This window comes from Ipomoea triloba, chromosome 4 (assembly GCF_003576645.1).
Source record: "Ipomoea triloba cultivar NCNSP0323 chromosome 4, ASM357664v1".
In the NCBI taxonomy this organism is placed as follows: domain Eukaryota; kingdom Viridiplantae; phylum Streptophyta; class Magnoliopsida; order Solanales; family Convolvulaceae; genus Ipomoea; species Ipomoea triloba.
The window spans coordinates 9,762,230-9,834,318 of record NC_044919.1 but is presented as its reverse complement, the minus strand read 5'-3'; the positions used below and the strand labels follow the sequence as shown (position 1 = coordinate 9,834,318).

The 72,089-nt window shown below is 33.7% G+C and overlaps 4 protein-coding genes and 1 pseudogene across 5 annotated transcripts; 4 read left to right on the top strand and 1 right to left on the bottom strand.

Moving 5' to 3' along the window:
* Positions 1-4,405: 4,405 nt before the first annotated feature.
* LOC116015768 lies at positions 4,406-10,179 on the top strand (annotated as a pseudogene).
* A 13,217-nt stretch (positions 10,180-23,396) lies between these two features.
* Positions 23,397-24,560, top strand: LOC116015767 (F-box/kelch-repeat protein At3g23880-like). The gene has a single exon (XM_031255940.1). The coding sequence runs from the start codon at positions 23,397-23,399 to the stop codon at positions 24,558-24,560; it is 1,164 nt and encodes a 387-aa protein (XP_031111800.1).
* A 7,896-nt stretch (positions 24,561-32,456) lies between these two features.
* Positions 32,457-37,762, top strand: LOC116015766 (F-box/kelch-repeat protein At3g23880-like). Its single transcript, XM_031255939.1, has 3 exons — positions 32,457-32,492; positions 32,606-32,740; positions 36,554-37,762. Exons 1-3 carry the CDS (start codon positions 32,457-32,459, stop codon positions 37,760-37,762), a joined length of 1,380 nt encoding a protein of 459 aa, XP_031111799.1.
* Positions 37,763-45,944: 8,182 nt separating this feature from the next.
* On the top strand, positions 45,945-47,126 carry LOC116015765 (F-box/kelch-repeat protein At3g23880-like). Its single transcript, XM_031255937.1, has one exon. The coding sequence runs from the start codon at positions 45,945-45,947 to the stop codon at positions 47,124-47,126; it is 1,182 nt and encodes a 393-aa protein (XP_031111797.1).
* Positions 47,127-56,044: 8,918 nt separating this feature from the next.
* Positions 56,045-58,758, bottom strand: LOC116015511 (transcription factor bHLH167-like). Of its 2 annotated transcripts, none has more exons than XM_031255603.1 (3): positions 58,572-58,758; positions 57,477-57,773; positions 56,045-56,641 (listed from the first exon to the last, which is right to left on the bottom strand). In XM_031255603.1, exons 1-3 carry the CDS (start codon positions 58,689-58,691, stop codon positions 56,546-56,548), a joined length of 513 nt encoding a protein of 170 aa, XP_031111463.1. In that variant the 5' UTR covers positions 58,692-58,758; the 3' UTR covers positions 56,045-56,545. The 2 variants fall into 2 exon arrangements, with proteins under 2 accessions (XP_031111463.1, XP_031111464.1); XM_031255604.1 differs by having other exon boundaries at positions 56,045-56,945; positions 58,572-58,757.
* Between the last annotated feature and the right edge of the window lie 13,331 nt (positions 58,759-72,089).

Genomic DNA, 72,089 nt, shown 5'->3' with positions numbered 1-72,089 from the left:
CCTAATTGCAATTTTAAAAAGTTTGAGGGTCTAATTAATTTTTCAGGTAAAGTTCGATGGCCTATTTGACATATTTTTTGCAAAAAAAGTCATATTTATATTACAGGTCACTAATAGGTAATTATGCCTTGATGAACTAAATTGACATGTTTATGTATCTAACTGTAACTTTAAACACTTTGAGAGCCAAATTAATTTTTCAGGTAAAGTTTGATGGCCTATTTGACATATTTTTTGCAAAGAAAAGTCATATTTACATTTACCTGCTATTACAGGTCACTAACAGTTAATTATGCCTTGATGACTAAATTGACATGTCTATGTACCTAATTGCAAATTTAAAAAGTTTGAGGGCCTAATTAATTTTTCAGGTAAAGTTCGATGGCCTGTTTGACATGTTTTTTACAAAAAAAGTCATATTTACATTTACCTGCTATTACAGGTCACTAACAGGTAATTATGCCTTGATTAACTTAATTGACATGTTTATATATGCCTAATTGCAATTTTAAACACTTTCAGTGCCCAATTAATTTTTAAGGTAAAGTTCGATGACCTATTTGACATATTTTTTGCCAAAAAAGTCATATTTATATTTACCTGGTATTACAGGTCACTAACAGGATTTATGCCTTGATGAACTAAATTGACATGTTTATGTATCTAACTGCTACTTTAAACACTTTGAGGGCCAAATTATTTTTTAAGGTAAAGTTTGATGACCTATTTGACATATTTTTTGCAAAAAAAAGTAATATTTACAGTTATCTGCTATTACAGTTCAGTAACAGTTAATTATGCCTTGATTAACTTAATTGACATGTTTATATATGCCTAATTGCAATTTTAAACACTTTCAGTGCCCAATTAATTTTTAAGGTAAAGTTCGATGACCTATTTGACATATTTTTTGCAAAAAAAGTCATATTTATATTACAGGTCACTAATAGGTAATTATGCCTTGATGAACTAAATTGACATGTTTATGTACCTAATTGCAATTTTAAAAAGTTTGAGGGTCTAATTAATTTTTCAGGTAAAGTTCGATGCCCTATTTGATATATTTTTTGCAAAAAAAAGTCTTATTTACATTACAGGTCACTAACAGGTAATTATGCCTTGATGAACTAAATTGACATGTTTATGTATCTAATTGCAACTTTAAACACTTTGAGGGCGAAATTAATTTTTCAGGTAAAGTTTGATGGCCTATTTGACATATGTTTTGCAAAGAAAAGTCATATTTACATTACCTGCTATTACAGGTCACTAACAGTTAATTATGCCTTGATGAACTAAATTGACATGTCTATGTACCTAATTGCAAATTTAAAAAGTTTAAGGGCATAATTAATTTTTCAGGTAAAGTTTGATGGCCTATTTGACATGTTTTTTGCAAAAAAATCATATTTACATTACCTGCTATTATAGATCACTAAAAGATAATTATGCCTTGATGAACTAAATTGACATGTTTACGTACCTAATTACAATATTAAAAAGTTTGAGGGTCTAATTAATTTTTCAGGTAAAGTTCGATGGCCTATTTGACGTATTTTTTGCAAAAAAAAAAAAATCATACTTATATTTACCTGTTATTACAGGTTACTAGCAGGTAATTATGCCTTGATTAACTTAATTGACATGTTTATACAAAACTAATTGCAATTTTAAACACTTTGAGTGCCTAATTAATTTTTCAGGTAATGTTCGATGACCTATTTCACATATTTTTTTCTAAAAAAGTCATATTTATATTTACATGGTATTACAGGTCACTAATAGGTAATTATGCCTTGATGAACTAAATTGACATGTTTATGTATCTAATTGCAACTTTAAACAATTTGAGGGTTAAATTAATTTTTCAGGTAAAGTTCGATGGCCCATTTGATATATTTTTTGCAAAAAAAAAAAAAGTCATACTTACATTTACCTGCTATTACAGGTCACTAACAGGTAATTATGCGTTGATTAACTAAATTGACATGTTTATATACCTAATTACAATTTTAAACACTTTGAGTGCCTAATTAATTTTTCATGTAAAGTTCGATGGCCTATTTGACATGTTTTTTGAAAAATTGTCATATTTACATTTACCTGGTATTACAGGTCACTAACAGGTAATTATGCCTTGATAAACTAAATTCACATGTCTATGTACCTAATTGCAAATTTAAAAAGTTTGATGGCCTAATTAATTTTTCAGGTAAAGTTCGATGGCCTATTTGACATATTTTTTGCAAAAAAAAGTCATATTTACATTTACCCGCTATTACAGGTCATTAACAGGTAATTATGCCTTGATGAACTAAATTGACATGTCTATGTACCTAATTGCAAATTTAAAAAGTTTGATGGCCTAAATTAATTTTTCAAGTAAAGTTCGATGGCATATTTGACATGTTTTTATCAAAAAAAAAAAAGCGTATTTACATTACTTGCTATTACAGGTCACCAACAGGTAATTATGCCTTGATGAACTAAATTGACATTTTTATGTACCTAATTGCAATTTTAAAAAGTTTGAGGGTCTAATTAATTTTTCAGGTAATGTTCGATGGCCTATTTGACGTATTTTTTGCAAAAAAAAGTCATACTTACATTTACTTGTTATTACAGGTTAGTAGCAGGTAATTATGCCTTGATTAACTTAATAGACATGTTTATATATACCTATTTGCAATTTTAAACACTTTGAGTCACTAATTAATTTTTAAGGTAAAGTTCGATGACCTATTTGACATATTTTTTGCCAAAAAAATTCATATTTATATTTACCTGGTATTACAGGTCACTAACAGGTAATTATGCCTTAATAAACTAAATTGACATGTCTATGTTCCAAATTGCAAATTTAAAAAGTTTGAGGGCCTAATTAATTTTTCAGGTAAAGTTCGATGGCCTATTTGAGGCCTAATTAATTTTTCAGGTAAAGTTCGATGGCCTATTTGACATATTTTTTGCCAAAAAAAGTCATATTTACATTACCCGCTATTACAGGTCATTAACAGGTAATTATGTCTTGATGAACTAAATTGACAGGTCATTAACAGGTAATTATGTCTTGATGAACTAAATTGACATGTTTATGTACCTAATTGCAAATTTAAAAAGTTTGATGGCCTAATTAATTTTTCTAGTAAAGTTCGATGGCATATTTGACATGTTTTTTGCAAAAAAAAAAAGCGTATTTACATTACCTGCTATTACAGGTCACCAACAGGTAATTATTCCTTGATGAACTAAATTGACATGTTTATGTACCTAATTGCAATTTTAAAAAGTTTGAGGGTCTAATTAATTTTTCAGGTAAAGTTCGATGGCCTATTTGACATATTTTTTGCAAAAAAAGTCATATTTATATTACAGGTCACTAATAGGTAATTATGCTTTGATGAACTAAATTGACATGTTTATCTATCTAACTGCAACTTTAAACACTTTGAGAGCCAAATTAATTTTTCAGGTAAAGTTTGATGGCCTATTTGACATATTTTTTGCAAAGAAAAGTCATATTTACATTTACCTGCTATTACAGGTCACTAACAGTTAATTATGCCTTGATGACTAAATTGACATGTCTATGTACTAATTGCAAATTAAAAAAGTTTGAGGGCCTAATTAATTTTTTAGGTAATGTTCGATGGCCTATTTGACATGTTTTTTGCAAAAAAATCATATTTACATTACCTGCTATTACAGATCACTAACAGGTAATTATGCCTTGATGAATTAAATTGACATGTTTATGTACCTAATTGCAATTTTAAAAAGTTTGAGGGTCTAATTAATTTTTCAAGTAAAGTTCGATGGCCTATTTGAGGTATTTTTTGCAAAAAAAAGTCATACTTACATTTACTTGTTATTACAGGTCACTAGCAGGTAATTATGCGTTGATTAACTTAATTGACATGTTTATATATACCTAATTGCAAATTTAAAAAGTTTGAGGGCCTAATTAATTTTTCAGGTAAAGTTCGATGGCCAATTTGACATATTTTTTGCAAAAAAAAAAAGTCATATTTACATTTACCCGCTATTACAGGTCACTAACAGGTAATTATGCCTTGATGAACTAAATTGACATGTCTATCTACCTAATTGCAAATTTAAAAAGTTTGAGGGCCTAATTAATTTTTCAGGTAAAGTTCGATGGCCAATTTGACATATTTTTTGCAAAAAAAAAGTCATATTTACATTTACCCGCTATAACAGGTCACTAACAGGTAATTATGACTTGATGAACTAAATCGACATGTTTATGTACCTAATTGCAATTTTAAAAAGTTTGACGGTCTAATTAATTTTTCAGGTAAAGTTCGATGGCCTGTAACGAGTCTGCATTTCAAACTTACCAGTTCATCATCCACTTCCCCGGGGTATAGAGAACACTGCATACATGGCTATATGTAATGCTAGGATCGCAATTGCACATGTTTCGGAAAATGGTGATATTCTAATGATGGTTGGGCGTCAGCTGAAGCTCCATAGGCCTAATGCTAAAAGGGGTAAGAATTTTAATATCACCTATGCTCTTGGTTATATGGTAACTAGCTACGTGGAGACCCTTGTTTCACCAGCCATGATTGGTCTGTAATTGATGATTGATGTAGTGGGCTACCAGGCAGCCAACAACGTAACAACAATGGTTGTAAGGTAATTGTTCATGTCATGTTGGGGGAAGAACATTTTGCTTTTTGATGTGTCTACTTAGAGGTTATCATCAATGACTTTATGATAATATAATGTTGAAATAAATATAAAATAGCATTATTGTTATTGTGTTATTTGTGTATGTGCATTATGAAGTAAATATTACTAGCCATGTTTGGTGAGAACTATTGATTTCTGTGAATGCAAAACAGGTAAGATAGAAATGTTTCTCTAAGTTAAATTTCATTGGATTTTAAAATGGATGTACCCGCACAGACACACTGTTTTGATGAGATTAAAATTGTTTCGATTAAGAGAAGCTTTGTACTCTTGGACTAGACGTCGCCTTAAGGATTATTATGACTTTGGGCGATTATATTATCAATTGTAATTTTGACGATAGAAGAATGGAGACAAAGGCGAAAGCTTGAAACATGATTATGGGGTATAATTCTTCTATGGAGTGGGGGTTTTAATTTAGTGCATGCATGGAGCAAAAATCTATCTATATTCGTCCTAGGCAGATTCCATACATACCTTTAATTTCATTATAAAACTACAGATTCATTAAAATGTCATTACACATTCAATTTTCTTAATGAGTTAATTCCATGAATGGTTCCATTAGTATTGCCATTTATCAATTTTTATCTCGGACTTTCAATTAGATCATAAATTGTCCCATGATTATTGGTCTTTAACAATTGTCATTATTTATGTACTTTCAATATGACCATAAATGATTCATTAACTATTGATTATGTTCCAAATTTAGTCTTCTGAATAAATATTCATTTAGTAAATATAAAATTTAAGGGTACTAATGTAAAATTAGCTAGTGGAATTGCCTCTCCAGATTTGCATATTTAAAGGTGATGAAACAAATAATTTTTTTTTTCTTTTTGGTGTGGGTGAAACAATAATAATATCATCGCATCAAATTTGTTGTAGAGACTTATCCGTTCGTAACTAGCCTGGTCCAAATTCGCTTAAGCATCAACCTATTCTTCACATTTCCACTAATGTAGAGCCCAATGCATTAAGTTGATGAACTCAATTTGCCCATCTCAACAACAAGCTAATTTTTACTTTCTTACCCTTAAATTTAACGCTTTCTAAACCAATATTATATTTAACATGAGGACCAAATCAGGAAAAAATTTAAGAAAGAAGGTCATACAGTATATTCCTACATGTCATTATTGTCGTAAGAAATGTCATACGCGAGTGACAACATGTTGTTATTTCTACATGGATCAAAGGATGGAGAAATAAAAGAGAAATGACATTCTACCAATTAAAAGGCAAATTTGGGTTAAAAACTCATATGTGATCTGTTACAATTCCACCATATATCTTATCAGCTGACAATTCTACAAAATCCTTAGACGCAGATCGAATTGATGTGCCAAGGTCCTCGTTGGGGATCTGCAAGAGATTGGATTAAGACAAGAATTGAGTCCGAAAGTCAGGTATTTCGTGCTCATCTACATATTCTGACAGTCTATCTATTCGTTTTGATGAAGTCCAGTGTGCAAGAATTACCATACATTTCAGACCTTCTGTTTTTTTATCATCCCTAGTACATCTAATTTGATAATTATTCATCCTATTGAGCTTTTTGGTTGTTTAATTGTATTGTTCTATTTCAAGTTTGTTTTGTCAAATAATAGGCAAAGGGTGAGTTTGATAGTGTTTAAGTATTATAAATCCCAACATGTAATTGACAAATTATTATGGCAAACTAGATAGGTTAGTTAGATTTAGTGTCAGTCTCAGTAAAGATCTGGCAGAACATACACTATATCAGAGGCTTTGGAAACTAGATAAACACTACAATAGAGATTTTGCAAATTATTATGGCAAACTAGATAGGTTAGGTTTACTGCACTGTTGCTTCTCAAAATAAAGTTCTTTTGGCGCACTCTAATGAGTTAATCAAATGTCTCCTTTGTGTACCCTATAATATTGCATAACTTGAAGGCACGTGCCTATAATGTTCATATGCTTAAGACATTTATTCAAACAATCAGGACTCATTATGTCCTAAAAGAACTACGGAATACCCATTTATGATCCAAATAAATAACCTGATAAGACAACCAAACTATTTATTCATTTATCCTAAGAGTGTGAAATTAATAGGCATGATGTATACACTATAATTCCCTCTAATCAATTCAATTAAATTAACGTTATCCACCCAATAACACAATCAATTAACAATTTGTGATGAAGGATAAAACATAATGATTCTTGGTGCGCAACAAGGATTTTCTTGTTTTTGGAGAGTAAACCACCGTAATGAAAGTTGGGTGAGGAACTTGAGCTTCCTTCTTCACAACCCAATCTCACCTTCGGAAGTTAGGAGATTGGGACCCAAGAATGCCTTTGAGCTTATGAGTTTTGGATTGAGACGTCACGAAAGTGGGGCAATACCTTAATCTAATTCGAGGTCGAAAGATTCTTTAATTCTAATGGCCATTTTCAGTGACATTCTTAATTGGGTATTTCTCCTTATTTTCTTCGGGTTGTTCATTCAGTTAGGAGGTGGTTATCCTTATTCCGGTAGACGGTGGGGCACGAGATAAAGCTAGAGGTATAGCCATGTTGGAAACCTTACACTGCACGGGGGTTATGTGTTGTGCGCGATGAGCCCACACTAATTCTATTACCCTTGCACAAGCATGAGCAAGCCAACATATAGTAGTGCCTACGTACCTCATGGGGCACACCACGTTCGATCATACAAGTGTTTCATACATGGCATCGTTTGAGGATGTGGTTCCAAATTTCGCAGCAGAACCCATGTTCCAAAAGATTTGATGGATTAGAGCAACAGTTCCCCAAAGCTTATAAAAGACCGGTACAACTTATGTCTACGACATCATCATCTTCTCGTTCTTTTAATTCAATATCTTCAATCAAAAGTAATAGAATGTCTAATTGCTAATGAAAGATGCAATAAAGAAGCTAGAATAAAACACACATGAACCTAAAAGACTAACAACACGTTTGATTCATGGAATATGGTTAGAATGGTATAGAATTTGAATGAGTACGGTTATTCCATCTTTTGGTAAGTTTATATATTCTTGAAAATACTATTCTCAAGAATATGATATCCTTGAATAAATAACTTTTATCATATAAGATATTTCAATAATTTGAATGCTTACGTGATTTATATTTCTAAAACGAACCGAGACCTAAATACAATTCCTAAAATATATTAAATCCAAGAACCAAATAATGGAATATAATTTCAATTATATATCTTGCTTTTTGATTCTCTATTGAATATTATTCTTTTTCCTCCAAACTGAATTATGCAAACCAAATATACTTTAAGGGTTACTTGTATGGATTTTTTTTTCCATTTCCATTTCCTACATTTCCATTTTATATACTCCTAACCTTTTCTACAATTAATTAAACAAATAGACCCAATTCGATCTCTGAATGTAATTTTCTTATGGGCCCACCCAATTTCCGCTAACTCGAAATGTCTAACCCTAACCCTAATTATTTATATGCTCGTTACCATCCCCCTGTACCCTATCCCGCTCCCCTCTCTCAAAATGGAAAAAAATAGGCCCAGCCCAATTCCATAAATGGAATTTATTTTCGTTTGCTCCCGTTCAAATGTCTAACCCGAACCCTTTATATGCTCTTCGCCATTTCCCCCTTCTACCCACTCTCCCTCTCTCTCTCTCTCTCACTCAGTACCGAAATCCTCTCTCTCAAGTCTCCTCTCACTTTAATCCTCTCTCTCTCTCAATCTCTTTTGACTCTCGTCTCTCAATTGAAGAACAAGGTTTATATACATCTATCAACCCGATCTCTTCAGCCGTCACCGAAACTCCTTGGATTGAGAAGGTAATTTCTATTCTCATCCCCTTGGCTAGCTATAACACTTGAAAATTATTTTGTTGTCCATTTGAACAACCACAAAAAAATTATTTTCTTTGTAAAGAAATTGAAATTTGTAAAGCATGGATATATTCATTTCGAAACATATTTTACTAAATACATTTTCTATTTTGCTCTAAATTTTGGTTACATAATACACCCGCATTTACAAACTAGTCCGCAATTAAAAGTGAGAAAGAGATAAAGAAAAAACACTACAAAAGTTCAAATAGCTTTTGGGCTATTTTGTTACAATTCTCTCTCTATCTCTATCTCTATCTCTATCTTTCTCTATATCTCTCTCTCTCTATATATATATAGTTGTACAAAATTTTCAAGATTTCATTTTCACTAGAAAGCTATTAAATGTGTTCAAATCTATTTATTTATCAATTTATAAAATATGAAACTAATTGGTATTATTATTTTTGTTTTCAGATAGCAAAAGGAATTTTAGACGCACTCACAATCAAGATGCCATTCCCTACTCCTAAGCGCCATATGCCACAACCAAATTTGAATCAAGATATAATCACGGAAATCCTTAAAATGCTGCCTGTGAAGTCTCTGTGTAAATTTAGGTGTGTTTCAAAAGCTTGGCGTGGCATAATCTCATCTCCATAATTTGTCAAATTGCACATACATTTTCAATCGAAAAAGGATAATAAGGTCATGACATATAACAGTTTAAATTGGATTATTAGCTATATGTCGTTGTTTTCTATTACAGAAAACAAGCAATCATCATTTCGCAAGTTTATTACATATGACCGCTCAGTCTCAATCCCGGGAGGTGGTTTCGAGTTTTTGGGTTCTTGCAATGGGCTCTTTTGCTTTCGCGGTAAACCGCAGCAAATAATAATTTGGAACCCTTCATCAAATGGAAACCTCAAGACAATCCCAGATGTCTGGCAGTTGGGCTACTTGAGAATTTTTGGGTTTGGGTACGATGAGCGTCATGATGACTACAAGGTCGTTTATGCTTATAATGCTCACAACGGTGATGAGTATGTGGTTTTGGTGTATAGTTTTAAGCATGGGACATGGAAAAGAATTGAAAGAGAGTTTAGTAGTGGGTTTGTTAATCCCATAATTGTTGTGTTTGTGAGTGGTTGTCTCAACTGGTGCAACAACAACTTAGCCGACAGTGACTGGAAATGGAACCTAATTTCTTTTAAATTAACCACTGAAACTGCCAAAGCTATGGCGTTACCCAGCCATCAACATGGGGCTGCTATTTGTATAAGTGAATCAAGAGGATTTCTTTTTGCAGGTTTTCATCACAAAAGTCAAATGGAAGTTTGGATGATGAATGAGTATGGAGTTGAAGAATCTTGGACTAAACGAGTCTGCATTTCGAACTTACCAGTTCATCATCCACTTCCCCGGGGTATAGAGAACACTGCATACATGGATATATGTAATGCTAGGATCGCAATTGCACATGTTTCAGAAAGCGGTGATATTCTAATGATAGTTGGGTGTCAGCTGAAGCTCCATAGGCCTAATGCTAAAAGGGGTAAGAATTTTAATATCACCTATGCTCTTGGTTATATGGTAACTAGCTACGTGGAGACCCTTGTTTCACCAGCCATGATCGGTCTGTAATTGATGATTGATGTAGTGGGCTACCAGGCAGCCAACAACGTAACAACAATGGTTGTAAGTTAATTGTTCATGTCATGTTGGGGGAAGAACATTTTGCTTTTTGATGCGTGCAGTGTATTTAGAGGTTATCATCAATGACTTTATGATAATATAATGTTGAAATAAATATGAAATAGCATTATTATTGTGTTATTTGTGTATGTGCATTATGAAGTAAATAATTTTTTTTTATCAAACTTTGCTTTTTATTATCACTCAAAAAAGAGGCAACAGAGCCATACATGGTTTTGGTCCAAAAGTGACCATCAAAGCAACAAGGGCCTAAGCCTTACAATAAGATCCTACAAACTCAAACCATATCACCTATCACAACAACAAGGGTCGAAGCCTTACACAAAGATCATACAATCTCAATCCATATCACCTATCATCACAAATATCATTTTGGGTAAAGAATTATAACAAGAGTGATACTTAAGCTAAGTATTACTTGAACATTAAGCACCTCACCATCAATCCATGCTCTTTTAACCCACTTCAAAACTCCAAGATCCCCCCTATCTTCATGCATAGTCCATTGCTATTCTAAACAAGTTCATTGTGTCTTCAAGGCCCACCCCCAACACATGTATGGGAATGAAGCCCCTAAAATCATCACCTCTTATCTTAGTAAACCCACCCCTCCTGCCCCCACCCCTTAGGTAAATGACCAACCATACTGTACAGATCTCTGCAGTGTAGCCAGTACAGTCTTAACGGCCACCACCTAAGGCAATGAGACCCACCCTGAAGTCATAGGATGATCACCTTATGTGGAGCTCCACATTTTTACAAGGTAATCATTTTGGCCCTACAACTACCGCAATGGTAGCAAGAGTTCCCACCCTTAGGTTTTGAGCCAATCACATCCAGTACAGAGCTCTGTATTGTGCCTGGACAGATCTTATAGCTCTCAATCCTAAGCAATGAGCAGGTCAAGTCAGGCAGCTATCATACAACCATTCAGCCATTCAAACATCTCTTCTCTTCTTTTTTTTTTCTTTTTCTGTTTCTGTTTTGTGTTATGTTGTTTCTGTTTCTGTTTCTCATCACTTCTATATTTTTTCTCATCTTTCATTCATTTTTTTTGTTACTTCCAGTATGGGAACCCCACCCCCCAAATCCAGATCAGAGAGCAGAAACAGAGATATACTTCATTCCCACCCATGTGTTGGATTTGGGTCTCTATACACACTCATGCAAGCATGCAAAACCCTTACCCCCAGATGGTCCAAAGACAAGAGTATGAACTAATGGTGAGAGTGGTTAAGATAAAAGAAATACCCCTACCATATCACTCCCCTCATAAAGCTCAACCCAAACCTGTTATCTGCATTGGATCTGTGATTCTGGACTGATCAAGTCCCTTCTTATACTTCTTTTCTTTCATACTTCTGTTGTTGCATTTGTTCTGCCCAACCTTAGACCAAAGACTCTCTCTAGTCTTCATCAGCTCAACCTTCAAACAATTTGCTTTTCTGTTCAAACTGCTGCATTCCTAGATTCTGCAGCATCAAACTCTTCATAAACTATTGTTCTTGCTTTTCCAAAGCAGTTTCCAGCCCAAGCTTCCAACAATGACCCCTTTTGTCATCATTATCATGAGCTATATCAGGACTGTCACTGCAAAAAATCATCTTCCACCAGGGTCCCATCTTCTGTTCTGATTATTGTCAACTAGAATGAAATCCCTCCCTGGGAGTGATGAGAAGTGAGGGAATCCTTCCAGGCTTAATATGTATAAGAAACCTTTAGGGAGTGCACTCACCCTTCTATATACAACATTTTGTCCTTCACATTTGTCAAGAAGCCACTGTGCAATACAATTCACTCTCCTGTCACATTTTAACCATTCAACTCTCAGTCCCTGCTCATCCCCATCAACCCTCACCTACTCTCCCTCAATCTGAACCCTTCCCAAGCCTCTTTTCTTACACTCTCCCTCAATCTGAACCCTTCCCAAGCCTCTTTTCTTACACCAACCCTCAATCTGAACCCTTCCCAAGCCTCTTTTCTTACACCAACTCTCAATCTGAACCCTTCCCAAGCCTCTTTTCTTACACCAACTCAAACATTCCTTCAGCATTATCATCTCCATATCCCTGTCACCAGAATATACTCCTGTCATAACAAACTCCCCCTTAGAGTTTCTAATCATAAAGCTGTAACTCCCCTTCTTTACAGCTGTGTTGATTTTTATCCAACCCTTTGGTGGCTTGCACCAGCTTGCTTCTCTTACCATCTTGCTACATTTGAACAAATCAGCTCTCCTCAATATATAGTTCCAGTTAGGAGGAAATGGATCCCATGATGGCCATTTTCTCATTATGCAATCCACCATGTCTCTTGTGACTTTGAAGATTATCCTGGCCCTAGATGGACTTTCCTTTCCATACTTGCACTGGTTGTAATGCACCCATAATTCCCATAAGATCACCACTGGCAATTTGTGAGTTAAGAATCTGATCATTCTATTTCTAGGTTTTTTCTTCCACCATTCATAACACTACTGTCACTACTGTTTGACTCAGCCATGTTTGGTGAGAACTATTGATTTCTGTGAATGCAAAACAGGTAAGATAGAAATGTTTCTCTAAGTTCAATTTCATTGGATTTTAAAATGCATGTACCCGCACAGACACACTGTTTTGATGAGATTAAAATTGTTTCGATTCAGAGAAGCTTTGTACTCTTGGACTAGACGTTGCCTTAAGGATTATTATGACTTTGAGCGATTATATTATCAATTGTAATTTTGACGATAGAAGAATGGAGACAAAGGCGAAAGCTTGAAACATGATTATGGGGTATATTTCTTCCATTGGAGTGGGGGTTTTAATTTATTGCATGCATGGAGAAAAAATCTATCTATATTCGTCCTAGGCAAATTCCATACATACCTTTAATTTCATTATAAAACTACAGATTCATTAAAATGTCATTATACATTTAATTTTCTTAATGAGTGAATTCCATGAATGCTTCCATTACTATTGACATTTATCAATTTTTATCTCAGATTGTACTTTCAATTGGACCATGAGTTAATCCCATGACTATTGATCTTTAAGAAGAATTGTCATCATTTATGTATTTTCAATATGACCATCAATGATCCATTAACTATTAATTATGTTCCAAATTTAGTCATCGCATTAAATATTCATTTAGTAAATATTAAATTTAAGGGTAATAATGTAAAATTAGCTAGCGGAATTGTCTCTCGAGATTTGCATATTAAAAGGTGATGAAACAAATAATATAATCGCATCAAATTTGTTGCAGAGACTTATCGGTAGCTACCATGGTCCAAATTTGCTTATGCATCAACCTATTCTTCACATTCCTACTAATGTAGAACCCAATGTATTAAGTTTATGAACTCAATTTGCCCATCTCAACAACAAGCCAATTTTTACATTCTTACCCTTAAATTTAACGCTTTCTAAACGAATATTTAACCTGAGGACCAAATCTAGAAAAATTTAAGAAAGAAGGTCATACAGTATATTCCTACATGTCATTATTGTCATAAGAAAGGCCATACGAAGAGTGACAACATGTTATTTCTACATGGATCAAAGGATGGAGAAATAAAAGAGAAACGACGCTCTACCATTTAAAAAAGCAAATTTGGGTTAAGAACTCATATGTGGTTCAAAATTTCGCAGCAGATCCCATGTTCGAAAAGATTTGATGGATTAGAGCAACGTACAGTTCCCCAAAGCTAAGCTTATAAAAGACCGGTACAACTTATGTCTACGACATCATCATCTTCTCGTTCTATTAATTCATATCTTCAATCAAAAGTAATAGAATGTCTAATTGCTAATGAAAGATGCAATAAAGAAGCTAGAATAAAACACACATGAATCTAAAAGACTAACAACATGTTTGATTCATGGAATATGCTTAGAATGGTATAGAATTTCTATGAGTACGATTATTCCATCATTTGGTAAGTTTATGTATTCTTGAAAATAATTTTCTCAAGAACATGATTCATTGAATAAATATATTTTATTATATAATATATTTCAATAATTTGAATGCTTACGTGATTTCTATTTCTAAAATGAACCGAAACCTAAATACAATTTCTAAAATATATTAAATCCAAGAACCAATGCAAATAATGGAATATAATTCCAATTTTATATCTTGCTTTTTGATTCTCTATTGAATATTATTCTTTTGAATATTATTCTTTTTCCTCCAAACTGAATTATGCAAACCAAATATACTACTTTAGGGGTTACTTGTATGGATTTTTTTTTTCCATTTCCGTTTCCTACATTTCCATTTTGTATTCTCCTTACCTTTTCTAAAATTAATTAAACAAATAGACCCAATTCGATCTCTAAATGTAATTTTCTTATGGGCCCACCCAATTTCCTCTAACTCCAAATGTCTAACCCTAACCCTAATTATATGCTCGTTACCATCCCCTGTACCCTATCCCGCTCCCCTCTCTCAAAATGGAAAACAAATAGGCCCAGCCCAATTCTATAAATGGAATTTGTTTTCGTTTCCTCCCGTTCAAATGTCTAACCCGAACCCTTTATATGCTCTTTACCATTCCCCCCTCTACCCACTCTCTCTCACACTCTCTCAGAATCGAAATCCTCTCTCTCTCTCAAGTCTCCTCTCACTTTAATCCTCTCTCTCGCTCTCAATCTCTTTTGACTCTCGTCTCTCAATTGAAAAACAAGGTATATATACATCTATCAACCCGATTTCTTCAGCCGTCGCGGAAACTCCTTAGATTGAGAAGGTAATCTCTACTCTCATCTCCTTGGCTAGCTATAACACATGAAAATTTATTTTGTTGTCCGTTTGAACAACCACAAAAAAATTATTTTATTAGTAAAGCATGGATATATTCATTTCGAAACATATTTTATTAAATACATTTTCTATCTTAATTTAAATTTTGGTTACATAATACACCCGCATTTACAAACATGTCCGCAATTAAAAATGAGAAAGAGATAAAAAAAGAAAAAAAAAAACACTACAAAACTTGAAATTGCTTTTGGGCTATTTTGTTACAATTATCTCTCTATCTCTATCTCTATCTCTATCTTTCTCTTTATCTCTCTCTCTATCTCTGTATCACTCTCTCTGCATATATAGTTCTAAAAAAATTTCAAGATTTCATTTTCACTAGAAAGCTATTAATGTGTTCAAATCTATTTATCTATCAATTTATAAAATATGAAACTAATTGGTATTAAATTTGTTTCTTCATAAGGCAATAAAAATGTACTGACAATTGGTATTAAATATTCATTTATTCTTATTGATAATTAGTTAACAACTAAATAAATGAATTCTATAATAATATACATACTGGAATTAATCAAATATGTAACACTAGCAATATTTATTGGAATCTTTTTGTAATTTGTATGGCTTTTATCCCCTTCGTACTGACATTCAAATTTCTTGTGGATAGTGGGAAAGATGGGGGTTCGGTATAAATATATAATAATAATAATTATTATTATTTTGGTTTTCAGATAGCAAAAGGAATTTTAGACGCACAATCAAGATGCCATTCCCTACTCCTAAGCGCCATATGCCACAACCAAATTTGAACCAAGATATAATCACGGAAATCCTTAAAATGCTGCCCGTGAAGTCTCTGTGTAAATTTAGGTGTGTTTCAAAAGCTTGGCGTGACATAATCTCATCTCCAGAATTTGTCAAATTGCACCTACATTTTCAATCGAAAAAGGATAATAAGGTCATGACATATAGCAGTTTAAATTGGATTATTAGCTATATGTCGTTGTTTTCTATTACAGAAAACAAGCAATCTTCATTTCGCAAGTTTATTACATACGACCGCTCAGTCTCAATTCCGGAGGGTGGTTTCGAGTTTTTGGGTTCTTGCAATGGGCTCTTTTGCTTTCGCGGTAAACCGCAGCAAATAATAATTTGGAACCCTTCATCAAATGGAAACCTCAAGACAATCCCAGATGTCAGGCAGTTGGGCTACCTGAGAATTTTTGGATTTGGGTACGATGAGCGTCATGATGACTACAAGGTGGTTTATGCTTATAATGCTCACAACGGTGATGAGTATGTGGTTTTGGTGTATAGTTTTAAGCATGCAACATGGAAAAGAATTGAAAGAGAGTTTAGTAGTGGGTTTGTTAATCCCATAATTGCCGTGTTTGTGAGTGGTTGTCTCAACTGGTGCAACAACAACTTAGCCGACAATGACTGGAAATGGAACCTAATTTCTTTTAACTTAACCACTGAAACTGCCAAAGCTATGGCGTTACCCAGCCATCAACATGGGGCTGCTATTTGTATAAGTGAATCAAGAGGATTTCTTTTTGCAGGTTTTCATCACAGAAGTCAAATGGAAGTTTGGATGATGAATGAGTATGGAGTTGAAGAATCTTGGACTAAACGAGTCTGCATCTCAAACTTACCAGTTCATCATCCACTTCCCCGGGGTTTAGAGAACACTGCATACATGGCTATATGTAATGCTAGAATCGCAATTGCACATGTTTCAGAAAGTGGTGATATTCTAATGATGGTTGGGCGTCAGCTGAAGCTCCATAGGCCTAATGCTAAAAGGGGTAAGAATTTTAATATCACCTATGTTCTTGGTTATATGGTAACTAGCTACGTGGAGACCCTTGTTTCACCAGCCATGATTGGTCTGTAATTTATGATTGATGTAGTGGGCTACCAAGCAGCCAACAACGTAACAACAATGGTTGTAAGTTAATTGTTCATGTCATGTTGGGGGAAGAACATTTTGCTTTTTGATGCCTGCAGTGTATTTAGAGGTTATCATCAATGACTTTATGATAATATAATGTTGAAATAAATATGAAATAGAATTATTATTGTGTTATTTGTGTATGTGCATTATGAAGTAAATATTACTAGCCATGTTTGGTGAGAACTATTGATTTCTGTGAATGCAAAACAGGTAAGATAGAAATGTTTCTCTAAGTTCAATTTCATTGGATTTTAAAATGCATGTACCCGCACAGACACACTGTTTTGATGAGATTAAAATTGTTTCGATTCAGAGAAGCTTTGTACTCTTGGACTAGACGTCGCCTTAAGGATTATTATGACTTTGAGCAATTATATTATCAATTGTAATTTTGACGATAGAAGAATGGAGACAAAGGCGAAAGCTTGAAACATGATTATGGGGTATATTTCTTCCATTGGAGTGGGGGTTTTAATTTATTGCATGCATGGAGCAAAAATCTATCTATATTCGTCCTAGGCAGATTCCATACTTACCTTTAATTTCATTATAAAACTACAGATTCATTAAAATGTCATTATACATTTAATTTTCTTAATGAGTGAATTCCATGAATACTTCCATTACTATTGACATTTATCAATTTTTATTATCTCAGATCGTACTTTCAATTGGACCATGAGTTAATCCCATGACTATTGATCTTTAAGAAGAATTTTCATCATTTATGTACTTTCAATATGACCATCAATGATCCATTAACTATTAATTATGTTCCAAATTTAGTCATCCGATTAAATATTCATTTAGTAATAATTAAATTTAAGGGTAATAATGTAAAATTAACTAGCGGAATTGTCTCTCGAGATTTGCATATTTAAAGGTGATGAAACAATTTTTTTTTTGGTGTGGATGAATTGAAACAAATAATATAAAAGCATCAAATTTGTTGCAGAGACTTATCCGTAGCTAGCCTGGTCCAAATTTTCTTATGCATCCATCTATTCTTCACATTCCTACTATTGTAGAACCCAATGTATTAACCTTATAAACTCAATTTGCCCATCTTAACAACAAGTCAATTTTTACATTCTTACCCTTAAATTTAAGGCATTTTTAACGAATATTTAACCTGAGGACCAAATTTAGAAAAATTTAAGAAAGTAGGTCATACAGTATATTCCTACATGTCATTATTTTCATAAGAAAGGCCATACGCCAGTGACAACATGTTATTTCTACATTGATCAAAGGATAGAGAAATACAAGAGAAATGACATTCTACCATTTAAAAGGCAAATTAGGGTTAAGAAGTCAGATGCGATATGTTACAATTCCACTATCTTATTAGCTGACACTTCTACAAAATCCTTAGACGCAGATCGAATTGATGTGCCAAGGTCCTCGTTGGGGATCTGCAAGAGATTGGATTAAGACAAGAATTGAGTCCGAAGGCCATGTATTCCGTGTTCATCTACATATTCTGACAGTCTATCTATTCGTTTTGATGAAGTCCAGTGTGCAACAATTACCAATTTACCATACATTTCAGACCGTTTGTTTTTATCATCCCTAGTAAATCTAATTTGAATATTATTCATCCTATTGAGATTTACCCTTGTTGATGCTACAGCTCAGTAATCTTCGGCTATCACTTTGCCAAAAAGGGGTAGAAATGAAATTTATTGATGAGAAGTCGTTTGATTGAGACTATCAGTCAAGCTAATATAAAGCGCACAGTGAAAGACTTTGAAGTTGCTCGTAGGCTAATTGGTTAACAACTGGATGCTGATCGGATTGATCCTGCTACTGTCTTACTTCGACTGAGACTTTAAGATGTTGAACCATACGTTGCTGCTGCTGCTGATCAAGTCAATGAGGAAGAACCCCCTGCTGCTTGATTTACTTTGTATATTATTCTGACAAAAAGTGGGAGTAGTATACATTGAGGGAGAGTTTGATAATTTGATGGAGCTTCTTTAAAGACAATTGACTACTTGATTTTACATGCCTCTTTATGCTTGGTCACTTTTATTTGAGTCTGTAATGTTCGAACAAATATCCTTTGGAAAGGACTTTTATCTTTATGTTTGTCACTACTCTTTTGCTTAAGTTTTTTGGTTGTTTAATTGTATTGTTCTATTTCAAGTTGTTTTGCCAAATAATAGGCAAAGGGTGAGTTTGTTGGTGTTTAAGTTTTATAAATCCCAACATCTAATTGGCAAATTATTATGGCAAACTAGATAGGTTAGTTAGGTTTAGTGTCCGTTACAGTACTGAGTAAAGATTTGGCATAACTGAAACTATATCAGAGCCTTTGGAAACTATATAGACAAGACAATACAGATTTGGCAAATTATTATGACAAACTAGATAGGTTAGGTTTACTGCGTTGTTGCTTCTCAAAATAAAGTTCTTTTGGCGCACTCTAATGAGCTCATCAAATGTCTCCTTTGTGTACCGTACCCTATAATATTGCATAACTTGAAGGCACGTGCCTATAATGTTCATATGCTTTAAGACATTTATTCGAACAGTAAGACTCATTAAGCCCTAAAAGAACTATGGAATACCGAATCCAAATAAATAGTTTGATATGACAACCAAACTATTTATTCATTTATCCTAAGAGTGTAAAATTAATAGGCATGATGTGTACCCTATAATTCCATCTAATCAATTCAATTATGTTAAAGTTGACCACCTAATAACACAATCAATTAACAATTTGTGATGAATGGATAAAACATAATGATTCTTGGTGCGCAACAAGTATTTTCTTGTTTTTGGAGAGTAAACCACCGCAATGAAAGTTGGGTGAGGAACTTGAGCTTACTTCTTCACAACCCAATCTCACCTTCGGAAGTTAGGAGATTGGGACCCAAGAATTCCTTTGAGCTTATGAGTTTTGGATTGAGTCGTCATGGAAGTGGGGCAATACCTTGCTCTAATTCTAGGTCGAAAGATTCTTTAATTCTAACGCGCATTTTTAGTGACATTCTTAATTGGGTATTTCTCCTTATTTTCTTCGGGTTGTTCATGTACTTAGGAGGTGGTTATCCTTATTTCGGTAGAAGTTGGGGCACGAGATAAGGATAGAGGTATAGCCATGTTGGAAACCTTACACGGGGATTATGTGTTGTGAGCGATGAGCCCACACTACTTCTATTAGCCTTGCACAAGCATGAGCAAGCCAACATATAGCAGTGCCTACGTACCGCTTGGGGCAAACCACGTGCGACCGTACAAGTGTTTCATACATGGCACCGTTCGAGGATGTGGTTCAAAATTTCGCAGCAGATCCCATGTTCGAAAAGATTTGATGGATTAGAGCAACGTACAGTTCCCCAAAGCTAAGCTTATAAAAGACCGGTACAACTTATGTCTACGACATCATCATCTTCTCGTTCTATTAATTCATATCTTCAATCAAAAGTAATAGAATGTCTAATTGCTAATGAAAGATGCAATAAAGAAGCTAGAATAAAACACACATGAATCTAAAAGACTAACAACATGTTTGATTCATGGAATATGCTTAGAATGGTATAGAATTTCTATGAGTACGATTATTCCATCATTTGGTAAGTTTATGTATTCTTGAAAATAATTTTCTCAAGAACATGATTCATTGAAAAAATATATTTTATTATATAATATATTTCAATAATTTGAATGCTTACGTGATTTCTATTTCTAAAATGAACCGAAACCTAAATACAATTTCTAAAATATATTAAATCCAAGAACCAATGCAAATAATGGAATATAATTCCAATTTTATATCTTGCTTTACCCAGCCATCAACATGGGGCTGCTATTTGTATAAGTGAATCAAGAGGATTTCTTTTTGCAGGTTTTCATCACAAAAGTCAAATGGAAGTTTGGATGATGAATGAGTATGGAGTTGAAGAATCTTGGACTAAACGAGTCTGCATTTCAAACTTACCAGTTCATCATCCACTTCCCCGGGGTTTAGAGAACACTGCATACATGACTATATGTAATGCTAGGATCGCAATTGCACATGTTTCAGAAAATGGTGATATTCTAATGATGGTTGGGCGTCACCTGAAGCTCCATAGGCCTAATGCTAAAAGGGGTAAGAATTTTAATATCACCTATGCTCCTGGTTATATGGTAACTAGCTACGTGAAGACCCTTGTTTCACCAGCCATGATCGGTGTGTAATTGATGATTGATGTAGTGGGCTACCAGGCAGCCAACAACCAACAATGGTTGTAAGTTAATTGTTCATGTCATGTTGGGGGAAGAACATTTTGCTTTTTGATGTGTGTACTCAGAGGTTATCATCAATGACTTTATGATAATATAATGTTGAAATAAATATAAAATAGCATTATTATTATTGTGTTATTTGTGTATGTGCATTATGAAGTAAATATTACTAGCCATGTTTGGTGAGAACTATTGATTTCTATGAATGCAAAACAGGTAAGATAGAAATGTTTCTCTAAGTTAAATTTCATTGGATTTTAAAATGGATGTACCCGCACAGATACACTGTTTTGATGAGATTAAAATTGTTTCGATTAAGAGAAGCTTTGTACTCTTGGACTAGACGTCGCCTTAAGGATTATTTTGACTTTGGGCGATTATATTATCAATTGTAATTTTGACGATAGAAGAATGGAGACAAAGGTGAAAGCTTGAAACATGATTATGGGGTATAATTCTTCTATGGAGTGGGGGTTTTAATTTAGTGCATGCATGGAGCAAAAATCTATCTCATTGCGTCCTAGGCAGATTCCATACATACCTTTCAATATGTACTTTCAATATGACCATAAATGATCCATTAACTATTAATTATGTTCCAAATTTAGTCATCCGATTAAATATTCATTTAGTAAATATTAAATATAAGGGTAATAATGTAAAATTAGCTAGCGGAATTGCCTCTCAGGATTTGCATGTTTAAACGTGATGAAACAAATAATTTTTTTTGGGTGTGGATGAAACAAATAATATAATCGCATCAAATTTATTGCAGAGACGTATCCGTAACTAGCCTGGTCCAAATTCTCTTATGCATCAACCTATTCTTCACATTCCCAATAATGTAGAACCCAATGTATTAAGTTTATGAGCTCAATTTGCCCATCTCAACAACAAGCTAATTTTACATTCTTACCCTTAAATTTAACGCTTTCTAAATGAATATTTAACATGAGGACCAAATCTAGAAAAATTTAAAAAAGAAGGTCATACAGTATATTCCTACATGTCATTATTGTCTTAAGAAAGGCCATACACGAGTGACAACATGTTATTTCTACATGGATCAAAGGATAGAGAAATACAAGAGAAATGACATTCTACCATTTAAAAGGCAAATTAGGGTTAAGAAGTCAGATGCGATATGTTACAATTCCACTGTCTTATCCGCTGACACTTCTACAAAATCCTTAGACGCAGATCGAATTGATGTGCCAAGGTCCTCGTTGGAGATATGCAAGAGATTGGATTAAGACAAGAATTGAGTCCGAAGGTCATGTATTCCGTGCTCATCTACATATTCTGACAGTCTATCTATTCGTTTTGATGAAGTCCAGTGTACAACAATTACCAATTTACCATACATTTCAGACCGCTTGTTTTTATCATCCCTAGTAAATCTAATTTGAATATTATTCATCCTATTGAGATTTACCCTTGTTGATGCTACTGCTCAGTAATCTGTGGCTATCACTTTGCCAAAAAGGGGTAGAAATGAAATTTATTGATGAGAAGTCGTTTGATTGAGACTATCAGTCACGCTAATATAAAGCGCACAGTGAAAGACTTTGAAGTTGCTCGTAGGCTAATTGGTTAACAATTGGATGCTGATCGGATTGATCCTGCTACTGTCTTACTTCGACTGAGACTTTCAGATGTTGAACCATACGTTGCTGCTGCTGATCAAGTCAATGAAGAAGAACTATATAGTTCTAAAAAATTTCAAGATTTCATTTTCACTAGAAAGCTATTAAATGTGAATAATTTCATTTTTTTAAATTCTTATTAGCAGTAAACTAAAAATTAAATATTCATTTATTCTTATTGATAATTAGTTAAAAACTAAATAAATTAATTCTATAATAATATACTTTGTTTAATCTAAAGGTAATAGTTTCCATTCATGTTGTCACTGAGGGATACTAAAGACTGTTAAGTTGAGCTTCCTTAGTAAGTTTTATTTCCCAAAATCCACTTTTACAATCAAATTTACTAAACCATTTCTTACTAGCTATTCTCTTTGTTAAATTTCTTTTATATGGTAAGAAATATCCATCAAATATTATTTTCTTGTTAAATTCTCTATAATCAATTACCATTCTAGGTTTTCCTCTTTTTTTCGTTCACTATGTTTTCTTACTTTAGATCAATCTATCATTTTCCGACAGGGCAACCTATCCGTATTCCCAATATGTCGATGCTATCCCGCGCTTCTAATCGTCAGAAAGTAAGCAGCCTTCCTCGGAGCCAACTTTCTCATCTACCACAGGACCTCATATTCTCTGGCGTTCTGCCAAGGCTGCCGGTGAAACCTCTGATGCGCTTCCAATGCGTTTCAAACGGGTGGCTTGCTATGATCTCATCGCCGGATTTCGCCAAATCCCACCTGAATACCCACAAGAATGACGAGGAGGATAAACTCGCCACGTTTTCTGCCACCGATGACGGGCTCCACTTGTCCCTCTTTCCCATTGTGGTCGAGGAAAATCAGTACCCTACAAACTACTCATTACTTAAGGTCCCGGAAGTGGCTCTCAGGTACATGGGAGCCCACAACGGGTTCCTGTGTTTCCAAGGAATCGACCACAAAGTCGTGGTGTGCAACCCTTGCACGGGGAAAATCAAGAAAATCGACGGGCCTTCCTGGCCGACAGTCTGGATGTATGGGTTCGGATATGATCAACAAAACCGTGACTATAAGGTTGTGTACGGATGTCGTACCCAGATCTCCAACGACTATGATATTTTGGTATATAGTTTCAGGTCCGGTGTCTGGGAAAATACCCCACGCGGGTTTAGTGCCGGGATTGGTAACCCCAACATTGGCGTCCACGTGAATGGGACGCTAAACTGGCCAAGTAGCACAATGGTAGGTCGTGACAATTGGGAATTGAAGATTGTGTCTTTCAATCTGACAACAAATTCCGCCGCCATTCTTTCGTCGCCCAATCCCGAAAGGGGCGGAGAAATTTCCATATGTGAGTCGAGGGGGTTTCTTCTGGCGTCTTTCTTTCACACAGAAAAGGTGAGTGTTTGGCAGATGAGAGAATTTGGGGTGGAAAACTCATGGACAAAACTGGCTTGTGTCGTAGAGTTGTTACCTAAGTCAATCTGTAAGACGGCTATGCTTACTGTTGCGGTAATATGTAACAACGTTTCTCTTGTGTATGCAATGAAGAAAAGAAATCTCATCGTAAAAGTGGGGGAGCACTTGAGGATTTACACACCTGAAGAGGGTAAAAGAAAAAGGATAATTGAAGTGTGCCGCCCAGGCAACAGGGGTTTTAAGGCGATTCTCTTTCGGGAGACGCTTGCGCCGCCACCATGTCTTTCCGATGATGGAGTTCTAGGTTGAGCATGTCGTGTAGGGAGGGGAGTGGAGTTTTAATTTGCTGTCTATATGTCTTGTTGGTTTTGAATTTACCAGATTTTGTTTTAAAAGAATAATGTAGAATGAATTGAAGCTGCATGTGTTAGGTCATCATATTATTGTAGTAATACCCATCTATGCTTAGCAACAAAATTTATGCACGGCTGTATGCTCATTAATCATTATACGTGTTAAGAAATAAAATTGGAATGAGCATTATATAATACGGAGTAGTTTTTATCATTGTCTATATCAAAATTAATAAAGAGTTTGGTAATCAACAGGACAACAGATAGCGGATAGCGGCAATAGTTTTGACCGGTGGATTGTATTAACCGTTTGTAAAAAGATGTTTAGTAAGATTAATTGTTTACTATTAACGATTAAGAGGTAAAAAAGACAATAATAATAATAATAATTATAATAATAATAATAACAATAACAACCACAACAACAACACCAACAAGTATTACATTTTAAGACAATAATAATAATAATAATAATAATAATAATAATAATAGTAAGATTAATTGTTTACTATTAACGATTATATGTATAATGTAATACTTTTAAGTGAAAATACAATACTTTTCATTTTGATTTAAAATTATTACATTTTTTCTCAAAAGTATTATATTTAACAGTAATGATCACTTGTCAACATTACTTATTATGAAAAATGTAATACTTTTTATCCTATAAGTAACAAAAATTGTATTCCTGATTAGTATTATATTTGAGCATGTAAGTATGACATTTGCACATATAAGTATGACATTTGCATGTTGCTTCAACCCGACCCGACCCGTCTCACGAATAAGGATCCATGAGACGGTCTCACACAAGTATAACCCATAATTTTATTAACAAAGCAAATAATAGTAATAATAATAATAATAATAATAATAATAATAATAATAATAATAATAAGCCACCAATGTGAGAGTTATACTCAATGGGCAAATTATATCATGGATCAGATCGGAGTTTACCTTGCATGATGAACCTTAGTCCAAAATGACATTTAAATTATGTGTATACATTTAATATATTATGTGCCTACAATAAACAAATTATGTGTATACAAACGCATTATGTAAATAAATCTAACACACATAACTTGTTAACTACAAACACATAATATGTTAACTACAAGTACATATTATATTAACTGCAAATAGTTAACTTTATATTATGCCCCTGTAGATAATACATTATGTGCATGTAGCTAATAAATTATGTGCCCTCGATTTATTTACAGGCGCAAAATTTATTAACTAAAGGTACAAAATATTTTAACTGTAGATATATAATTTTTTATTTACTAAGATCTACAATATAAGGTGGACTTTGGTCCTTGGTATAACATCAATTGGCACCCCAATGGCTCCTTATGGGCACCAAACACTGATCCTTCCACCTAATGGCGGGGTCAATGAGTCACCATGATTTATCCTTCCACTATTCACTCAGGCAGGAGTGTGAGGTCCTGAGAGCAAAGGAATTTCACCTTTTGATAGGCAAAGCATGCATAATCGAGTACTTATGAGTAATTAATAAGTACACTAAGGGTCAGTTTGGAAACTCAAAAAATGTTTTCGGGGAAATGGTTTCTAGAAAATTACTCATTCTCAGAAAAGCATTTTAGTTTTCTAGTGCTTGGTTGAATGTCAGAAATTTGTTTTTTTTTGTTTTTTTTTGTTTTTTTTTTTTGTTTTTTTTTTGTTTTTTTTTTTAGCTAAAAGTTAAAGAAATTGTAATTTTTTTGTTAACTTTTCTGAAAATGAATATATTATTTGTTATAACAACAACAACAACAGTAACAACAACGGGTAGTGTTGGTGGTGCTGGTGTGTTGTGTGTGGTGTGTTGGTGTTAATAATTATTCAAAAACTACGAGAAGAGATGGACTAGAAAATAATTAAAGGGTCTAGAATATGTCTTTTCTACTAAAAATTTAGACTTTTCTGTCAAATTGAACTTTTTTTGTTGACTTGAACAGTTTTTCTTTGACGCTATTTTTTTTTTTAATACCCAAACACAAAAAAAAAATAAAAAACAAAAAAAAAATTCTGAAAATCATTTTTTGAGTTTTTAAACCTACCTTAAATTTTCTGCTAGCTAGATGAATCAGATGCTTACACAACCCATGCAAATGAAAATCACTGTAGTGTTTATTATACACTTTACCCATCTTCAGCTTCTTGTTCTTCGACCCACACACTATATTTATCACCAAACTTTCATGGCTTGATCCAACACGTCCAAGGCCGGCGATGTTTTCTGTCGTACGCCAACAACAATTCATTAATTAACCAACGGTAGGCGGTGCACACTTACTCTCTCATCTCGTCTTATTTAGGAGAGAACGTGAGAATTGCATGAATAGACACAATCTATTAGATGAATGCATGCACAACTATTTTAAGGTTTTCATCACTGTCATCTTGGCATGTTTGAAGTAAATTGTATGCATTCATGTAGTTGATTGTGTACATCTTCCTGTGAGAACCTACAAACCAACACAATGCACAAAAACTATTCCAAGAAAGATTGTGTACATTAGCATAGGTGTGACACCAGAACACACCCTATGAGAAAATTAAGAACTAATTTCAGGCTTTAGTCTTACATCTCTAAAAATTTGACAAATCAGATTGCATTCTAAAAAAATCGAGGTGACATTTTCATAACTATCGTCAATTCACTTTGCAAACTTGAACACTTAATGTAACAACTAGATATGCAAACCTGGATAAATTTTAAGAAATCAATGAAAAAGTTAATTTTAAATTTAAATCATAAATGTTAGACCATAAGCAGTAAAAAGTGAATTGCTAAACAAAATAAAACCAAAAACTCAGTCATAAACTCTAAAATTGAAACTCTAAATGCAATGCACTCTTGCTAAATGTAATTTTTTAATACTAAATGTGCAAACCTAGAAAATTTTGAGAAGTGCAGATTTTAGTGTTCAAGTTTGCATAGTAAAATTGATAATAATTATGAAAATGTCACCGCATTTTTTTTAAATCGTATCTAGTCCATGCGATTTTTACGGATGTAAGGCTGAGATGAATTCTTAGTTTTCTCATAAAGACTTATATATGAAGGCATACGTGTGATAATTAGCATATTTGTGAAGGCATAAATTACAATTTTCCCTAAATTGATTAAAGAAAATTCGGATTCATAAAAATAAGAGTTAATTTTTTTTTAGTTTCTCAATTTATATGTGTTATTCTACTTTTCAAATAATGGCGTTAATATGAAGACAATTTGGTCTATTTAGTCTACCATCATCTCGCTCATGCATCTTTGTTATAAGAATTAATTCCTTTGTTGGTCCTAGCATTATTGTGACATAACCATATTTTTGCTACATTATTATTATTATTGTGACATGACCAATTTTTTTCATGTATCAACAAATATGTTTAAATAGCTTTAAACTTAAGAGCATTTTGATCTATTCAACTTACCATCCCCTTAGCTCCTCTTTGTTCCAACAAATCCTCAACCTTGCATCTAATTTAATTCAAACCTAAAAGGGAGATTTTGAGTGGTTTATGAAAAAAGAAGCTTTAGGTTTGAAATTAGTTCCGCAAGGTTGAGGATTTATTAAAAACAAAGAAGAGTTGAGAAGATGGTAGGTTGAATAGATTGAAATACCCTCATGTTTAATATCAATTAAATATATTTGTTGATGGAAGACAAAAAATGATCATGCCACAATAATGATATAGGACAAAAACTATTGGTCATGTTAGGAGTAATAACAAAGGAATTAATTCTTAAAACAAAGAGTGAGAAGATAGTAGGCTAAATGGACCAAAATGACATCATGTCTAATGTCTTTTAAACAAATTTGTTGACGGATGACCAAAAAATAGACATACAACAATAATAAAAGTACCACATTAAAAAAGAAATTAACTCTAAAAATAATAGTATGAATTCTTTAAAATAATACTAATAGATTCATTATCACATAAATATATTATCTTTTTTTTTTGTATAAATAAAATCAATATATATATAAAAAAAATATGGTTTTAAAGTTATCTCGTTGAGATCTTTTAAATGACACATATATTGATATACTTTTTCGATCAATATATCGTTCTAATAATTGTATAATAAACCTATAGTAGTGACAATAATAACTTTATGAACCTACAACATCAACTTAATAAATCTTTAGTAGTAATTTCCTAATTTTATGAACTTACCTACACTAGTAACGTAATGAAAAAACAATAGTTATTTAATATATCTATAGTAGAGATTTTATTAATATATAGTAATTACTTTTTATATATTATTAATTTGTAGTAATAACTTTGTAGGCTTACCATAGCAACTTTATAAATTTACAATAGTGATTTTATGAACTTGAATTTATAATAAAATTTTCTTTGATTCTAGTAATAGTGAAAACTTATTCGTAATAAATACTCACTTGTAACAATTACCATACTATATTTGACCAAAAAAAGTTATCATAATTATCCCACACAATAGTGTTAATTATTATTTTTTTGCCACAAAAATAGTTTTTTGTGACTAAATTGTAAAGTGTCACAAAATATTTGTAACTAAACGTCTTCATTCTTGTAGTAGATTGTTTTAGCTGGCTCCCCTTTATTTCCTTTCAGCTTTTAGGGCTAGACAAGCTTAGATTACATATCATCAACGCATTTTCAAAGCTTTTAATTGCGGAGTGAAGTCGGATTCAACCTCAACCTTGCATCTTATACAAAAGCTTTTTCTTACGTACTCTTTCTTTTATTCCCGATCTTCTACAATGTACTTAGTATTCATATGCGCTTTTTACTTGTTCTTGTTTCGGAAGTGTGAGTAGTTCGATTTAAGGTTTGGATTAGGGAATAATCCCTTTCCTAAGTGCTAGTTATGTAGATCTTCCATAAAGGGGGAAAGATCCAATTCTAGAGTTCACACTTGTGAAGAAATTTGTTTTTAAAGTCTTGTTGATTCTTGGTGTGCAACAAGGATTTGCTTTTTTTTTTTTTTTTGGGAGACTAAACTACCGCAATAAAAGTTGGGGGAGGAACTCGAGCTTCCATCTTCACAATCCAATCTCACCTTGGAAGTTGAGAGATTGTGACCCAAGAATGCCTTTGAGCTTAATTAAGAATACCGCAATAAACATATGCTATCCTTGAATAAATATATTTTATTATATAGGATATTTCCATAATTTGAATGTTTACCTGATTTCTATTTCTAAAATGAACATAAACCTAAATACAATTTTCCTAAAATATATTCATTCCAAGAATCAAATAATGGAATATAATTCATATTCTATATCTTACTTCTCAATTCCATATTGAATCTAATATTATTCTTTTTCCTCTAAACTCAATTATGTCAATCAAATATACTTTATGGGCTATGTTGTATGAATTTTTTTTTTCCATTTTTGTTTCCTACATTTCCATTTTGTATACTCTTTACCTTTTCTACAATTAAAACAAATAGACCTAGTTCTTTGAATGGAATTTTTTTGTCGGCCCACCAAATTTCCTCTAACTCCAAATGTGTAACCCAAACCCTGTATATGCTTGTCACCATCCCTCCTTCTACCCTCTCCCCTCTCTCTCTAGGCAACAAAATCCTCTTTGTTATTCCTCGATTTCCATTTCATATATTTCCCTTATTATACTCATTACCTTTTCAAAATGGAAAACAAATTAATAGGCCCAACAGAATTCTCTAAATGGAAATTGTTTTCTTCGACCAACCTAATTTCCTCCCGTCCAAATGTCAAACCCTAACCCTTTATATGATCTTTATCATTTTCCCTTCTACTAACACACACTCTCACCCTCTCCACATTGAAATCCTCTCTCTCAAGTCTCCTTTCACTTTATTCTTCTCTCTCGTCTCTCGATTGAAAACAAGGGTTCTATACATCTATCAGCCCGATCTCTTTAGTCGTCATCTAAACTCCTTAGATTGAGAAGGTAATCTCTAGTTTCAACCTCTTTCCTAGCTATAACACTTGAAAAAGTTTTTAGAAGTGTAGATGTATGTTGTCCATTTGAACAAAAAAAAAAAAAATTATTTTCTTTGTAAAAAAATTGAAATTGGGAAAACATGGACAAGTTTTTTTCGGAACATATTTTATTAAATACATTTTCTATTTTTATTAAATTTTGGTTACTTAATACACCCATATTTACAAACTTGTCCACAATTGAAAGTGAGAAAGAGATTAAACAAACTACCAAACTTCAAATAGCTTTTGGGAGATTTTGATACAATTCTCTTTCTCTCTCTCTATCTCTCTATCTCTCTCTATATATACTTCTAAAAAATATTCAAGTCTCCTCTCACTTTATTCTTCTCTCTCGCACTCAATCTGACAACAAATTGAAGATTGTGTCTTTCAATCTGACAACAAATTCCGCCGCCATTCTGTCGGCACCCAAGCCCGAAAGGAGCGAAAACATTTCCATATTTGAGTCAAGGGGGGTTTCTTCTGGCGTTTTTCTTTCACATAGAAAAGGTGAGTGATTGGCAGATGAGAGAATTTATGGTGGAAAAATCATGGACAAAACTGGCTTGTGTCCAAAATTGTTACCTATCTCATGGACAAAGATCCATGAGACGGTCTCATACAAATTTTAACAATATATATTGTACATGTGAATTTTTATTTTTTTAATCATACAACAATAAATGCCTAAATTAGGAAAATTCTTGAATGTCTTTCATTGCAACCCCTCCTAACAATAAACAAATTGGGTATTTTGGCTCTGTTTGATACAGCTTATTTAGGAGCTTATGGCTTATTTTAAGCTACTAATAAGCTATAAGCTCTGTTTGGTAATGTTCTCAAAATAAGTTAGTAGCTTAAAATAATAGCTTATTTTGAAACCCTACTTGTGGTAGCTTTTCAAAAATAAGCTAGTAGTTTTTTGACTTTTTTTCCATCTTTATCCTTATTATTTTAAATAAATGATATCCTTTACCCCTCTCAATTAAAACCCTTTTGACATTTTCTTTTCATTATGTTTGGTTATAATTTCCATTTGACATTTGCGTTTGAACATTAATTTTTGTATGAACTAATCTTATGAATTATAAACATTTTTTTTACTTTATATATTTTCAAATATATGTTCTTACTTTATATTTTATTTAAATATATTGATTTCATTATTTTATATTTTAATATATAAACAAACATATTTAAATTTAAAATTATTTAAATTGTATGAAGATGTCCTTTTTAGTCTTTTTACATTTATCATGGCTTATCAAAAAGCTAATTTTACCAAACACTTTTAAGCATAACAGCTAGTTGAACAGCTCTTCAGATTTTAACTTCGAGCTTATAGCTTTTCAATTTTCAGCTACTTTTCAGTTTCAGCTACCTTTTCAGCTAGGTTTGCCAAACATAGCCTTTGACTCGATCAAACTACTAAAAATTTACACTAAAATACTTCTCATATATAGTAATATACTAGTTTTGAACGCGCATTGCACGACTGATTTAATGCCCAATATTTGTATTTAAATAAGTAATTGCTACTTGGACCATGGTCTATAGTAAAATTTGTTCCTGTGTAATAGGCTAATAGATGGTAAACCATTAAAAGAAATTTTATCAATTTTCATCATATCAACTCGATCTATTGAAAAAGAAAAAAAAAAACTTAAATGTTATTTGTTCCCCAATTTGGAAAATAATTAAGGGTGTAAAATACTCAGAGAAATTGCCATAATAGGCATTCAAGATGGATAGTACTGCGTTTCTTCACTATAAATAAGAATCATTTCGTACACTTGATATACTACTTTCAGATCAATCCATCATTTTCCAATCGGCAGCCTATCGCTATTCCCAATATGTCGATGTTATCCCTTGCCTCTAATCGCCACAAAGTAAGCAGCGTTCCTCGGAGGCCACCTCCTCATCTACCACAAGACCTCGTATTCTCTGACGTTCTGCCAAGGCTGCCAGTGAAACTCTGATGCGCTTCCAATGCGTTTCAAAGGCATGGCTTGCTATGATCTCATCACCGGATTTCGTCGAAACCCACCTGGATCTCCACAAGAATGATGAGGAGGATAACCTCGCCATGTTTTATACCACCGGTGATGGGCTCCACTTGTCCCTCTTTTCTATCCTGGTAGAGGAAAACTAATACCCTACAGACTACTCATCACACGCGTATGCACACATTAATATATATATATATATATATATATTACACATAAAAATCCACCAGGTCGGCCACCTTTGAATATAATATTATTCTTTTTCTATTTCGGTTTCCTACATTTCCTTTTTGTATACTCCTTACCTTTTCTAGAATTAAAACAAATATACCCAGTTCTTTTAATGGAATATTTTTTGTCGACCCACCCAATTTCCTCTAATTCCAAATGTGTAACCCTAACCCTTTATATGCTTGTTACCATCCCCTATTCTCCCCCATTCTACCCTCCTCATACTCTCCCTCTCTAAGCAACAAAATCCTCTTTGTTAATCCTCGATTTCCATTTCATATATTTCCATTATTACACTCATTACCTTTTCAAAATGGAAAAATAAAATTATTAGGCCCAGCCCAAATCACTAAATGGAAATTGTTTTCGTCAGCCAACCTAATTTCCTCCCGTCCAAATGTCAAACCCTAACCCTTTATATGATCTTTACCATTTCCCCTTCTACCCACACACACTCTCTCTCCCTTTCCGCACCGAAATCCTCTCTCTCAAGTCCCCTCTCACTTTATTCTTCTCTCTCGCTCTCAATCTCTTTTGACTCTTGTCTCTCGACTGAAAAACAAGGTTTCTATACATCTATCGGCCCGATCTCTTCAGTCGTCAACAAAACTCCTTAGATTGAGAAGGTAGTCTCTAGTTTCAACCCATTTGCTAGCTATAACACTTGAATTTTTTTTAGAAGTGTAGATGTATCATGTATGTTGTCCATTTGAACAACCACAACAAAAAATAAAAATAAAAAAAAATAAAAAAAAAATTCTTCTGTTTTTAAACTATGCAAATTGTGTTTTTATATTCCTATAATTTCTAACACTAATCAGATCTCATTTCTCTTATGGTAGTAATAATCCGAGGAATAACTTTACTGCTTAGTTATTTTTTTTGCAGACAAATTTTAATTTTGCAGTACTGGGCAATTACCAGTGTAGCTACAATGATTATAAATTAACACATAAGAAGTGCAATTCAAGTCAAGAGACATATGGAGGATTTTAAGTAAAGCATTGTTGTTGAAGTAAAAAATTCAAGTAAAAGGATTCGTGGGGTAGGCTAGTTAGATTCGTAGGAGTATAAGGGATTTCTTTCTATAAATTATGTACATAAATTAGTTAATATTCTATATCTTAATGTTTCTAATCTTGTAATTTCTAATTCATTATATTCAATTTGTTCGGCAAATTGATTTATTTGTTGAGTCATTTCTTCTAGATTTGCTTCTATTTTTGTAATTTCGATTCTAGTCTCTATTTTAGTTTCTTTTATTTCTTGGGCAAATTGTGCTATTGTGTGATGTTTCTCTTGACTTTTATTGTGTACTTCTTTAATAATTTCATAAGTCCTTTTTATTTCTATTAAGTGTTTTAATAAATTTCCAGCACTAAATTTATCCTTACTACTCATGATTTTAGTCTGGATATTCCAAATTCTTAAATCTTTCTGTAATACGTGTTAATACTGCTCTTCTTTGTTCTGCTGCTAGTTTTTCAAGTTCTACTATCTTTTATCTAGTTTGTTTAAATTATTTATTGTTTGTTTACATTTATCATAATGATAGTTTTTTCCTGTCTCATTTTCACACATTATATATTTAGTTCTATGATAATTACTTACCTGATATCAATCTCTTTTTTCTTGCTCTAATTTATTTTTATTATTAATAATTTTATTCCATTCTTTAGTAACATTTTTAGAGTTATTACTAGTTGAAGCATCTCCATTATACTCCATATTAATATATTTCAAGATCTTTTTAAACCTTAAAAAAGGTTGATAAGTTACTAATTTGATCTAATACACTCAAGAATTTAATAAAGCAAATAATATGAACAAACATTATAAGGAAAACACATAATATTCCTCATATAGTAAATTGATTGTTGGAATTTTTTTTGAATATTATCATGAGAGGAATTTAATTACGTACATTAATATAATATAGTAGTATTTTCTTAATATACTATAATATACATCATATAGTAATTTGATTGTTGGAATTTTTTTTTGAATATTATCATGAGAGCAATTTAATTACGTACATTAACATAATATAGTAATTTTTTTTGAATACTATAATATACATCATATAGTAATTTGATTGTTTACGAATATAAAATAAAAAAAATACGCAAGATTCAAATATTTTGAACCATAATTGAATTGCATGGTATATTATCATGAGAAGAATTTAATTACGTACATTAATATAGTATAGTAATATTTTTTTTAATACAATAATATACATCATATAGTAATTTGATTATCGGAAATTTTTTTTTTGAATATTATCATGAGAAGAATTTAATTACATACATTAACATAATATAGTAATATTTTTTTGAATACTATAATATACCTCATATAGTAAATTGATTGTTGGAATTTTTTTTGAATATTATCGTGAGAGGAATTTAATTACGTACATTAACATAATATAATAGTATTTTTTTGGAATATTATAATATACATCATATAGTAATTTGATTGATGGAATTTGTTTTTTGAATATTATCATGAGAGGAATTTAATTAAGTACATTAACATAATATAGTAATATTTTTTTGGAATACTATAATATACATCATATAGTAATTTGATTGTTGGAATTTGTTTTTTGAATATACATCATATAGTAATTTGATTGTTGGAATTTGTATTTTGAATATACATCATATAGTAATTTGATTGTTGGATCTATTTTATTCATAATAAGGCTCTAGCTTGAGTATTATGTGTTCTTACTATGGATTTTACAGGTTATAAATGGTAATGAAATCTTTTCTTTTTATTCCTAGTTTTACTGCTAATACCTCTTTCTCATTTATATGATAATTTTGTTCACTAGGCTTTCATGTTCCTGATCCATATCCACATATTAGAAATATTTCCTTTGTCTATATCTTCTTTAGTATGAGCAACTAATACTGCTCCCCCTCCTATATCACTAGCATCTGTATATAATTCTAGTTGATCATCTTTCTCTGTTAATCTTAATTTTGGTAAGGATTTTACTTCTTTTTTTTTTCAATTCCTCTTTCCATTCAAATATATTAGATTTTCTAATTAAATTTTGTAAGGGTTTTCTAAGTGTTAGTAAATCTTTAATATAGTCTGATGCATAATTTACTATTCCTAAGAATTGTTGTACTTCTTTTTTATTATCTAATTTTTCTTTAAAATCTTTTATTTTTGTTAATATATGTTCTTGTAATTGTAATCCTTCTCCAGAAACTATATATCCTAAATATTCAACTGTATTTTTAAATATTTCATATTTCTTTTCAGATAATAAGATTCCATGTTTTCTAACAGTTTTAATAAATTCATTCAAATGTTCTACATGATCTTTTAGAGTATTACTATATATTAAAATATCATCTACATATACTATACAAAAATCATTTAAATGTCTAAAGACTTTGTCCATTCTTCTTTTATATATTTGTAGTGCATTTTTTTAATCCAAAGGGTAATACTTTTGTCCTTGAGGGTACTAAAGGCTGTTAAAGGTTGAGCTTCCTTAGTAAGTTTTATTTGCCAAAATCCACTTTTACAATCAAATTTACTAAACCATTTTTTACTAGCTATTTTGTTTGTTAAATTTCTTTTATATGGTAAGAAATATCCATCAAATATTATTTTTTTGTTTAATTCTCTATAATCAATTACCATTCTAGTTTTTCCTGTTTTTTGTTCACTATGTTTTCTTACTTTAGATCAATCTATCATTTTCCAACAGGCAGCCTATCCATATTCCCAATATGTCGATGCTATCTCGTGCTTCTAATAGTCAGAAAGTAAGCAGCCTTCCTCGGAGCCCACTTTCTCATCTACCACAGGACCTCATATTCTCTGGCGTTCTGCCAAAGCTGCCGGTGAAACCTCTGATGCGCTTCCAATGCGTTTCAAAGGGGTGGCTTGCTATGATCTCATCGCCGGATTTCGCCAAATCCAACCTGGATACCCACAAGAATGACGAGGAGGATAAACTCGCCACGTTTTCTGCCACCGATGACGGGCTCCACTTGTCCCTCTTTCCCATCGTGGTCGAGGAAAATCAGTACCCTACAAACTGCTCATCACTTAAGGTTCCGGAAGTGGCTCTCAGGTACATGGGAGCCCACAACGGGCTCCTGTGTTTCCAAGGAATCGACCACAAAGTCGTGGTGTGCAACCCTTGCACGGGGAAAATCAAGAAAATCAACGGGCCTTCGTGGCCGACAATCTGGATGTATGGGTTCGGATACGACCAACAAAACCGTGACTATAAGGTTGTGTACGCACGTCGTACCCAGAGTTCCAACGACTATGATATTTTGGTATATAGTTTCAGGTCGGGTGGCTGGGAAAAAACCCCACACGGGTTTAGCGCTGGGATTGTTAACCCCAATGGCGTCCACCTGAATGGAACGCTAAACTGGTCAAGCAGCATAATGGTAGGTCGTGACGATTGGGAATTCAAGATTGTGTCTTTCAATCTGACAACAAATTCCGCCGCCATTCTCTCCGCACCCAACCCCGAAAGGAGCAGAAACATTTCTATATGTGAGTCTAGGGGTTTTCTTCTGGCGTCTTTCTTTCACACAGAAAAGGTGAGTGTTTGGCAGATGAGAGAATTTGGGGTGGAAAAATCATGGACAAAACTGGCTTGTGTCGTAGAGCTGTTACCTAAGTCACTCCATAAGACGGCTATGCTTACTGTTGCAGTAATATGTAACAGCGTTTCTCTTGTGTATGCAATGAACAACAGAAATCTCATCATAAAAGTGGGGGAGCACTTGAGGATTTACACACCTGAAGAGGGTAAAAGTAAAAGGATAATTGAAGTGTGCCGCCCAGGCAACAGGGGTTTTAAGGCGATTCTCTTTCGGGAGACGCTAGCGCCGCCGCCGTGTCTTTCCGATGATGAAGATGATGTCGTGTAGGGAGAGGAGAGGAGTTTTAATTTAATTTGCTATCTATCTGTCTTGTTGGTTTTGAATTTACCAGACTTTGATTTAAAAGAATAATGTAGAATGAGAAGCTGCATGTGTTAGGTCATCATATTATTGTAGTAATAGCCATCTATGCTTAGCAACAAAATTTATGCATGGCTGTATGCTCATTAATCATTATACGTGTTAGGAAAAAATAATATAATAAGGAGTAGTTTTTATATCAAAATTAATAAAGAGTTTGGTGATCAACATAGTTTTGGCTGGTGGATTGTATTAACGGTTTGTAAAAAGATGTGTAGTAAGATTAACCGTTTACTATTAGCCATTAAGAGGTAAAAAGACAATCATAATAATAATAATATTATTAATATTAATAATTTTGTTATTATGCAATAATAAAATAAAAATTAATAGTAACAAAGCAAATAATAATGGAAGAATATCACCCATGTGAATGGAGCAAACCATTTGGCCAGTCCCCTACCACTTAGTGTGCTGACCGTTGGGACGAGGGTTAGTCTTCTGGCCGTCAGCTAGAGGGATACCTTTGGGCAACCCAAAAAAAATAATGGAAGAATATTCACAACATCATAAATTAACCTAACAATCCAACAATTAACCTAGGGTTTAAGAACAGTCACAACTTTCAACAATAGAATTAACCTAGGGTTTAGGAAAATTCAACAATAGTTAGGGATTAGGGTTTAACATTTAAGGACTAACCTGTAGGATGGTGATGAGGCGACGGTGGCACACGGGCAACTCATCAGTTAGTTCTTGGGTGATAGGTTGTTGGTATGAATACATTACCGAGCTCACCCACCACGGGAGTTACACACTAATGGGCAAATTATATCATGGACCAAAGTTCACCTTGCATGATGAACCTTGGTCCAAAATGATATTCAGATTATGTGTATACATTTAACATATTATGTGCCTGCAATAAACTAATTATGTGTATACAAGTGCATATATAATATGTAAATAAATCTAAGGCACATAACTTATTAACTAGAAACACATAATATGTGAACTTCAAGCACATATTATATTAACTGCAAACAGTTAACTTTATATTATGTGTATGTAGATAACACATTATGTGCATGTAGCTAATAAATTATGTGCATTCTGATAATGCTTATTCTTCCATATACTCAAGTGTGTAAAGTCTCTCAAGAAATTGTATGAAAAGTATATCATCAATCCATAAATTGGCTCTCAATTCCACTTCTTTATTGATTAATCTTGTATAACTTAGAGAGAGGAGAGAGCTTGGATTGTTGGTTGTTTCTCTTTAGAGAGAGAGTGAAGAGGGGAAGAAAAAAGTCCTTTACATGTAGGTTTAGGTCTCTTTTATAGGCGTAGTCACGTACTCGTATATGGTTTACGTAAATAAATACTCAGGGCCGTATACCCTTGGTATATTTCCTATCACATTCAATTCGATTTATTTACAGGCGCAAAATGTTTTAACTAAAGGCACATAATATTTTGACTGTGGATATATAATTTTTTTTACTAACGTCCATAATATAAGGTGGACCTTGGTCCATAGTATAACAATTGGCATCCAATGTGGTGGCTCCTTGTGGGCACCAAATTAAACACTGGTCCTTCCACCTAATGGGTCGTTGAGTCACCGTGATTTATTCTTTCCACTATCGTGTTAGGCCGGAGTATAGGGTCCTGAGAGCGCAGGAATTTCTCCTTTTGGTGGGCAAAACATGCATAATTGAGTACTCACGAGTTTTCTAGTATTTGGATGAATGCCAGAAAATTGTCTTTTAATTTTTTATTTGGCTAAAAGTTATGAAATTATATATTATTTTTTTTTGGTTAATTTTCTTGAAAATAAATATATTATTTGTTATAACTAATAATAATAATAATAATAATAATAATAATAATAATAATAATTACGAGTAGTGTTGGTGGTGGTGCTGGTTTGTGATGCGGTGAACCGCTGATGGTAATAATAATTCAAAAATTAGCCTTCAAATTAATTAAAGAGGAGAGGAAAGAGAGACTAGAAAATAAAAAATTCAAAAAAAGCCTTTCGACTAAAAATTTAGACTTTTCTGTCAAATTGGACTTTTTTGTTGACCTAAACAGTTTTCCTTTGACTCTATTTCGTTAGAATACTGGCTGTTTTCTATTTTCTAATTTTTCAGATTTCATTCTCTATTTCCATTCTCTGTTATCTCTTCAGAAAACTTGTTTACTAACATTTATTTTTTTAAATTAACGCTATAAAATTAACACAAGTTTAATTTCGAGTGATTTTTAAACCTTATATTTAAAATACTTCAAAATATATTTGATTTAAATAAAATAAATATATTTTTTACTTTTATGTTCAATATATGTAAGAATTTTACATTTGATATCCGAATCAAATTGTTTTTTTTTACAATGTAGTATCTGTTCATAGCTACTTTCTCAACCAAATGTAATATCTGTTCATAGCTATTTTCTCAACCAAATGAAGCACAAAGAGCCAATAACGCCCCCACCGAGGCTCAAACCCACCATTCCCATGTGGGGTACAACCGGGTGCCACTAGATCTCAAGGTCTTTGGCAATTTACCAGACTTTAGTTTGAAAGAATAATATAATGTAGAATGAATTGCCTGTATGTGTTAGGTCATCATATTATTGTAGCAATAGCCATCTATGCTTAGCAACAAAATTTATGCATGGCTGACTGGCTGTATGCTCATCATATGTGTTAGGAAAAAGAAAAGAAATAAAATTGGATTGACCATTATATAATAAGGTGTAGTTTTTATCACTGTCTATATCAAATTTAATAAAGAGTTTGGCAATCAACAGATAGCGGATATCGTCAATAGTTTTGACCGACAGATTCTATTAATGATTTGCAAAAAAAATATTTGGTAAGATTAACAGTTTACGATTAGCGGTTAATTAAAAGTAAAAAAAAATTAATAATAATAATAATAATAATAATAATAATAGTAATAATACAAAAAAAAAAAAAAGGAAAAAGTAAAGGGATTGATATCCCACATCATAAGTGGAAGGGAAAGACGGGGTTGTGCTCCTCTTATAGAGGAGCTCAAGGCCACTTCTGTTTCACCCTTGCCCATCTTCAACGCATTTTCAAAGCTTTTAATCGCGGATTGAAGTCGGATTCAACCTCAACCTTGCATCTTCATAGAGACGCTTTTACTTACTCTTTCTTTTATTTCCTCTACAATGTTCTTAATATATATTCATGTAACACCCCCATTTTCGTAACAAAAAATAAGGGTAAAATATTCCCTTAAACACCAATAACAATGCGGAACCTAACGAAATTGGTGGCTAAAAGGAAATTGGTGGCGGAAATAAGTTTTACCGCCACGCTTAGGTATTTCTCCTATACTCAAACTCTAAGGCTAAATAATACATCATTAAATATTATTCAAAGTCCAACTTAATAGAAGTGGAAATAATAATACAACCATAATTTCAATATATCAACTCTTCCAAATATGTCTATTTCTTAGATAGACTAATCCATCATTCACTTGAATCTTTATTCATGTTCACCTGTAGAAAGCATTTAACAAAATGGGGCATATCCCAAAATTAGCATAAGTAAGTTCTACTTCACCCCCATAAAATATAGACTTGGATATTTACATTTTCAAAACCTCATATTCTTTTTCCAAAATCATGTATACTTTGTATAATAATAGCATTGCTTTTACTCAAGCATAGCTTCATAAATATATCATTTTTCGTAATAATATAAGTAAAACAATGGAGAATACTTCAAGTTCAATTTTGCATATATACATTGGTGAATAAATACTCGTATAGATAAATATTGGCGAACAACGACATGTTTTCTCCTTATAGATACATATAGGCGAACAACAACATGTTATCTCTTTATATATATATATATATATATATATATATATATTCTCTAAGATATACACTTTCTCAAAATTATAATTTTTTCAATATGGGTAATTTTCCAACATAATCATTAATCCATTATAAGGATTATTTCTCAAAATATCATAATACATCGTTATATGGATAATTTCTCAATACATAATTTCTCCAGAATAAATATATTCAACAATAATATTCCACTCTAAATATACGGATATATACAACACCAAAAAATATCCAGCCACTACACCAAAAAGGTTATTTAGTGACAGTTAATTTGTTATTTAGAGGCGGTTCAAAACCGCCACTAAACTGTTTAGAGGCGGTTCCCCAACCGTCTAAATAGTGTGTCGCGATCGATTTATAGGCGGTTTTAGACAAGTGTGGGAATTAATGAAAAACTTATTTAGCGGCGGTTTTTAATGCATTTAGCGGCGATTTTGTAACCGCCGCGAATAATCAATTATTTTTGTCTAGAGCGCTAAATTAAGCTTTAGTTTTTAAATTATTTTTTGTAATGAAAGTTTTTGAACTGACATTAAAATTTTTCATATTGTATTTTAATTTTAATTTTTATAATCCTCATCAAATTAATTAATTTTATTTTTTTTGTAAATCTTTACATTCAAATTTGCATTGCAACCACAAAAAAACTCTATATACACATTTAATTGAAAAGAAAATCAATTGTAAGGAATATTTGTCAAATAATATCAAACAATATTCATGTACTGATGTACAACCAACCGTCTACATATTAATTGAACTATATACATAACTGAAAAATATTTTAAATGAAAAATATAAAGCAACAGTAGTTTATTCATCAATATGACGGCTTCATGCAAAAGGAAATTGCCCATTTACATCATCGTTAGACGATGAATATCATTTTCACCCTCGATGAGAATTGATAGTCATGACTTTTCCTTGTAGTATTTTGAACCTTCGAGTACTCAACTAACTGAGGAGCTTGGAGAGCATGGCACTGGTGGTATGTATTGATTGAAAAGCTAATATCTCCATTTTTGCTTTCCTCTGAATAGCTCATACAACCTTCAGCTTGTATACCCTACAACAGATAATATACCATACATTTCCTGTTCAAGTAACACAATGAATTTTGATAGGATTACATAATAGATGAAAATCATGAAATGTCTTTCCACAAATACACGAAGCTAGGCATTAAAAAAAAAAAGAAAGAAAAAAAGAACTACTCCAACAGTATGATTCATCTTATTAAAAGGTAATCTATGAATGCCTACTAAATTCGAACAAACTACTACAACTTGCTTCTCCAGGAGAGTCCCGGCAAACAATGTTAAGATATGTAGCATGAAAGTCTGAAGAAAAGATAAGAATTTACACTAATTGCTCATATACCCCCACTGCAAAACACAAACACAATTGAAACACAACCACTTTGAGTTGTTTTATTACTTATCATAGACCAGCTCAAATAAATGAATATTAATATTTCTACTAATTAGAGTATTATTAGCTAAAGATAACAGCATCATTGGAACACCGTACAAGAAATTAAAATATAAAATCTTCCTGTATGTACAAAGTTCTAAATTATGAGGTTGACATATTATAGAGAACAATTAGGAAAGATAAACACTAAAATTAGGCAGTAAATTAGGCTCTAGCTCTTGTCCTTGTTCTTAAAGTTTTTACCACATTAGTTTATTTACTAATTTTCTGTTGAGAGAATGTCACTATGGGGTCTAATATTAGTCAATGCAGTGGCATTTTACAGCGACAAGGATCAGTACCTCAAATATTTGTATAAGGAATGTCTTATGGATAATTTCTCAATACATAATTTCTCCACGATAATTATATTCCAAAATAATATTTCACTCTAAATATACGGATATATACCGCACCAAAAAATACCAAGCGGCCAAGTATTACACAACACCCGGGTTCGACACGTCGAAACCCATTCTCGATATTTCGAGAATCAACATTCAAAATAATATCATATAAATGTACTTATGATCACTTGGACATTATAATGCACATACTTTGTAAAGCACATAATTTTGATATATATAAATATCATAACATAATCACATCCACACATCATAAAAATATATTTATATAATTTGGAGCAAATATATAATTTTGGTGAATATGAAATCTTACCAATAACCAACTCTTCCACTTCCATCTCTTGCTCAATTCTTCTCCCACACTTCTCTGATTTCTTTCCTCACTTTCTCCTAATTTCTTCACTACTCAAGCCCTCTATTTATAGTTGAAGGGGAGATAAACAAAGTCTTGAAGGGAAGAAGAAAACAAAATTTATTCACAAGCAAGAACTAGAGTGGCTGATTAGAGTGACTCCTTGCCTTCTAATCAGGCCAAAGATGAGTTTCAAAAATGATATTAGGTTGGCCAATTGCCCCTTAATAAAGCCAAAGTCATTTATGAAGAAAAACCCAAGAAACAAGGTGACTGGTAGTAGATTCCGAAATTTATTGGGAAATTTGGGTAAGGTATATTGATATCAATTTCTCAAGATATGTAGTTCAGAAATTAACATAAATAAAAAATTTCATAACAATTCAAGGAGTAGAAGTATTTATTTCGATTTATTTTCTAAAACTGCTGTACAGATAAAATAATTCTGGACAACACACTGCCAAGGGCAAAAATAGAATTTTCTGTGTTTACTCGAAGATATTTTTGACCCAAACTTTTTATGGATATCAAATATTATAAGTTTAAGTTCTCCAATAAAAATTTCAATTAAAAAGGAGTTCGGGAAGTATTTTTACCGAATTAATCTTTCAGACTGCACCAAAAGGATATTCTTGGACAGAAATAGTTAGAAACAATTTTGGTTAAAATAATATTTTGTAACAAAAATATTGACGAAATTTTCGGGGTGTTACAATTCATATGTGCTTTTTTACTTGTTCTTGTTTATGAAGTGTGATTAGTTCGATTTGGGGTTTCAATTAGGGAATAATCCATTTCCTTTTTTTTTTTTAAATCAAGAATAATCCATTTCCTAAGTGCTAGTGATGTAGATCTTGCATAAAGAGGGAGATATCCAATTCTAGGGTTCACTCTTGTGATATCTTGAATTGACCCGACCCAAATCAGGAGCGAACCCACTTATATTTGTACCACAAATAACCACTAAAAATGTCATTTTATACTATTTTTTCCAACATACAATTCCTAAAATATATTCACTCCAAACTCAATTATGTAAACCAAATATACTTTATGGGTTACATACTTCGTATGATTTTTTTTTTCCATTTTCGTTTCCTACATTTCCACTTTGTATACTCCTTACCTTTTCTACAATTAAAACAAATAGACCCAGTTCTCTGAATGGATTTTTTTGTCGGCCTACCCAATTACCTCTAACTCCAGATGTGTAACCCTAACCCTATATATGCTTGTTACCATCCCCCTTCTACCCCCCCCCCCCCAACAAAATCATCTTTGTTAATCCTCAATTTCCATTTCGTATATTTCCGTTATTATACTCATTACCTTTTCAAAATGGAAAACGAAGTAATAGGCCCAGCCCAATTCTCTAAATGGAAATTGTTTTCGTCGGACAACCTAATTTCCTCCCGTTCAAATGGCTAAACCCTAACCCTATATGTACTCTTTACCATTCTGCCTTCTACCCAGACACACATTGTCACCCCCTCTGCACCGAAATCCTCTCTCTCAAGTCTCCTCTCACTTTATTCTTCTCTCTTGCTCTCAATCTCTTTTGACTCTCGTCTATCAATTGAAAAAACAAGGTTTCTAATCATCAATTAGCCCGATCTCTTCTGTCATCTCCTTAGATTGAGAAGGTAATCTCTAATCTCAACCCCTTTGCTAGCTATAATACTTGAAAACACTTTTAGAAGTGTAGATATATGTTGTCCATTTGAACAACCACAAAAAAAAAAAAAAAAAAAAAAATTCTTTGTAAAGAAATTGAAAATGGTAAAACATGGACAAGTTTTTTTTCGTAACATATTTTATTAAATACGTTTTCAATTTTTTCTAAATTTTTGTTACTTAATACACCCAATTTAGAAAAGAAAAAATTTAAATGTTATTTGTTCCCCAATTTGGAAAAGAATTAATGGTGTAAAATAATCATAGAAATTTCCATAATAGGCATAAAGATGGATTAGGTTTTTCACTATAAATAAGAATCATTTCATACACTACTTCAGTCACTCTATCATTTTCTGACAGGCAGCCTATCGCTATTCCCAATATGTCGATGTTATCTCTTGCTTGTAATCGTCAGACAGTAACCAGCCTTCCTCGGAGCCCAATTCCTCATCTACCACAAGACCTCATATTCTCCGACGTTCTACCAAGGCTGCCGGTGAAACCTTTGATGCGCTTCCAATGCGTTTCAAAGGCGTGGCTTGCTATGATCTCTTCGCCGGATTTCGTCAAATCCCACCTGGATTTCCACAAGAATGACGAGGAGGATAAACTAGCCACGTTTTCTGCCACCGATGATGAGGGAGTCCACTTGTCCCTCTTTTCCATCCTGGTCGGGGAGAATCAGTACACTACAGACTGCTCATCACTTAAGGTCCCTGAAGTGGCTCTCAAGTACCTGGGAGCCCACAACGGGCTTCTGTGTTTCCGAGGAATTGACCAAAAAGTCATCCTATGCAACCCTTGTACCAGGAAAATCAAGAAAATCGACGACGCGCCTGCCTGGCCGTCTGTCGGGATGTATGGGTTCGGATACGACCAACAAAACTGTGACTATAAGGTTGTGTACGCTTGTCGTACGGAGACCTTCAACGACTATGATGTTTTGGTTTATAGTTTCAGGTCGGGTGCCTGGGTAAACACCCCACAAGGGCTTAGCGCCGGGATTGTTTTCCCCAACATTGGCATCCACGTGAATGGAACGCTAAACTGGTCTAGCAGCACAATGGTAGCTCATAACGATTGGGAATCGAATATTGTGCGTTTCAATCTGACAACAAATACCGCCACCATTCTGTCGGGGCCAGAGCCTGAAAGGTGCGGAAACATTTCCATATGTGAGTTGAGGGGGTTTCTTCTGGCGTCTTTCTTTCACATAGAGAAGGTGAGTGTTTGGCAGATGAGAGAATTTGGGGTGGAAAAATCATGGACAAAATTGGCTTGTGTCCAACAGTTATTCCCTCAGACACCACGTAGGACGGCTACGCTTAATCCCGTAGTTGTGGTGATATGTAACGGCGTTTCTCTTGTGTATGTAATGAATAACACAAGTCTCATCATGAAAGTGGGGGAACACTTGAGGGTTTACACAGCTGAAGAGGGTAAAAGAAAAATTGAAGTGTGCCGCCCAGGCAACAGGGATTTTAAGGCTTTTCTCTTTCGCGAGACGCTGGCGCCGCCGCCGTGTTTTGATCTTTCCGATGATGGAGACCAAGAAAACCAGTAGCGAGAGTCCTAGGTTGAGCATCATGTCCTGTAGGGAGAGGAGTGAGGTTTTAATTTGCTATCTATCTATCTGTCTTGTTGGTTTTGAATGAATTGAAGCTGTTTGTGTTAGGTCATCATATTATTGTAGCAATAGCCATCTATGCTTAGCAACAAAATTTATGCATGGCTGTATGCTCATTATACATGTTAGGAAAAAAAATAATAAATAAAATTGGAATGACCATTATATAATACATATGGATCGGGGTAGTTTTTACTTTTTATCACTGTCTATATCAAATTTAATAAAGAGTTTGGCAATCAATAGATAGCGGATCGGATAGCATCAATAGTTTTGACAAGGGGATTGTATTAACGCTTTGTAAAAAGATGTTTGATAAGATTAACTGTTTACTATTACGGTTAACAAATAAAAAGACATTAATAATAATAATAATAATAATAATAATAATAATAATAATAATAATAATGATGATGATGATGATATGAAGCAAATTTCATATATTCATGACCATAATACTCTTTATAACCCATAAAGTTACTTCCAAAGGGGGAAAGGCCAAGGTCGCCAAAAAAATTATTTATTAAAACTGAAATTGAAGACATATAATCATGTCGAGCAGAGAAAAAATAACTTCTATACACTAATATAAGGAATTCGAACTAACCTTTCCATTACAACTATAAAAAAACATAGGCCAATAATGAAGGCCTAAATGAAAAATGGCCCTAAAACTCGATCACAAGAGTCTTAGACAACGAAATGAATAAGGGAAAAAATTAAACTAATGGAAACTAATAGCACCGGCTATAGTTGTTATGCCGTGGACCCAGGTCCACCTTGCAAGGTGGACCTGGGTCCAATACGACGCCGTTTCACAATTTTTTTTTTTTAAAAAGAAAAAATTAACGGTGTTAACGGCTCCTCATCGCAACAGAACACAAACTTTACATTCACAGACCCTATACTCCATATTAACGGCTATATGTTTAGTAATTTTTTTTCTAAAAGAAATAGTGAAACTGCGTCGTATTGAACCCAGGTCCACCTTGCAAGGTGGACCTGGGTCCACGGCATAATTTGCCCACCGGCTAGCCCCCAGGTGCCCTAATTAAGTAAACTTGAACGCACTTGTGTCCCAAAAGAAAGACATGCACACCATTTAAGCTGAGTCAGTCCAAAGGCTACTTGGTGTCTTGGCATAGTCATCATTCAACGAAGAAATACAATTCAAGGTCAAATTGATATGATGCATTCTAGTGGTATCTATTCCAATTCTAGGTGTAAATGCCTATTCAACAGAAAATTAAGAAAAAAAATTAGCATTTTCATCAACAAACTCATAATCAAGAACAACTAAAGATAAATCAACGATGCAACTTGCCAAAACATGCATGATCGAACGCACACGGGTAACTGATCAGTTAGTTTTTGGGCGGTAGATTGTGGGTAAGAATACAAGATTGGACTCAGCCATCCGCAGTGCGGGAGTTACACTCAATGGGCAAATTATATCATGGACCAAAGTTCACCTTGCATGATGAACATTGAGATTATGTGTATACATTTAACATATTATGTTCCTGTAGTTAATGAATTATGTTTATACAAGCGCATCATATGTAAAATCTCAGTCACATAATTTGTTAACTACAAACACATAATATGTTAACTAAAAGCACATATTATATTGATTGCAAACACATTATATGTTAACTACATATTATGTGCCTGCATATAATATATTATGTGCATGTAGTTAATAAATTATTTGCCTTCGATTTATTTACAGGCGCAAAATTTATTAACTAAAGGCACATAATATGTTAACTATGAACACATAAATTTTTTACTAAGGTCTACAATGTAAGGTGAAGCTTGGTCCATGGTATATAAAAATTGACACCCAATGTGGTGGCTCCTGTTAGAAATAATTATTTCCTAACATTGATTTATATAATAAAGGTTGTAATTTCGTAAGTGACTCACAGTGATGATTAGTGATGTATAAAGGCGGAATTATTGGGTGAAATTTCCAAAACGACATCGCTTGAGCGAAATAACCCTAAAATTTTCAAATTTCATATGTTTTTAGGTTAATATTTAATACTTTACTATTAACTATTAAAGGATTAAATAGTTTATAATTATCAAATCTTAAAAAAATAAAATATTTTCAACAAATTTTTTAAAAAATAAAAAATAAAATAAAAATAAAAATACATGGGCGTTTAGGCAGCGATTAACCGCCGCGTAGCACCCCCGAGCGCCTAGCATTTTTTCAACCATGCTATGAGTACGTTTATTCCATCATTTGGTAAATTTATATATTCTTGAAAATACTATTCTCAAGAATTTGTTATCCTTGAATAAATATCTATTATTATATAGGATATTTCAATAATTTAAATGCTTACGTGATTTCTATTTCTAAAACGAACATAAAACTAAATACAATTCCTAAAATATATTCATTCCAAGAACCAAATAATAAAATATAATTCATATTCTATATCTTGCTTTTCGATTCCCTATTGAATATAATATTATTCTTTTTCCATTTCTGTTTCCTACATTTCCATTTTGTATACTCCTTACCTTTTCTACAATTAAAACAAATAGACCCAGTTCTTTGACCGGAATTTTTTTTGTCGACCCACCCAATTTCCTATAATTCCAAATGTGTAACCCTAACCCTTTATATGCTTGTTACCACATCCCCCTTCTACCCTCCCCACTCTCTCTCTCTCTAAGCAACAAAATCCTCTTTGTTAATTGTCGATTTCTATTTCATATATTTCCATTATTATACTCATTACCTTTTCAAAATGGAAAAAGAAATTATTAGGCCCAGCCCAATTCTCTAAGCGGAAATTGTTTTCGTCGGCCAACCTAATTTCCTCCAGTCCAAATGTCAAACCCTAACCCTTTATATGATCTTTACCATTATTTCCCCTTCTACCTACACACACTCTCTCTCCCTTTCCGCACCGAAATCCTCTCTCTCAAGTCTCCTCTCACTTTATTCTTCTCTCTCACTCTCAATCTGTTTTGACTCTTGTCTCTCGACTGGAAAACAAGGTTTCTATACATCTATCAGCCCAATATCTTCAGTCGTCAACAAAACTCCTTAGATTGAGAAGGTAGTCTCTAGGATAGTCTCAACCCCTTTGCTATCCTAGCTATAACCAATTTTTTTTAGAAGTGTAGATGTATCATGTATGTTGTCCATTTAAACAACCACCAAAATAAGAATTATTTTCTTTGTAAAGAAATTGAAATTGGGAAAACATGGACAAGTTTTTTTCGAAATATATTTTATTAAATACATTTTCTATTTTTTAAAAAAAATTTGTTACTTAATACACCCACATTTACAAACTTGTCAACAATTAAAAGTGAGAAAGAGATTAAAAAAAACTACCAAACTTCAAATAGCTTTTGGGCGATTTTGATACAATTCTCTATCTCTCTCTCTCTATCTCTATATATCTCTCTATATATATACCTCTAAAAAATTTTCAAGTTTTCGTTTTCATTTGAAAGGTATTAAATGTGTTACATCTATTTATTTATCAATTTATAAAATATGAAATTAATTGACACTGAATTTTTTTCTTCATAAAGCAATAAAAATGTAGTGACAATTGATAAAATTATCAACTAATATTGTAACAATGTAGGTTGTTATGGCCTTGTGGTTAGGTAGATGGGATTAAGTTAGAAATAATAGTAAAACAATTAAAAGAAATATGAATGCAATAACTGCATATGTAGTAATGGGTAAGTAGACAGTTGGGGTGCATTATAGTTGGGTGTGGATTAAATAGTAGGTGGTAGTAGGAATAAATAAATAGGTCATGGTGCGTAAAAACAATATGATTATATTAGAGGAATAAATAAATAAATAAATAGGAAATAGTGATGGTTGGGGTAGGTAAGTGGTGGTTGATGGATAGGTAAGTGGGTGAAGGTGACAATATAAAATAAGTGATGTGAATATATGTAAGTAAGTAGTGATAATGGTGATTATAAATGATGGTAATGGAAATAGTTGTGGTGGCATTGATGTGTATGTAGGTAGTGATGAGCATGTTGCCAGTAGAGGGGTAGTAAGTAGAGATAGAGGCAAATATATACTATACGTGTGGATGATTTCATTTTTTAAAATTCTTAATTATTAGCAGTAAATTAAAAATTAAATATTCATTTATTCTTATTGATAATTAGTTAAAAAGTAAATAAATTAATTCTATATATATATATAACAAGTTTTGGTAAATTTCATGGGAAACCGAGGACATTAAATGATAGATTTTTTAGTTCTGATATATTTGTGAGATTTTAAATTTAAACCTAAGATATTTATGGATACAACTTTTTGATTTTCAACCAGGGCGCGACTCCTCGAATATGGTAAAAGCTTGATAATTACATACGCGATTATTAAATAACCCTAGAGCTACCAATATAAAGAGAAGAGACGTTATCAAACTGGTGATCTACAAGCAAAGCAACATATACAATTTCAGGAACACCATGGCTCCAATGTATATTTATGTTCAAGAGCTGAGGAAGAACCACACTTCAGTTGCAATGAGATTGCGGGCAGTGCGAACCACAATGTTTTGCAGTGTAGAGGAAGTGAACACATTAAATCAAGAGAGTGTGTTTTACCTGACGAAGAGGTAATATTTAATTTTTTAAATAACATTCTGGAAAACACATTTTAATATTCATAAAATATTGAGTTAATATACTATTTTTTTATTCGTAGGGATCCTATATTCATATGCATATTACATGAAAGAATGTTTCTACTGTTAATAATTATGTCGAAGGCAATGTGTACTGTATAAAAAATTTTCTGGTAGTTGCTCATTTCTATCTCTATAAGACATGCCCTGGGGATTACATGTTGAAATTCTACAGTGAAACATTGGTTAAAGACTATAAGGGATGTGATTTTCCAAGAAATATGTTTCGACTACATCCTTTTAAATGTTTGAAGACAGTTGATGCAAATGTTTTGGTTGGTATGTTCTATACTTAATTTATTTTCATGCATTTTGAATTGATACTACTGACCTAAATGATTAATTTTTTTTGCTCAGATGTCATTGACCGTGTAGTTAAAATATACTCTCCATTGGACAAGATGATATCTAGGAGACCTTCTAGGTTGATAGATTTTCTGATTGAAGATTTGAAGTGAGGAGTAAAAAATGATTTTTTAACAGATTTCAAATATGCATCCTACTTTAAAATTTTTTTTGTAGAGGCAATCAAGTTAATTGCACTGTCTGGGATGACCATGTGGACAAAGTAATGCTTTTTTTTTTTTGAAGTGATTTGTTAGAGCCAGTGGTAGTTCTAATTCAAATGCATAGGGTGAAGTTGGTCGAAAAGTGTAAGTAAACTATTTTTTGTATTGTTTTTAAATAAAAATGTATCTCTATAAGGTATAAGAGTTTACCTTTAAAATAATTGGTTCAATATTAAGAGATCTCTACGAAAGGCTTTAATGATCATAGAGATCATACAGTACACTCTTTTGTACAATTTGGATGTTTTTTCTTTTTTTATAGTTGCACACATATATTATTTTGAGAAAATCCCTTAAGGTACCAAGAATAAACGTTTGGTTTGTTCATAAAGGACTTAAGTAGGGGAATAGTTAAAATGTAGTGATGCATAGAATATATTACTCTTTCAAATAGAGGAGATGTCACTATTATATATGGTTCATGTATTTTATTCTTTGATGAGAGTTGTGCTAGTACTCGCACCAACTAGAGAATGTATGATTTTCCTGTATAATATATATTATATATTATGGGCGTTAATTATGTGGTGCAAGTGGACTGGATCCATTAACTAGTTGGTTGGACTGGAAATCTATGGTTAGTTTGCATTCCACCAATCGTCATATCATGGATCAGGGTCCACAATATAAATTGTCGTATTCCATCACTATACCTCTATAAAGCCTGTATTGATGAGATACAGGATATACATTATAGTGCTCAGAATAATACCAATGCAACATCTAAGGTTCTGAGTCAAGTATGTGACAAAACGGCTAACACTCTGCAAATCTACTGTTGAAAAGGCAATACAACAAGATCCATAAACACGGTTTCCACTTCCGCTACACGAAGTTAGATTTTTCATAGATTCTATTCAGTATCGTTAGACTATATTTAGATCTAACATTTGTAACAATATATTATTAAATCCTCCGTATAGGAGAATAGTGAAGTATGAAATTTCTAAACTACTACTCCGATTCATATAAAAATTTCTTTCTGTACTCATTTTATTTACTACTTGCATATCGTCCATACCTACATAAAAACACTAATGCATTTCAAACTCGTCCTAAACACTTTGGGAAGTTAAAAACTTCTGCCAATCACATTGTTTACATTTTAAATTAAAAATTTTATAAAAATATACCCAATCGGCCAATCCCCTATTCCCCTCTACACATTTACTAATCACTGGGACCAACAGACTAATTATTTGTATAGCATAATTGCATTTTTTTTTTTTTTTGTTTTTGGAACGTGTCAATTAAACTACGGCTAAAATTGTTTGATTGGTGAGGTGACAACTGACCAAATTGTCAAGGTACAATAATGTTTTTTTTGGTGAAATTCGAGGTTCAAGGTATAATGTTTACTCCGATCCATCGCTTTCTTTGATTGGAAAAACACATTATTGTAAATGACATTTCAAGTTTGCCTCAAATTCCGGGTCTTAGTTTGCCTCTCAAATAAAAGCTTTTAGAGTACCTTTTATTAGTACAATTCCTTTTTGCGTACTAAAATATGGAATAAGAAGTACTCCGTAGTTTTTATCACGTCTACCCAATTGATACAATTGTTATACCATGGTTCATGGTTAAGTTGAGTCTTAGTCCATGATATAATTTGTCAATTTATGTCTTAATTTTTCTTTTTAGATATGCTAGATTTTAGCAAGCTCAAATGTTCAAATTGATATTTTAATTTTCTTGTTTATTAGGTCACAAGATCAGACTAATCTCCATTCGCATCAGACTGGACCAAAGAGAGTTTTGAACTTTCGACCTTTCTTAAGGAATGAGAAGGCACGATAACCCACCACAACTAAGCTGGTTACTAAAATTAATCTTATAAAAATAAAAATGTTCAATAAGACTCACAAACTGTCAAGTCAAATATATATTAATAATATGAAATTTTGCATGATTCAATTAATTATTGAGTTGTTCAAGTTCATGTTATTAATTTGATATTAATCAAATAAAATGTTAATATTCGTCGAAACTTCAAAGGATCTAAAAGGAAACTTGTTGCTTGAAGTCAACATCTAGCTTAATGACACATAAGTGCACGTGTAAGATCAGATCATGATTCATGCCCAATTATTTTGTCTGACTAATTAATGTTAATAATGTACAGTACATGCATCCCATCGTTACACCATGGATCAGGGTTCACGGTGACTCCTAATATATTTCATGTGTATGTATTTTGTGTTGTAACTTTTTTGTGTCTTTCGTTATAAAATTTTGTATCTTAAGAATATGAATTTCGTACCTGAGCGCAAATAAGTAATTGTATAACACATAACATATTCTGTGTAATATGTTATGAATTTGTGTCTTGTATTGTGAAATTATATCCCTATAAACATAAGCTATGTACATAATCAAATTTGAAATAAGTAAATATATGATATGTGTATACGTCTTGTATTGTATTTTTTTCTGTCTTGCGTTATGAAATTCTGTATTCAAAGAGTATGAAATTTATACCTAGAACAAATTAATAAACACACAACATAAAAAAAATTTAGAAATTAAAATGGCGCCGTTTCAATTCAGGGTTCACAATATTATGTGATCCGTGATCCATGGTATAAATTGTCGTTCACGATGGATTTGTATTTAGGGATAATTAAATATTCTCTCTCTCTCACTTTTAAATGAGAAAACGGCCAACGGCCGCAATACGCAAGCCGCAAAACAAGAATTTAAAAAGTCGAAAATGAAACATTATTTAGCATGTACATGTCCTAAAAAAAATGTTAGATGCCGTTAGCCACCTCAGTACTATTAGTAGGTATATGTCGTACACTAGAATATAATCCATTTTACATTCATGAACTTTGATCCAAAACACATTCAGAGTATGTGCATATCGTTAATATTATATATTAATTTTAATTAATAAGTTATGTGCCTATTATCATTAATATATTATGTACTTACAATTAATTAAACTATGTACCAATTACAATTAATAACATATTATGTACATATAGTTAACGTATCATTTGCATCAAATTAATAAATTGTATATGCAGAGTGAAGCCGCTTAGCTCAATAGTTCAAGAGTTACCCTAGAAATTTTGCTCCAGTGGTACGGTGGGGTTTAATTCTCATCTTGAAGACACGGGGTCACTAGGAGGCCCAAAGCCTAATCCCGATTCAAAAATTTCACATTTAAATTTTCTTTTTTACAAATAAAATTAATATATAAGACATATATAATTAAAAGCTCTAATTAAAACATTTTAAATGATATATACACACACACACACACACATATATATATATATTGATATTTTTAATCTATTAAATAAATATATCTGTATATAAAATCATCACTTTACGTAAACAAATTTTGATTCATAAAAGTCACTAGTGTAAGTTCATATATCTAAGTTTTTTTGGTATACTTACTACGACATTATTTTACGTATTCAAGTCCACCATACAAAATGAATCTTGGTTTACGATATAATTTGCGGTTAGAATTGAAGGAAATGTAGTTATAAAAAAAATTTAATTGAAGATTTATTTACATATTATATACACACTACAAAAATGACAATGGATTGTTAGAATTAAATAGTCATCATAATCCAATAAACAGAAATCTATACTATTAATAAACACAAAATCCACCATTTTGACTTCCAGTCCAATAATATTAGTACAGTTCCACTGAGACTCAATCCCATAACCTCTCATATGAGAGAGTCACTACATGCCATCTGAGTACAAGGTACTTGACAAATTTTTCTTTTTTTAGTACTACTAACTGTATTAGAATGTAGTATTTGTTCATACATATGTACTTTCTCAACATATTGAAACACAAAGAGTCAATGCTCCATTGGGATTCAAACCTGTGACCAGTCAACAATTTTTTTTATACATTTGTGAATTAGAACACCTTCCTTGTACAAAACTTTTTCCAAGGTTGATTCAACCTTGCTAGCTTTTTGTCTTGAGAGACTAGCCTTTGGGATCTTGATAGGTGTTGAGTGGAGATAAGTTGAATAAGGATCTTAGAAACCCTTCCTTCTTATGGTTAAACGACCATTCCGATTCACCTTCCTTCCGGATCTTCCTTTAAACTCTACATACTTCGTTCTAGTCCTTTCTTTCCCACTTGGCTTCCTTGAGATACTATCGGGTAGCTAGAAGATGAAGTTTGTAGCGCACAAGGATGTTCCTAAGTGAAAGCAAATTATTTACAAGGATTGAATTTTTGGAAATCCTATATCCTTAATACATCCTATTAGCATCATCACAATCTGTAAACAATTATTATCACAATCTGTAAACAATTATTCCTAACAAATAAAATTTGGATGTTTTAAAGTTCCCAACTTATACATTACTAGCATCATTAAAATCTAAAGAACCCACGAAGGCACATGACGACCTTATAATTGATATCATTATATGCTAGAAATAAAGTTCTTCAAGCGTTGTTGAACTCTATTAATATCCATTCCAAGTCTAGGTGAAAATGCCTATCCAACAAAAAATCAAGAAAAAAACAATTAATGTTGTCATCATGAAACACATATAAAGAACAACTAAAGATAAATGAAACATGCAAGCAACCAAAACATGCATGATGGACTTATGAGCAATTAATACCAACAAAGAAAAATTGTAATTTATACCCCTCACAAATATGTCAATTATCAATGTCACCCATGAATTACTAGTGTAGTAAATTTTGCCACTCAATTTTTAAAAAGTGACATATATTGCCTCTCTCCTAATGTGAAGAAGCAAAAGCATTGTTGTCGACGGGAGGAGAACAAACGAAGAAAGAAAAATAGAGGAAAAAAAATGATGTCTTCGAACAGAAAAAACGACGGGTAATCACATTTACATCACTAATAATTTAGGGGAGGGCAATATATATCACGGTTTGAAAATTGAGGGAACATTTACCCCACTAATAATTCAGGAGTCATTGATAATTGACATATTTGTGAAGGGTTAAATTACAATTTCCCTAAAAATAATAAATTCCTGTTAGTTTGTTATACCTTGCAAAGAATTGTATGGTAAATCTTGAGACCCACAGTGGAGTTGTAAGCACTCACAACTTCAGCGCCTTCTTCTTTGAGAATACAAAACACTTTGTGCATCTTCAGCTTCTTGTTCTCCGACCCACACACTATATTTATCTCCAAACTTTCACCTCTCTCACTTTCATTCACGCCTATTATTACGATTGGTAATTGTAGACTATCCTTTCTTGCTTTCAGCTCATTGACGTTTTCCTCTAGTTGTTTAATGAAGTTAGTGGCTTCACCCAACAAATCCGAGGCCGGCGATTTTTCCTGTACGTCGTCAAGAAACCATTAATTTAACCTCATTATTTATGCATACAGAGAGATAGAAAGGTTACAAAGTATTGGGAATTGAATCTACCACTACGCCATCCTTATACCACCAACTCCCAGCACCTTGCTGGGACTGTGATCTGTCTCAGATATCATTTGTTAGAAAAAACTGTAACTTATAGGAAAGTCACAACTTTATTTCTCATACCATCACATTTTTAAAAGACAGGGTGTTGACTTGACCCTTCATCAATCACCGTTGAATGATTCTTAGCCACCGAATGTTGGACTTATCCTTTTTCCGGCCTCCGCCCAACAAAGTCATAATCCAGGAGTAATGAAGAAAAATCTAAGTCATGTAGCATCAGTTGGGCTGTGCTTTTAAGTTATACAATTCAAACTCCTCTTCTAGTGCAAGCCTAAATCCTTTTTCAATGTGAAACAAAGACTCATTCAAAGCCTTCCCCAACTCCATTTTCTCAACTCTAATGGGTAAATTCTCATTCATTTATATCTATTTTGTACACGTATAATATATCAAACTAAACCTTTCATTCGGGAGCACCCGAATCCAGTTTATTAATATGAACCAAAATAAAAGTCTACGTGCACTGAAAAATTATGGTCACTTTAAATGTCAAAAATAACAATTTTTTTCCAAAGACGCGTCATGTGAAACACCATCTTCCCTCTTCACATAACGTGTGTGCTCCTAACATAAAATTAAAACTGCTCATATGACACACAGGAATGAATATAATGGAAGGATCTGATCGAGTAAGTAATAAATTATACCAGAGTGTTTTCACGAGAGACGAGAGAGGCGAGGCGACGGTAAAGATCTCTCATTTGCTGCCGACGATTTTTCTCCGTCAAACGCCGGCCAGGTCCCGGTGAGCTGCTGGTGGGCTTCATGTTTTATTTGGGCTAATTAACAACGTAACCCTTATTTTGTAAGGGAATTATATTATTATAATTATAATATAATATTGAATGCATGGGCAATGGGCTGTACTGTGGGCATGACTGCCTATATATAGGCATAAAATCTGTATCGACGTCAACCATACAGATTACAGGATACATTGCACGAGAAATATGTCGTTTTCATAAATTAAAAAAGTCTAAAGAAAAGAGTTATTGACTTGCACATAACGTCTGCTGACTGCATGCTGTGGTGTAGGATCCCAGTCATCCGGTTTTTCTATTTTGGATTCACACCACTGTATGATTCTTTTGTATGATGCATACTAGTTTTTCACGCGCATTGTGCACATAAAATAATGTCTAATATTTATTTTTAAATAAGTATTTTAATGTATATCTATGTAAAATTATATACGAGATATTCATATATAGGTCATCTTCTTTTTTATTGGTAGTGTGTCATATGTAATTAGGTTACTTGTGGTAACATACAGGGCAACACATGCTTGCCTTGTTGTATATATGACTGAGACGATCTTAGTTGTACTATGAACTTTTGATCTTGCAAGTGTCTGTTGCTATTTGATAGTGGTAGTTTTTCCCCTATATGTTTCTTGTGTCGTAGATTCTAATGTCAATTAAACAAAATCGTACGAAGTAATATTTATTATATTTGTAGAAAGTTCATGAATAGCACATCGTTTTCTGGTTCTATAACTTGTTTTTTACTTGATAGAAACAACATTGACTCTACAAATAGTCCAAATACTAATGTCGCAATGTGTCCAGTTTCATCAATAATTTTCATATCCATTTCATCAATAACTTCAGGTTCTTAGCTTGTTGTCCGATCTACAAATTAAACTACATTTATCTCCAATAATGTTTAACCACCTGTCTCGCTTTCATTCACTGAAATTAGAATTGGGGTGTGTTTGGTTGGTGGGTTTAGGCATAATGAATAAGTATAAAAGTGATTGCTAGTGTTTGGTTAGGCATAAGGAATGTGTATAAAAGTGATTGCTAGTGTTTGGTTGATAGGTTTTGTGAATGCTACAATGAGTTTCTCATTAATTAGAAAACTTATACCTTTATTAAATAAGGGTTTCATTTCCTTCCTCCATTCTTCCCCAACTATTAATAATCATTCTATTCCACCCAACTACCAAACAATTAAGCTAAATACTTTCACCAAAACTCATTACCATTGCTAAGTATTTGATACCCATCCCGATTCCGATTTCTATGTGCGAACCAAACGCCCCTTGGTTGTTGTAGTTTATCCATTCTTGCGTTCACATTAACGTTAGTTTCTTTCTAGTTACATTGTTTGATCTAGTTAGTAGCTTGACCGAACAATAATGAATGAAAAGATGGGAATACCGAGTACGTTATTATAACACCATAAAGTATTGATTAGAGACGAGAAAGGCGAGCCGACGACGATAAAGACGTTTGTTTTGCCGCCACCGATAGATGTTCCTTAGCTCCGTCAAATGTCGGTCAGGAAAATGACTCATGTCTGTTGACTGCTGTATGTGGTGTAGCGCAAATTATACCATGACCACAATGCATTATGAACCATGATCATGGCTGAAACTGCAGTTGTGTTAAACGGATAGTGCAGTTGTGTTGAAAGAAAACTGCAGTTGCGCGAAACAGAGACCGTTCATCTGTTCAACACAACTGCAATATCCTTTCAACACAACTGCAGTATCCGTTCAACATAATTGCAGTTCCAGACGGATGACACGGCCTCTGTTCCGCGCATCTGCAGTTCCCTTTCAACACAACTGCAGTATCAGTTCAACACAATTACAGTATCAGTCATGATCCATGATCCATGGTATGACTGGTGGTGGTGTAGGATCCCAATCATCCAGCAGCTTCCTTGCTATCGCATATATGTATGCACGTTTTTTTTATTTTTTGGATTCACACCACTTCAATCGTTTATATGTTTCTTTAGAGCAAACTCATCCGTATTGATTTTTTTTCGTTAAGTTTTTGGAAGTCTTGTAATCCGATAAAGGGAGGGAGAAAAAAAATATAGAAATGAAAAGTCAATAAAAACAAATTAAGTTCTTGGTATGCGCCATCTAGTGCGTGCAGTACATGCGCCTAGCAAGTACGACTAAAACACCTACGGAGTGAATGGCTTTTGTTTTGTGTGGGTCCGGCAAAAAAACTTATATTGGTAAGAGCATCTTTATCAGTTGCGACTTTTTGGTGATTTTTTGGGTCCATGTAGAAAAGAGGTTAGGAGAATAGGAGGTGGGAAGAAGCAAAAACGCTAGCTAGGGCGTTTGTAGGCAATTTGTTCTCCTCACTAGTGGGGCCACAATAAACCCATATTTGCAGGAGTTCAAAATCAAATAAAAACCACTTTTCACACTAAATTGAAACTCATTCATGGTTATTTGATTTGACATAATCCTCTAAAAAATCATTGGTGGTGCTCTAAGGTTTAAATTTCCTTTTCTCTCATGGACAAAGATTAGGAAGTGGTTCTAGTGAAGATTTTTGGGCAAAAAATTACAGTTGCGGACGAGCTTGCAAAACTTGCTGGTAGTTGGGCCATTGATGAGCAGTTGTCCACAAAGCTTTGTTGACCATGGTCCAAAAACGGCATCGTTTCTTTAAGTAAAGAAACGACTATCGTCATAATTTAACAGAGTTTCGTAAATAAAACTACAATTTATCTCAAATGATATTACCTTACATTTGTTTTTATATTATCAAATGAAACTGTAGTTATATCGAAATGAAATTATAGTTGTGTTGAAAGGAAACTGCAGTGTATATAAAATGAAACTGAATAACAAATTCACATATTTGAGTATATAATGTAGAATGAAACTGTAGTTATATCGAAAAGAAACTATAATTGTATTGAAAGAAATTGCAATGTATATAAAATGAAACTGAATATGTTACACTAATATAATTCTACTTTACTCCTAACGGCACAGACAGATGTCATTTCTTTTCATTAAAAGAAATAGCATAGTTTTGGGACATGGTCCACTATAATTTGCAATTGATGCGCCATTAGTTTGGGTTGATGTCGCCGGTGCGACATATTTTTGTCCTGCTTAATGAAATTATATATTGGGATTTTCCCCTCCTACTTATCTAAAGAAAAAATTTTCCTTCTTTCTCCTCTCACCACTCTCTTCCACCGCAGCCTAAAAAAAAAAAAACTAACAAAAATCACTAATGAAATTGCTCTTAAGAATTAATTGTTATCTTGTTGTTGCCAAAGCTCAATTATGAATTTTTACTTAGAATTATCACTCAAGATTCAATTGAGTTGTCCTTGCAAACTGCAGTTAATTGTTATATATATATATATATATATATAGGGAAGGGTTCAGGTGCGGGTATATCTTCCCGTGCGGTTGTGTGGTACTCAGCTTAAGCATTAAAACGGCGCACCTTAAGTACACAAACCACGTGACTTAAGTTAAGAACACAAATCACCCACCTAAAGTTTTTAAATGGTGCACTTTCAGTTGAGAATACACTGTGCACCTTAAGTACACAAACCATGCACCTTAAGTACACAAATCATGCACCTTAAGTACACAAGCTATGCACCTTAAAAACACAAACCACGCACCTAAGGTTTTAAACTGACGCACCTTAAGTTTCAACAACTCACGCATCTTAAGCCTACATATCACGCATCTTATGAAGGAAAACAACGCACCTTAAGAAGGAAAATCACGCACATTAAGCTTTAGGTTCACTCACCTTAAGTTTCAACACTCACGCACCTTAAGCATACAAATCATGCACCTTAAAAAGGAAAATCACACATCTTAAAAAGAATTTTACTTATATATACCTGTGAATCTGAAACATCTTGAAATTTAGTGATTGGTAAAATCAATTGACAAGGACTTTTTCACGGGTCCATCAAGTATCAAATCACAGTATAGAGTTTAGATATCGTTCCACTGGAGATGGCTCTTGTAATGTTAGGAAATGATGAATTGTAGAGTTAAGCACAAGCTAAAACTATTCTTATAGAAGCTAGGCTTAACTTTAAAGAGTTTGATTGATATGGTTTAGCAAAAGACAAATTAAACAAGGACCGGGACTTGGTTGATTCAAGCTAAGATGCCAATTATTCTACTTAGGATTAGGGGATTAAAAAAAGGCATAGGTAAGTAAGATGCACAAAAATGTCCAAATACCACTCTCGTAACTATTTGGACTTGCAACCTCACTATGAACTCCACTCTAGTGACAATCCATCCTAAAGTTGCCTAAACAAGAACACAAAGCATAAATACTCCTTAATACCCGAAATACTCTCGTATTGGACATTAATTGTGTGAATGTGTGGCTAGTGTACAAGCTATACTCTCGTAGCAACAAACACACTCCAAATCATACATATAAAAGGGATCCAACAATTATACACAATTTCATAACAAATCCAATTCACACAACTAACCCTAGAACACCCAAATAATCTCCTTTATGCAATATAACTTATTTAGGCATCAATAGCAAGAAATCAAACCAAATCCTAGTCTCAAATGGTTTAGCTAATCATAATATAACAATAGATGCAAAATATTAAAGAAGTAAATGAAAGCATAAAGAGACATCAAAGGAAGAAATAGATAAGAAAAACTTCTCTATTGAGCTTTTGAATCCAACCTTTGCTATGTTCTTGATGCTTGGAAGTGTATGAAAACTAGTATTCTACCCTATTCTATGTTATTCTAAACAAACCCTAGCTAGGAAATGGAGATGAAATGAGAGGTAGCTTGGGGTGGAGAAATCCACTTAAAAGGGACAAAAAATGCGCTGTCATAAGTTGCAGGGGTGGCCATGGGCGTGGCCACGCCCGTGGCCAGAAAACAGGGCAAATCTGCCCTGCGGCCACGGACGTGGGCACCAGGCAGAATCTCTGCCTGGTTGCCACGAGTAAGTATGACCACAATTCGGTTCCAACCGTCCGGTTTAAATCGAACCGTGCACTGTGCTAATCAAACTGGAACCGGAACCGACCGTAACTGCACCCAAATGCAGTTGGCAGTAGCCCATGAAATCCTGGCTACTGCCAACTGCCATGAATATATATCATATACTGTATATATATTATGGCAGTAGCCATGAACTATATATATTATGTATTATATATATTATAAATTATATGTATTATATATTATATATTATATTAGATATTAGATATATATATTAGATATTATATTATATATATTAGATATTAGATATATATATTTACGTATTATACATATTATATATTATATATATTATATATGAAATTGATAATCGTGAATCCTGAATGTACGAAGCCTTATGATTCTACTTAGTTTTAAAAACAGATTATCTTAACCTTTTAATTATTTTGATTAAAACATAAAAGGATAAAAAGATAAAGAAAGTAAAACCAGGACACAACAAATGATTACGCAGTTCGGAGCCAAATCTCCTACTTCTGCGGGGCACCCACGACAGCCCAATCCACTAGATGTTTGCCAAGATTACAGGGAAATGAAATGCTAAACAGATACAAGGTCCAACACCTACAACATCAACATTCATCAAAAATAATCTTCAAAATATCTCTACGTGATTGGATTCGTGCAGCCTCAATCTTGCTGAATCAGCACCAGTACATGAACGAAGAACTGAACGCTGAAACCCACGAATATTGCTTGAATAAAGTGAAAGAACCCTCAGCACAATGTCTCGTAATACTCAATATAGAAAGTTGCCTTTTTAAGCTTCATGAGACTTCCTTAAATAGTAACCCACGTAACAACCTCTCTTCACCTCAAAGCCTACAATTACTCCTTGAAACAATCACTGTCCACATATTACAAACTCACCCATAACCTTTGAATCAGCCAGATTAGCTTTTGATGGAGACCATGAGCTTTGAACACGTTACCCAACAAAACAATAAAATAATAAAATTAAATCTAAGGTTTTGTTAAATAATAAAAGCCAACACTAATGTGCATTATAAATATTGCACTTACAATATACATTAGATATTATATTATATTATACATTAGATATTTATATATTATATATTTCCAAGAAAAAAAAGAGAGGTTTGAACCGGCGGTTCTTAACCGGAACCTCCGGTTTGCAATTTTGTGGAATCATGAACAGCCTGTTCGGAACCGAAATCGAACCGGAACCAAACCCTGGTCACCAGGCAGATTATTCTGCCTGGTTTCCTCGGGCGCAGACACGTCGTGGCTCTTCGGGTAAGTCTTCGGCCGCTTCGTGGGTCGCTTTGGTGCTCTTCATAGCTACATGTCACGTCACGATCCATTCTAAAACATCCAATGCTCATTGTGTTAAGGCGACACCAAAAACTTGATCAAAACTTCGTAAAATGTTTCAAAACATCATTTCTATATCAAATCACCTAACACAAGTAATAAATCCATAAGTGACCAAAATGACTGCATAATATAATGAGTAACAAGCAAAAAGTACCAAAATGTGCAAGGAAAAAGCATTGGTTTAAGACATTCATCATCAATATATTTTAATTTGTAGTTTGACTATCAAAACTAATTTCATAGAAAAAATAGTNATATTTTAATTTGTAGTTTGACTATCAAAACTAATTTCATAGAAAAAATAGTTAGCAAATAATATTACGAAAATAATATTTGCAGAAAATAACAAGCACAAGAATATGAAAGGAAATTTCTGGACAAAGGTAAGCTTGAGTCATGTACTCACTACACTGTCCTTAAAACCTTATTTGCTACCTCCCTTGGTGCTAGGAGCGTTGTAGCCTAGGTTTCTTAGGAGAAAACAAGCTACGGCTTATAGTTTGAGCACTCAAACAAATAAACCCGACGAACTAGAACAACGGCCTGAACACAGAACAAATAAACCCGACGAACTAGAACAACGGCCTGAACACAGTATGCAAAAAAAGGAGTAGAAGCAGATTTTAGAGAGAGAAAAGTATTTTTTCGTTCTGTGTAAATTTGCTGCTTCTATCATCAACTTATATAGGATTAGATTCGGGTAGAGACCATGCTTCGGCGATGACATTGCGGGCTAGGGCAAGAAGTTGCCTTGATTCTTTGGCCGATAAATCATCCATTAACTCTTGATGAAACCTGAGAGTTGCAAGAACCCGATTTTCGGATTCAAGAGAAAGAGGAGAGTTTGCATCTATAATTTGACGGAAGAGATGATATCTTGCAAAGGGCGTGGTGAAAATTTCGAATGGGTTGGAGGTAAGGATAGAGGGTGTCGATTTGGATTCCATTTTTGGGAGGCTTGAAGGTTTTCGGCTATGGAGGAAAAACGAACGAGAGAGATGGAGAGGAAGATCCAAAAAGGAGAGAGAGAGAGATGTTGTCTTGGAATTAATGGGATGGAGGTGATGGGTTCATCAAAAGCCGTGCATGGAGTTGGTAGTTGAAGGATGATGGGATTGACAACAGAATAGGGATGTGTGAGAGTTTTATTTGGGATAGGAAAAAGACTTGGTCTTGTACTCCAAAAGCTCCTAACCGAAAAACACAAGGCTTCCAAAGAAAGTTCCATTATTTTCGAAAAAATAACCTGACATATTAATAAATACATTAGTAATATCACACAATTAATTATTATGGACCACGCACCTATTTTATTCTTGTGCAGCCAGAGAATTAATTTGACATTTTGCACACTCCCAAAGCTGCCCGTAGAATTTCGAATCGGGATTTGTCCAAGGGCTTTGTGAATAAGTCTGCTAAATTCTTGTCGGTCGAAACGTAGTTCAGTTCAATTTCCTTGTCTTCTACAAGTTCACGTATGAAATGGTGACGAATATCGATATGTTTCGTCCGGGAGTGCTGAACAGGATTTTTGGAGATGTTTATGGCACTTGTGTTGTCACAATATAATGTCATAGTATCCTGATTTAGACCATAATCGGAGAGCATTTGTCGCATCCATAATAATTGAGTACAGCAGCTTCCGGCTGCAATGTATTCAGCCTCTGCAGTGCTTAGAGATATTGAATTCTGCTTTTTGCTAAGCCAGGCGACTAGATTTTTTCCAATAAAGAAGCATCCACCGGAAGTACTTTTTCTATCATCAGCATTTCCAGCCCAGTCAGCGTCGCTGTAGCCTGCAAGACTTAGATTTGTATCGTTAGAGTACCATATTCCATAGTTAATTGTACCTTTGACATATTTGATAATTCGTTTCACAGCTTTGAGGTGTGATTCTTTCGGATCTGCTTGAAATCTGGCGCACATCCCAACACTTTGCATAATGTCTGGTCTACTTGCAGTCAGATATAGAAGACTGCCGATCATACTTCTATAGAGAGTTGGATCAACTGAGACACATGTGTCATCTTTCGACAACTTTGTTGTAGTTGAGATAGGAGTCCTGGCATCTTTAGCAGATTCTAAACCAAACTTTGTTAGTAAATTCTTTGCGTATTTTTCTTGAGAAATAAAAATACCTTCACCTGTTTGTTTTACCTGAAGCCCCAGAAAGTATGTAAGTTCGCCAATCATGCTCATTTCAAATTCTTGTTGCATGACTTTGATTAATTCATCTGTGGCACCTGACTGAGTTGACCCAAACACAATGTCGTCAACATAGATCTGTGCTATAGTAACGTGCTTACCTGACCTCTTGATGAAGAGAGTTTTGTCTACTCCCCCTCGCTCATATCCGTGCTGTAGTAGATATTGGGTAAGACGTTCATACCAGGCTCGTGGGGCTTGCTTTAAACCATATAGTGCCTTTTCCAGCTTGTACACATGATCTGGATACTGTGGGTTTTCAAATCCTTTCGGTTGAGCTACGTATATGTCTTCATTAAGGTATCCATTTAAAAAGGCTGTTTTAACATCCATTTGGAGTAGTTTTATACGTAAAGCACATGCAATTGAAAGCAGGAGTCTGATGGATTCAAGACGAGCAACTGGAGCAAAAGTTTCGTCGTAGTCGATTCCTTCTATTTGAGAGTAACCTTGGGCTACCAGTCTAGCCTTATTGCGAGCAATGTTGCCGGCTGAATCTGTCTTGTTTCAAAATATCCATTTTGTACCTACAACATGAACACCGTTAGGTTTAGGGACAAGATTCCATACCTTATTTCTTTCAAATTGTCCAAGTTTTTCTTGCATAGCTTTAATCCAGTGTTCGTCTGTGAGAGCTTCTTTTACATTCTTTGGTTCGATTGTCGACGTGTAGCATGCGTACCCAGCGAGTTCAACATAATCTCTTTTTCTTCCTCGAGTTCTTATGCCAGAGCTTGGATCTCCGATGATGTTTTGTATCGGATGATTCCTTTGTATGCGGGTTGGAGCATCTAGAGCAGATTCAGGAGTTGTTCCTGGATTATATACCTGGATTGTTCCGGAATTTGGTGTAGAGGGTTCCGATGCTGCTTCTGGAGATTCTGGTCCACTCGGTAATGAATCAAGAGTGCTCGGTGTGGATTCTGGGTTACTTGTATACGCTGAGTGATCTGTAGACGAAGCTGGAGTGCGTTCAGAAGATTCTGAATTATTTGTGGAGTAGTCTAGTTGAAATCGAGGTATTTCAAAGGTGTTTTCTAGTTGATCATCTACCACGACATTTGCTGATTCCATAACTGCTTTTGTAACTTTGTTGTATACTCGATAAGCACGGCTGTTGTATGAATAGCCTAGGAATATACCCTCGTCGCTTTTTGGTTCAAATTTTCCCGTGGGAGTCTTGTCCTTCAGAATAAAACACCGGGAACCAAATATGTGGAAATATTTGAGATTTGGTTTCTTACCTTTCCAAATTTCGTATGGAGTTCTGTTTGTGCTAGGACGAAGATATACTCTATTTATAGTGTGGCACGAGGTATGGACTGCTTCAGCCCAAAAATTTCTTGGTATGGATCTTGCATTCAACAAAACTCTTCCCATTTCTTGGATTGTTCGATTCTTTCGTTCCACCACTCCATTTTGTTGAGGCGTCTTTGGTGCTGAATATTCATGAGTAATGCCGTATTTGTTGCAGAAGTCATCAAAGGAACTATTGTCGAATTCACGTCCATGATCGGTCCGGATTCTGACGATTGGTTCATTTTTGGTTTTCTGAAGTTTTAGAGCTAGTGCTTTGAAAGCTTCAAATGTCTCCGATTTTTCCCTAAGAAAAGTTACCCAAGAGAATCGTGAGTAATCATCCACGCAAACCAGAATGTACCTCTTACCTCCAATACTTTTGGTTTGTGTGGGTCCCATGAGATCCATGTGGATCAGTTCCAGGCAATGTGGGGTGTTGATTTCTTTTATAGCTGGATGAGATGTTCTTGTCTGTTTCCCGGCTTGACATGCACCACAGATACCTTCTTTGTCAGATTTTAGATTCGGCAGACCAATCACAGCTTGTGTTCTGACTAACTTGTGCAACGAGCGATAGTTCAAGTGTCCTAACTTTTGATGCCATAGTTCAGCTTCATTCATACTGGAACTGCAACACATAACATCACTGGTTAGAATATAGCAATTGTCAGAGGAGCGCTTACCTTCCATAATGCACTGTCTTTGACTGTCTAGAACATTGCAGCTGTCTTTTGTGAAGTTGACATTCCAGTTTTGATCACAGAGTTGGCTTATGCTGATGAGGTTTGCATGTAACCCATTGACAAGAAGAACCTTTTTCAGCTTAGGCAACCCTGCAACATTTAGTGTGCCAACTCCCGTGATTTTTCCTTTAACACCATCACTAAACGTTACTTCACCTTTGCTTTCTTTGATGTCGTTCAGAAAGTTAATGTTTCCAGTCATATGGTGAGAACAGCCACTGTCAAAATACCACCTTTCTTCTCTTCCTGAGGATTTTGTTAGGAGGGATACATGACAGATGTAGTCAGACTTCTTCACCCAGACTTCTTTGGTGAACGGAGTGATAAATTTCTGTTTGTACTTTTCGACCCTCTGATCTTTGTAGAAATAGTAACACTCTGGTCTGGTGTGTCCTCGAATCCTGCAATAATGACAAATAGGGTTATAAGGTTTAGAAATACGTTTATACTTTAGAACCATATTGCAACGATGCCTTGCTGAATCCATTTTCCTTGCTGTACTAGACTCTGGCACATCCTTTGGATCTGGTCTAGCAGCTTTGACAAAAACAGTTTGACTGTTGTGTTTGTCCCCTGTGAAGCCGAGACCAAACTTTGTAGTTGATTACCGGCCTGTGTCCAGAATTTCATCAAGGGTTGAAGTAGTATCCATCATCTGGATTTGTTTCTTGAGTGTAGTCAGTTCCTGCGTAAGCTTGAGTACTTCCTGTTTCAGCTTAGCTTCTTGTGCAGAAGCAGCTTCGAGTAGAAGATCTCTTTCAGATACTTTATTTTTGTACACTTTGCTGGCGTTTTCTAATATTCCTACCTGACTACACAAAGAACGATTAGCTTTAAGCAAACATTCCCACTTGGGATACAATTTTTTATACTCTACTTCATAAGAAAAAGGGGGAATATCAAGATCTTCTGCAGAGTTGTAGTCACAGCCTTCTGAATCAGCTATATCTTCATCCTCAACTTCTGGATCGGCTTCAATCCTGGCTGTGAACGCTACAAAGTTACCGGTTATCTCTTCTGGATCAGCTTCGACCTCTGGATCGGCTTCATCATCACTCCATGTTAGTGTTGCCACAGACTTTTTTCTTCGTAGGTAAGTGGGGCATTCAACCTGAACATGTCCAAAACCTTCACACTCATAGCACCTAATGCCTTTGCCACCTGTTTTTTCTCTCGATTGAGTTGTGCGTGTTGCAGACGGCTGTGTTGTACGAGATCCAAATGGTTTGTAATTTGATCCATTAGACGTGGTATTGGATTTTGATGAATTTGATCCTTTGAAGTTTTGAGAGTTGTTGCCGCGGAAGCTTTTTCTTTTGTTTGACCTGTTTCAAGATCTTATTGAAATGTTTGGTTAATAAAACTACTGGATCATCATCCTCAATATCGTCTGGATCTGTTTCAGGGACCTGTTCGTCAACTGTAAAAGCAACATTCTTTTGTTTTCTAGAATGGTCAGTCAATATTTCCATTTCATAGGTTCTGAGATTACCCATTAGCTCAGCCAAGGTTTGTTTTTCCCACCCGGAGTGTTCCTGTATAGTAGTTACCTTCATTCTGAACCGTGGTGGAAGAGAACGTAACACCTTTTTGATCAACTTCTGTTGTGAAAATGGTTCACCTAGAGTGACTGCACGACTGGCTATCTCTTAACTCTTTCATTGAAGCTTACAATATTGTCATCTTCATTCATTCGCAAGTCTTCGAAGTCACTTTGAACCAGCTGAAGTTTGGATTGTTTAACAGAATTAGTGCCTTCATACGTGGTTTCTAGAATTTCCCAAGCTTCTTTGGCTGTGGCACAACCTGTAATCAAATTAAATTGGCTTTCGTGAATTAAAGAAAAAATTATATCAAGGGCTTTTGCATTATAGCATGCAGTAGTAGTTTCTGCCATAGTCCATTCAACTTCAGGTTTTATCACTGGTGGATCTCCTTCATGTTCACCGGCTTTGGTAGGATGATCCCATCCGGACAGTACAGTCTTCCAAACACCTTGAGCTCTAAGATGCATTTGGGTGCGAGCTTTCCAATATGCATAATTATCTCCGGTGAGTTCTGGAGGAGTCCTGTGCTTGTCCATTCTGAAACACTTAGCACATGGTGAAATATAAAAACAAAAACAAAGCAATAAAGACAAAAACCCAAGATGAACTTGTAAGTTCAAGAAGCACGATTTTGAAGCCAGATCGGTTAGATTAATAACTTAAGTCCCCGGGCTCTGATACCAATTGAAATTGATAATCGTGAATCCTGAATGTACGAAGCCTTATGATTCTACTTAGTTTTAAAAACAGATTATCTTAACCTTTTAATTATTTTGATTAAAACATAAAAGGATAAAAAGATAAAGAAAGTAAAACCAGGACACAACAAATGATTACGCAGTTCGGAGCCAAATCTCCTACTTCTGCGGGGCACCCACGACAGCCCAATCCACTAGATGTTTGCCAAGATTACAGGGAGATGAAATGCAAAACAGATACAAGGTCCAACACCTACAACATCAACATTCATCAAAAATAATCTTCAAAACATCTCTACGTGATTGGATTCGTGCAGCCTCAATCTTGCTGAATCAGCACCAGTACATGAACGAAGAACTAAACACTGAAACCCACGAATATTGCTTGAATAAAGTGAAAGAACCATCAGCACAATGTCTCGTAATACTCAATATAGAAAGTTTCTTTTTTAAGCTTCATGAGACTTCCTTAAATAGTAACCCACGTAACAACCTCTCTTCACCTCAAAGCCTACAATTACTCCTTGAAACAATCACTGTCCACATATTACAAACT

Excerpts from the sequence above, each read along its gene's own strand:
- LOC116015767 (XM_031255940.1), top strand. The coding sequence starts at position 23,397 with ATGTCGATGCTATCCCGCGCTTCTAATCGTCAGAAAGTAAGCAGCCTT.
- LOC116015766 (XM_031255939.1), top strand. The coding sequence starts at position 32,457 with ATGTCGATGTTATCCCTTGCCTCTAATCGCCACAAA. Across the intron at positions 32,493-32,605 it reads TTGCCTCTAATCGCCACAAA|GCATGGCTTGCTATGATCTC; the intron begins GTAAGCAGCGTT and ends TGCGTTTCAAAG. Across the intron at positions 32,741-36,553 it reads TGTCCCTCTTTTCTATCCTG|ATCAATCTATCATTTTCCAA; the intron begins GTAGAGGAAAAC and ends TTCTTACTTTAG.
- LOC116015765 (XM_031255937.1), top strand. The coding sequence starts at position 45,945 with ATGTCGATGTTATCTCTTGCTTGTAATCGTCAGACAGTAACCAGCCTT.
- LOC116015511 (XM_031255603.1), bottom strand. The coding sequence starts at position 58,691 with ATGAAGCCCACCAGCAGCTCACCGGGACCTGGCCGGCGTTTGACGGAG. Across the intron at positions 57,774-58,571 it reads TCTCTCGTGAAAACACTCTG|GAAAAATCGCCGGCCTCGGA; the intron begins GTATAATTTATT and ends GACGACGTACAG. Across the intron at positions 56,642-57,476 it reads ACCATACAATTCTTTGCAAG|GAACATCCTTGTGCGCTACA; the intron begins GTATAACAAACT and ends GCTTTCACTTAG.